The 72,089-nt window shown below is 38.8% G+C and overlaps 1 protein-coding gene across 2 annotated transcripts; it reads right to left on the reverse strand.

The window, feature by feature from the left end:
* Nucleotides 1–10,300: 10,300 nt before the first annotated feature.
* Nucleotides 10,301–24,054, reverse strand: LOC121303704 (ficolin-1-A-like). Of its 2 annotated transcripts, XM_041234471.1 has the most exons (8): nucleotides 23,554–24,039; nucleotides 22,482–22,622; nucleotides 21,217–21,270; nucleotides 20,751–21,028; nucleotides 19,364–19,491; nucleotides 19,007–19,133; nucleotides 18,463–18,597; nucleotides 10,301–12,125 (listed from the first exon to the last, which is right to left on the reverse strand). In XM_041234471.1, the coding sequence occupies exons 4-8, from the start codon at nucleotides 20,797–20,799 to the stop codon at nucleotides 11,878–11,880; spliced, it is 687 nt and encodes a 228-aa protein (XP_041090405.1). In that variant the 5' UTR covers nucleotides 20,800–21,028; nucleotides 21,217–21,270; nucleotides 22,482–22,622; nucleotides 23,554–24,039; the 3' UTR covers nucleotides 10,301–11,877. The 2 variants fall into 2 exon arrangements, with proteins under 2 accessions (XP_041090405.1, XP_041090406.1); XM_041234472.1 differs by lacking the exons at nucleotides 10,301–12,125; nucleotides 18,463–18,597; nucleotides 19,007–19,133; nucleotides 19,364–19,491 and having other exon boundaries at nucleotides 20,821–21,028; nucleotides 23,554–24,054.
* Between the last annotated feature and the right edge of the window lie 48,035 nt (nucleotides 24,055–72,089).

Raw genomic sequence — 72,089 nt, forward strand, 5'->3', positions numbered from 1 at the left:
GCCATAATCTGCGCTAATTCGGTGGCTATTGCAGCTGCACTAGTGGACCTCAATGGAACTGCCTCTGGGTATCGCGTTGCATAATCCACCACTACTAATATATGTGTATACCCAGAGTCAGAAGGCAGCAAAGGGCCCATTATATCCATTGCAATGTGCTCGGAAGGAGTGGAAATAATGGGCAGTGGGGCCAAAGGGGCGGGGCGCACTCGACTTCTTGGCTCCTAGGTGCCCCGCAAAAGGGATATCATGCGCCAGCCTCATGACCACGGTCCGACAAGACGGGGGAACCAACAATTGTGTTACAGGCTGTCCTGTGCCCGTGGCTAGGTTTACTCTATACAGTAATTACACCCACAATTCATGGAAGTCTGCATCACCCCTAACAGACTGAAAGCCACCAGGGAGATAGAAGGTCAGAACAGCTGGGTTCAGGTAGGCAGAAGCAGGGAAAAAAAGAAACTTCATCAAACACAACCACCAGAAATCAAAACAACCAACAAATTTTAGTCACTTCAGAATTTTGATTAGCAGAACCAACAACAAGAGAATGAAAGGAACAACATCCAGGACCCTATTGACAGTGGTGACCAGACAGCAAAAAGAAGGGAGGTCATGATTGTTAGGGACTCCATATTGAGAAACACAGCAAGTTCAATTCATAGTTTGGACCCCCTTACTACAACAGTGTGCTGCCTTCCGGGAGCCTCGGTCAAGCACATCACTGAGAATGTGGACAGGCTCCTAGAACGAACAGGAGACGACCCGGTAATAGTCGTCCACATCGGTACAAACAACATTGGAAGAGACAGACCAAAATCCCTGCAAAACAAATTCAGAGAGCTAGGAAGGAAATTAAAAGAGAAAACCAAAACTGTGGTATTTTCTGGTATACTACCGGCACCTTGCAAAGGACCATATGGACAGCTGGAAATAATTAATCAAAACGCATGGCTGAAGATGTGGTGCACACGGGAAGGCTTCACCTATCTTGATCATTGGACCACATTCTACAATGAGGACTATCTGTATAGACGGGATGGACTGCACTTAAATAACAAGGGAACCAGTCTACTTGGAGAAAAGATCCTCGTTCAGAAGCATAAGAACATAAGAACATAAGAAAGTTTACAAAGAGAGGAGGCCATTCGTCCCATCTTGCTCGATTGGTTGTTAGTAGCTTATTGATCTCAGAATCTCATCAAGCAGCTTCTTGAAAGATCCCAGGGTGTCAGCTTCAACAACATTACTGGGGAGTTGATTCCAGACCCTCACGATTCTGTGTGTAAAAAAGGGTCTCCTATTTTCTGTTCTGAATTACCCTTTGTCTAATCTCCATTTCTGACCCCTGGTCCTTGTTTCTTTTTTCAGGCTGAAAAAGTCACTTGGGTCAACACTGTCAATACCTAGAAACTAGAAAGGAAGGGGGGAGAAATCAACAAAAAAACAGAAGGGAGACCGCATCAAAACAAGAACAACAACTCAGGTAAGACAACCATTAAATGTATTTATCTAAATGCTAGAAGTATCAAAAACACAATTCTAGAACTTGAAGCTACTGCACTAACAAGTAACTATGATGTGATAGGTGTTACAGAAACTTGGTTGTCTGAGAGTGATGGGGACGAATATAATATTTGTGGGTATACACTGTATAAGAAAGACAGGCAGGAGAGAAGAGCAGGAGGGGTAGCGCTATACATAAGAAACAGTCTTGAAGCCCAGGGGTTAAACCTGGACAAAGAAAATAAAGCCGAATCAATATGGGTCAGAATAACGGACAAAAATTCAAAGGGCATAATAATAGGAGCATGCTATAGACCGCCAGATTCAGACGGTGAGCAAAATAATCTGTTATACAATGACAATAGAAATGCATATAGCAAAGGACCATACTAATGGGGAATTTCAACTTCCCCCATATAAAATGGGAAAACCCTGTGGGTAGCACGAAGGATGAAATTGAAATGGTGGAAATGACAAATGACTGCTTCCTAACACAATTTGTCAAGGCACCGACTAAAGGGGAGGCATGCCTTGATTTAGTCTTTTCAAATAACGAAGACAGAATAACTAAAACAGAGGTCAGAGAACCACTGGCAAACTCAGACCACAACATGGTCACATTTGAAGTGTTTTTTAAAACCCCAAAAGTAATGACTAAAGCTAAGGCTTACAATTTTAGAGAAGCAAACTATAAAGGTATGAAACAGAGATTAACAGAAGTAGATTGGAGTAAAATAGAGAAAACACCCACAGAAAAAGGATGGTTATTCTTCAAAAATGTAGTACTAGAGGCGTACAATTACATCCCTAAAGTAGACAAATCTAAACGTAAAACTAAATTGCCAAAATGGTTTAATAGATCAATTAAAAAAAATATTCTGCGAAAAAGGCACTTACAGAGCATTAAAAAAGGACCAAAAAGAAAGTACGCAGAAAGAGTACACGGAACTGCAAACGCAAGTCAAAAAGGAAGTTAGAAAGGCCAAGAGAGAAATAGAAATGAACATTGCTAAGGGAGCTAAAACTAATTCCAAAATGTTTTTCCAATATTACAACAGCAAGAGAACATTCAAAGAGGAGATTAAATGTTTAAGAGATACAAATGGCAAAATCGTAGATGAAGAAAAAACTTTTCACAAGTTTTTACAAAGGAAGATACTGACAACATGCCCCACATGTCATCCAGTTTCTATCCAGTTTTAAATAACTTTAGCATAACTGAGGCAGAAGTGTTAAAGGGACTAGGAGCTCTTAAAATAAACAGATCCCCTGGGCCGGATGAGATCCTCCCAGTAGTACTCAAAGAAATGAAAGAAGTAATTTACAAACTGCTAACCAAGATCATGCAGCAGTCTCTTAACACAGGGGTGGTACCAACAGACTGGAAAATTGCAAACGTAATACCGATCCACAAAAAGGGAAACAAAACTGAACCAGGTAACTACAGACCAGTAAGCCTGACTTCTATTATATGCAAACTATAATAAGATCCAAGATGGAAAATTACCTATATAGTAACAGGGGCCTGTGAGACAGTCAACATGGTTTTAGGAAAGGGAGATCGTGCCTAACTAACTTGCTTGATTTTTTTGAGGATGCAACATCGATAATGGATAATTGCAAAGCATATGACATGGTTTATTTAGATTTCCAGAAAGCTTTTGACAAAGTCCTGCACAAAAGATTAATTCTCAAACTGAACGCAGTTGGGATTCAAGGAAACACATGTACATGGATTAGGGAGTGGTTAACATGTAGAAAACAGAAAGTACTGATTAGAGGAAAAACCTCAGAATGGAGTGTGGTAACCAGCGGTGTACCACAGTGATCAGTATTAGGTCCTCTGCTATTCCTAATCTACATTAATGATTTAGATTCTGGTATAGTAAGCAAACTTGTTAAATTTGCAGACGACACAAAAGTAGGAGGAGTGGCAAACACCTTTGTAGCAGCAAAGGTCATTCAAAATGATCTAGACAAGATTCAGAACTGGGCAGACACATGGCAAATGACATTTAATAGAGAAAAGTGTAAGGTACTGCACGCAGGAAATAAAAATGTACATTATAAATATCATATGGGAGATACTGAAATTGGAGAAGGAATCTATGAAAAAGACCTAGGAGTTTTTGTTGACTCAGAAATGTCTTCATCTAGACAATGTGGGGAAGCTATAAAAAAGGCTAACAAGATGCTCGGATACATTGTGAAAAGTGTCGAATTTAAATCAAGGGAAGTAATGTTAAAACTGTACAATGCTGTCACCTCGCTATAAAAAAGATATTGATGCCTAGAAAAAGTGCAAAGAAGAGCAACCAGAATTATTCCGGGCTTAAAAGGCATGTCATATGCAGACAGGCTAAAAGAATTGAATCTGTTCAGTCTTGAACAAAGAAGACTACGTGGCGACCTAATTCAAGCATTCAAAATTCTAAAAGGTATTGACAGTGTCGACCCAAGGGACTTTTTCAGCCTGAAAAAAGAAACAAGGACCAGGGGTCACAAATGGAGATTTGACAAAGGGGCATTCAGAACAGAAAATAGGAGGCACTTTTTTACACACAGAATCGTGAGGGTCTGGAATCAACTCCCCAGTAATGTTGTTGAAGCTGACACCCTGGGATCCTTCAAGAAGCTGCTTGATGAGATCTTGGGATCAATAAGCTACTAACAACCAAACGAGCAAGATGGGCCGAATGGCCTCCTCTCGTTTGTAAACTTTCTTATGTTCTTAATTGCCCCTTTATACTGAAATGTGGATATACTAGCGCCCCAGCGCCATCAACATCCTTACATTCAATGGACCGGACCTGACCCCAAGTGTGCACCAGTGACAGGTCATTCTGTTGGCCCCACACTAGGTCCGTGCTTGAGTACCACGGGTCCGGTACATTGAGAGGGGCTGGAATAACCTCTGCCCTACTCGGTCCAGTAACCTCGCCCTTTCGGTCACACTGCGTTCCCACTCCCTTCGACTGGCGTTTGTTACCATTACAGCACTCTCCCACCAGACCCCAGCCTTGTCTCAAAGACACTCCCTCCCATTTCGCTGTCCGTCTCTCTTTATTTGTTTTTCTAGGATGGAAAAGAGGGGAAAACATTTCGGGGTGAAAAGGAAACATATCACTAATCCGTTCCCTTTTTTTTCTGCCACGTTTACGTGTGTGGCTGAGACTGCCATTATTTGCACTAATTCTTTGAATTTTTGCCAGTCTCTGCCCAGAATAACTGGGTGTGACAACCTTTTCGCCACCCCGACTACAAGGTGACGTTTTATTGGTCCTACCGATAAATATACTTTTAGTGTGGGGTATGCCGCCGTGTCTCCATGGATACAGGAGATGGCCACTTGACCTTGTGGCCGCCACGACACACCGCCCAGGAGAGCTGTCCTAATCAAGGTTTGCTCACACCCTGTGTCCACTAACACGTGGGTTTTCACATTTCCCAAAACAACGTCAATCAGACAAGGCCCCTCCCAACCATTTTCCCCATGCTTACCCGCTTCAGGTGCCCAATTGCACGCGACCACATCACACTCCATGGCAGCGGGGCATGACCTGGCCAGATGTCCCGGCTGGTTGCACCTGAAACAGATAGGAGGGACAGAGGGGGCATAGGTCAGAAATCTGTCCCGCTGCTGGTATGGCAACGGGGCAGGGGCAGCACCTCTACCCCAGCTGGGGGCCAACCTTGGTCTCCATGGGGGGAAGGCAAGGGGGCCCAATGGGGTCGGTGCTCTAAGAGTTCTGGGTCCCGGGAACGAGGGGGGTGGTGGTGTTGGAGGAGAGGGAGGGAGAGGTCGGCTGCTCCGAAGTGTAGGGGCGGACAGGATTCCGACCCGGGCAGAAGTCAGGGAGTCCTCAAAGTCTTCTGCCAGTTTGACAGCCTCCTCCAGGGTGTCGGGGTTGTGGCACCGTATCCACGCATGGGTTTCGGCGCCGACCACATGGCAGAACTGCTCTATCACAATGGCTTCCCCCATCTGCTGGGCGGTCTTCCTCCCGGGGGTCAGCCAATGCACCATGTGGTCGCACAAACGCTCTGCAACCACCCTGTGGCATGTTTCTGGGGCCCTCCGGTACTCCCTAAACCGCGCCCGGTGGGTCTCGGTTGTGATGTTTAGGTGGCGGGGATAACCTGCTTGACCAGGTCGTAATCGGTGGCGTGATGGTCACTCAGGGCTTGGTAGGCTGCATGAGCCTCCCCGATCAGGCAGGGTCCCAACTGGCCCAGAACTCCCGCTGCCAAGCCGCTGCGGTAGCCAGCCGCTTGAACACCACCAAATACGCCTCTGGGTCATCCTCCGCCGACATCTTCATCGCCCATGCCTTCGGGGGCGACATCACCAGTGTTGTGGTCGGGGTCGTCGCTGCAGCAGCTCCGCTAGCGCGTTGCGGTCCATAGTCCCGTGTTCTGAATCCACGTGTGGCAGAGTGGCTAGTGGAGGGGAACAGGTGTAGTGGTGATGCGATGCAGGAGTGACAGGCAGACAACAGTTTCCAGTGAAAAGGTGCTTTTATTTATAATACAGGTCTGGTGACCGTAAAATAATAAATCCCTGGCGATACACAACAATGTGTAAAGCGCGGAGATAACAAAAACAGGACACAGTCCAGAACAAAAATGAACCCATGGTCACCAGTCCTGGGTGAGTGCAGACGTGAGGGTGCGTGGTGAATACACAGATACGGTGGTGTGCAGGGGTGCTCCGGACAGTGCTGACCCTTTGCGACAGCTCCAGGGTAGTGCTCTAACTGTCTACAGTGAAACAAACACAGACAGTTAATAAACAAACACGACACGTAATCACAAAAACACAGGGAGTTCCACTCTCGCTCCTTCTTCCTCCAAATGTTCTACCCAAACGAAGGAAAAGATCAGCGTTACCCTGGCCCCTATATGTAATCCTGCATGATATCGAGGTAAACGGTTGCAGCTGCCTTATTACTTGCAGCTGCCTCTCGTTTACCTTTCAAATCAATACGGTCTTACAACAGAGTCGCGCTTCTTTCCAGGCTGACCCACTTCCCTGACTCGGAAACAAACTGTCAGGCCAGCCCTTCCAGATACTTCTCCTCTCGTTCTTTAGCGCCCTCACAGGTCGGGAAGAAGATTCATCACCAGAACTCATGTTTCCGTCACACTCACTTATATTGTTTGCAGTGACAAAATGTTAAAATCTCTCAATATAAGTAGTCCATTGTTCCACATTTTCATCAAAGGCATCAATATGCCCTATGGTAGCCGCCATCTTACACCGTCTCAATCCTGCTTCCCACGTGGGTATTCAAATTCCTTTTAGAAGAGCCATAATTAGCTAAATATATAACTAAATCTTAAATCTTTGTGAAAGCACAAAGCGGGTGGAACTCATTTGCATACAAACTCCAGATTTAGCTGGCCAGTTAAATAATTAGCTAAATGTTAAATCTTGATAAGAGATTTAAGATTTAGTAAAATTTTTAGCTAAATGTTAAATCTTGTAACTAGATTTATGAATGATATCTGAATGTAAACATTTAAAAAATATATTTATTTTCACAACATTTATAAATTTGGGGAAAAAATGCAAGATTTAAGCTAAATCTGGAAAAAAGACATGTTAAAATATTAACGCTTGTTTTTTTGTTTTTTTTTACACATGGCACCCATACAGAACAGCTTCAGTTTTTCCTCATGCAGACTGCAGAGTATTCCAGTAGACACTACAGGTTTCTGACTCTGTTCTTTTAAGGAGGACTCCACAATATTCCTGAGCTTGAAATCCACAGGAGGATTCCTTACTGAAGATCTTCTCCTGCACACACACTGGACACTCCTGAGCTCCCTCTCCTCTCCAGTACTGATCCATACATACTTTACCGAAGCTGTGGTTACAATGAAGAGTTATAGGATCCTTGAAAATCTCACAGCACACAGCACAGGAGAGCTTTTCTTCCAGATGCGGAGTTCTTGCTGCCATTTTTTATAATGACCTCTTAAATGGCTCTGGATAAAATTCACTGTGCAGTAAATAGGCACTTTAGCTTTGAATTTCTTATCTATTTCACGCCAGAGAATGAATCAAATTTCGTGTCAAGTTAAATATCAACGTACTAGATGTTGTTTTTTTATTCTGATTACAAAATAATTCAGAATGTTTACATTGCCCTAAGAGAACCACTTGTCACTTCCAGTGTACACCTGTAATGTCCTGATTCAGGCTTCTCAAAGAGGAAGTATTACTGTGGCTTGCACGCAGTCAAACCACAACTTTGCTTAAGGAGCTGTGTAACAAAAATACAATGAGTTCTGGTTGTAAATTCCTCTCGACCTGTGAGGGTGCTAAATAGCAAAAGGAGAAGTCTCTGGACGGACTGGCCAGACAGTTCATTTCCAGGGTTGGGAAGTTGGTCAGCCTGGAAGGAAGCAAGACTCTGTTGCAGGAATGAATTGACATGGAAGGTAAACGAGGTAGCAGCTGCAAGCAATAGACGCAGCTGCAGTCGTTTACCAAGGGGTCATGCAGGGTGGCATAAACGGGGCCAGAGAAAGGCTAATATTTTCCTTCGCTTGGTTTAAAATACAGGAAGGACCGGGAGATTGTCCCTTGAAACAAGAAAAGAGTTTGTGAGTGTTTTGTTTGTTTGTGAGTTTAGTAACTTCCTATGTCTTTTTGAAATCACGAGACAGCTAAGCACGAATCCGGAGCTGTCGCCTTGAGCCAGCACTAAACCGGATCATCACTGCACTTCACTCACTGTCTTTAATAAATGATCAGCCCCCACGAGCACTACAGCACACACCCGGACTGGTGACAGTGTCTTGTATTATTGTGGGGGGGATAAATACTATGTTATTATTTTGGTTGTGCAGAACCGTTTGTGTAAATACCCTCTGTGCTTTACGCATAGGTGTGTATTGCAGGAGGTTTATTATTTTGGTCACCAGATCGGGAATTGCAAAATAAAGTCTTTCTAACTGGTTTACAATTGCCTGCCTGTGATTATTCCTGCACTGCATCACCTATACAAAATCAGCAGCCACTTTGCCACAAGCTGTTACACAAATGTATTCCTGTTTCAAGTTCCTGGGAAGCATTACATGGTGATAAAATCTAAAGTGCCAGTGTCCTGCCAAATTTCTGTGTAAAGTTCCCATTCAAAACCTAATTTTCATGTCTTTTTTTTGGAATAGCTAATTATTTAACCTTTGTTTTTCTCCCAAATTTGATTTTTTTTTAAGACCCTGTCTCACCACTACAGCCCCTGCAGAGACTCGGGAGAGGTGAAGAGAAGAGCACACAAGCGTCCTCTGAAACGTGCTTCAGGCTGTCAAGCTGCCTGCTTGCTTTCTGTCACACTGCAAGCCCACAATGAGGACTAATGCACATCCAGTGACAATGCAGCTGGCTCACAAGCAAGTGCCCAGCCACCCACAGGAGTCTCTGGTGCGCGATGAGACAGGGATTACCCAATTGACTTAAGCCCTCCTCACACTGTTTAACAGTGAATTCCAATTCAAATGTCATGACTTATTTAAGGTGGTATGGCTAGATTACAATTTTAGATAGCTTTGGTTGATGTTTAATTTATCAATTCCTGCATCAAAACTTAATGTTATTTTTTGTATAATTGATTACATTTGTATTCAAACATAAAGTACAAACATAATCCAATAAAATCTAAAATTGTAATCCACTTTAAATAAATCGTGACATTTTCATCAGCATGTAAACCAAGCCATTGATACTTTTCCTTGTGTGTCTATGTGAAGCACTTTGTGGCAGCCCCCGTTAAAAGCGCTGTAAAAAAACCGACCTTTACTGCTAGAAATGAGGGTAGTTCAGGTTTGAGGCTTGTTACATTTATGTGTAGCCCAGTGGTAAAATGCTACTAACGTATATACAGAAATTCCGTATAGACTATATTTAGATGGCTTTAGGACCTGTTTTGCAGCAGCGAAGACACAGAAGGAGAAGAGGTGTTCTCATGGCCAATGAGGCGTCGTGTGTTAAACTGATCTCCCGAGAGCCAATAGAAATCGCTTTTATTTCTTTTGAGTTCACGTACCAAGCTCGTGTTTTATTTTAAGCAGCGTAGGTTTGTCATTACGAGTTACTTTCTTTAGGCATTGGTATATACAGTATTGTTAAAACAACATATTGTATTGCAAAATTTAAGTTCAAGCACCGTTAATACGTGCTTGAAATGAAAGTAAAGAGACAGTGACTAGATCGTAAAATAAACGAAGCAATTGAGAAGCGGCTGGAGAGAGAGAGAGAGAGAGAGAGAGAGAGAGAGAGAGAGAGAGAGAGAGAGAGAGAGAGAGAGAGAGAGAGAGAGGTTTGCCGTGATCCAGACACCGCAAACAATCGAGAGCTGCAACTGGGAGAAGCCTTTAGGAATTGTGAGTTTTCCCACAAAGCGTTTCCTTTAAAATAGCAAGCGTAACTGTGTTCTCAATAAGCTTGTGAAGGGGCCATTTTGTTTTATTTTTAGGCCACAGCGTATCCGAGCCACGATTCAGGCCTGCAACAGTGTTTGTTTGTTCATCTGTCTACATGTGTGTTACACTAGCGTTTATTTTGAATTGAATATATCAGAAGAGTACCTTCGAGTTAAATACAACTGAAGCATAGAGCTATTAGTTACTGTTTAGTGACTTACAATAAGTTACATTTTGGGGATAGTATTTTGTTGTTGGCACTGTTTATATTGTATGTACAATTTACTTACCTGCAGTTCATTATATTAGTTCAACTTGAATCCCCTTTATAAACATTAGTTTTATGTAAAAATCAGTTCTGTGTGTGAGTGTGATTTTATTAGTTGTATATTGGTCTTGCTTAATTTGCATTTGTTATATGTTGAATATAAATTACTGGGGACGTGTGCCAATAATAGGGGAACCACGTGACCATCAGGTGGAGGCATCGCTAAAGAAGAAAAGTAAGTGTGCTAATTTGTCTGGTAACAGTGTGCAAAAACAAAAGGACCATTGGTTCTGGGATAATAGATAAGAATCCAGGGCCCTTACTGTTAGGTGTGTGCAAGGCCTATTTGTGTAGGGGTAAGTGAGACAAGTGTTACAAATGCAAGGATTCGAATAAAGTTAAAGCAATGAAAGTCTCCCAATAAACCTGTCTAATCCAAGAAGGAATGTCATTTTACTCATTTCTGATAGCACAGGAATGCTGAGCTTTGACACAGAATTGATTCTGAAGAAACTGTTTGCATGTTTGGAATTTGTGTGTTGCTCTCCAGAGTGCATTTCTGTTCAGAAACAAAATCCTAAGAAAGCATCTAAAAACCTCACAACTCTACTCTACTGGACTGGACTGTATGGCACCCTATTGTATCTATACTGTACTTGTGAGGTGCACCCTTCCCTCCTGTAAGGAGAGGGGGTCATTAAACCAGATTTAGACAGGATCCCAGACAATCAGACACAATGGAAGACAATGATGGGATAAATAAGATCCAATATTTATTTGAGGATTCTTTGAACGAGGGAACACAGAAGAAAAATGTAAAGCAATGTAATTTAAATGTTCCAATATCCCACATGACTCTGTCCAGCATGACATAGGGTTTTTCTGTTTCTCCTTATCTTTTAGTACAGTATTATGTGTTGGATTATTTTGCGAAGGATGGAGGGCTTGCTGTAATGTGGTTGAGGAGACTGCAATGTGCTGAATATTGTTTGTCCAATTCTTGTACCTCTTCATCCGACCTCAATGATCCCATTTAGATTTTGCAAATAATTTTTCCCCTGACCCTACCTAGTGTGAAAAGCCCTTAACATTAATTGGATCTTAATTGGACCTGAGAATGATTTTCCTCTTTCTTTTTTTAGTAATATCTGTGGATAAGACCTATGCTGTGCAGTGTGTATTATGTGGATATTGGAATATTGCACACTTTAGGTCATCCTTGTCTTTGCCTGATGTGGAGAAATGGATTCATGCCTTTAATACATCAAGGCTGGACTATTGTAATGCCTTGCTTGCTGGTGTTTCTTTAAAATCAATGCATCGGTTGCAGAGTGTAAAATTGTCATGGATGCCTTTGAACAAGACCCAGAAAGCATGAGCATATATCACCAATCTTGGCATCATTACACTATAACTACAGTATAAATGACAAAATATTGCTGGTGACTTTTAAGGCTTTGCATGGCCTTGGCCCACCTGTGTCAAGGACGTGCTTAGCCTTTATTTTCCGCAGTGGAACTTGCGGTCTGCTAACTCTGACTCTATTCTACTTGTGCCCAGACAAAGCTGTGCAATATGGGTGACTACATAAAGACTTATTATTATTATTATTGTAGGTGTTATATACTTTTTTTGACAAATAAGAAAACTTGCTGTGAAATAAAGAATTGTATCTATTTCAGCCTAATTTTCATATCAGCATACTTGTAGGAATAATGGTATCCTTTCCCCAAATACCAGTTTATTCCATCTGCAAAGGATTCATGGGATCCATTTTTATAAAGACCGTTTAGATTGGACTGATGGCACGATTTATTATTATACCACCAGGCTGCTTTATAAACTTCAGGACACTGCCTTCCAGTTAGGTCGTGATCCTTAGTAGAAAACGGCATGTTGTTATGATGTGTCAGCGAGTCACCTGGGAACAAAATCAAGTCGAAACAAAATGTGTTCCAGTGAATTAAAATAGCTCTTGAATTCAAATGGCTTTTGTATGTCATCTGTACCATTTTGGATACTATTCTAGTTTTCAAGTAGAAATTGATCAATGAGTAAAAGTCACATTAATATTTTATTTCTAAGCAGATGCCCTTATCCAGAGTAGCTTACAATAGGATCAATAACACAAATGACAAGTATCACATTATTTTTACATACAAATTCTGGTACCCTTTTCTATAGCTGGATTTTTAGTGTAGCAATCTAGGTAAAGTACTTGCATGCTCAAGGGTAAAGCAACAGTGCCCCACCTGGGATTTCAACCCACGAATCTCCAGTCAGGAGACACTAGACCCGTGGCATCATGTAACACATGTATGCTTGTGGCGGAGTGTCCCGCCCCCTTTATGTTTATAAGTGTTTTCTGTTATGTAGTGTGTTTAATGTTGGTGTTTATGTATAAAATACATGGGATATAAATATGGGCTGCGAGCACAAGTGTTTAAAATGTATATTTTGTATTTAGGCACGAGGATTGCACAGCACTTCATATGCAAGTAAAATAATATGTGAGCACAGGGAATTGCACTTTTTTATCAATTCATGTGCAGTTGTATCGAGACTCCAATTGAATGACTGATTAGCAATTGAGTCTCGGTACAGCTGCATAAAAGCTGCATGTTTTCACTCACTCAGGGTTGTGTGTTCGTGAGTGGAGAACAGGAGAGAGGAGTTTTTTGGGGTTTTGAGAAATATTGCCACAATTTGCTGGAAGTGCCAGCCCGGTACTTGTTTGTCTGTTCGTCCACAAGTGCAGTGTCCTATTTTGTGTGTTTTGTTTAAATCTTTTTGTTTATTATTAATTACAATAAAACCCTGGATGCCGTAGCGTCACTGATTCACCGCCCTACCATTGTTGTTCTTCGTCCTTGTAATAAAAAAAAAAAAGTGTGTTTTAGAAAGTTCTAGAAATGCGTTCGAGTTGTTTGAACGCAAGAATAAGGAGCTTGAGCCTGAGGTGCTGCCTGAATGGGATGAAACCATTTATAGTGATGGGGCACAAGAATTAAGAAAGGGCGGAGGGCTGCCAGAATCTTCGTTTAAACTATTGAAACAAGCAAAACCTGAACAATTAACGACATGTCTAAAGAAAGTACCAGTTGGTAATAAAGATCCAATACGAGCATTGCAACGTAGATTATGGATTGTGTATACGGCTTACCGTATTAAGGATGAGGAGTTGGAACAAGTAAAAAAAAAAAAAAAGGCAAGAACGGCAAATAGTAGAATTGTCTGATGCAATGGGACGTGCATCCCTTGCACAGGCACAGTGTGATGTTTTGCGAGGAAAATTACAGCAAACGACAGGAATGGCAGAGAGGGCTGCGGTGTATATTGCTAAAGTTAATGCTAAAAAAAAGAAAACGCCGAGTAAGAAAAAGATCCGTGCGTTCGTGGCTAGTGCAAATGTAGCAGGGTGGGATCCGGAACGATGGGATGGTGACATTTGGAGCTCGGACACGGATGACCGGGACTATATTTGGGACCCGGATAATCCTGACCCAGATCCAAATGATGAACCAGACCTTGAATCCAAACCACCCCCTTTGCAAGCTAAACCTATTGTTAGACGCAGACAAGTTGCTGGTCCACAAGGCAACATAATAACTGCTCAATTGTCTACTGAGGATTACACACAACAAGAGCGACTTGATATCAGAGAACGATATCGTCAAAAGCAAGGTGAACCAATTGATAAATGGTTGTTACGGTTATACGATACAGGAGCAGGAAATGTACGTGTAGATGTCGGTGATTACTCTGAGTTTTTGGACTTGAGCACAGATCTCATTATTAGACAGTGGTGCAGAGGTTTTCATAACCGAATGGATGGAAATAATGGTGATACTAATCTCCTTACTTTAATGGCAGAAGGAGCAAATGAAAAATATCCTACATTGCAAAGTTGGCCTGAAATGAGGGGTTCATGGGGAACTTTGAGTGAATGCATACAGCGCTTACGGGAGTTAACTATGAGAGAAGCTGTGTATACCGGACACGCGCATGAAGTAGATGAGTTCCCTTTGACTGCTGGTGCACGCGCTGCTGTAATACGAGACGCGCCGCCACCATATAAGGGAGCCATACTGGCTTTATTAATATCAGAAGTGGGCACAGAGGTAGGGAGAGTGGTAGTTAAAATTAGAGAACTGGGTGACTTAGGAGACTGGAGCACACAGGAAGAAAAGAAAGAGAATACACAGTGGACATTCCGTGGTAACTACTAAGGGAACCAGGGGAACGGGGGGGTGGTAAAAAAAAAAAAAAAAAAAAAAAAAAAAAACCCTCAAAGACTTGTGGTCTAAATTAACATGTCAGAGGTACCAATTGTCCTAAACAAAGGAGATAGCACAATTACTGATAAAACCATGTAATATGAATGATGTCACAGAAGTAAATAAACCCTTAACTAACACAGCTAGAGGAATAGGAGGGTTTGGGTCCACGGACATTAATGGAGCTAAAGTGTGGGTACAACAGGCGGAAGGACCGCCACAATCGGCAGATGTGATTGCAGTAGGAAAAGATAATACGGTAGCAATAATGAAACCTGGTGAAGAGGGCTGGGAACATGTCCCAGCTACTAAATGTTATATAAGAGAAAACTAATGAGTTGTGAGTGTGTATGTTTGTTTGCAGATTCACCATGAAGCACTGGGTATGGTGAACGAAGGCGATATTGGCAGTGGTGGGGATGCTGCAGGCCTGGTCTCCAGGACATCAATTAACAAAGCTGGATCGGGTCACGCTGAGCTGGAATAACTACACCAAAACCCGAACCCAAGATAACTTCACCTGCAATGGTAATACAAAGTGTTCATTCGCCAACGTCACTGGGACACTGTGGTGCTGTAAAAATTGCAATGTCGACAATTGACCGGCGTGTGTGGTGACGGCAGGTACCTGTGTGAATGTATCAAGTCATGTTTCCCTCTGTGTGGCAAATCGTACCTCACTTACATGCTTACAAAACATTACTGATCAAATATGTCCTAATAAGACGATATGGATAATGAACGCTACCAAGATAACTAATCGCACCACATATTTGTATGACATCTGGGTTATGCCTGATCGACCAAAGAATATGAATGCTCATGTAATACCCCTCATACATACATGTACTCGTATGGCACATCCTCTAGTCTCAACTCATGTGCACTTTATGATTAAGTTTCCTCCACTTCCTGAATGTACCTGGCGTACTAAACGTGCCTGGTATGATACCCTACTGGGGGGAACAGGGACTGGACTAGGACTCATGAACACAATTGACGGACAAGTAACGGCACATAAATTGCAAAATGTGGGCTATAATACTCGGATGGCCCTGGATAAAATTGTACAGTGGATGCCCGACGGTGCGCTCATGCATGTGTATCAAGCGTACTGGGACCGAGTAGCATCCGAGCTGGTCATAGACATAACTAACGTAACTCTACAACAGTGGCAGAACATTACCAAGTGGATGAACTGGACAGAATGTACATTACAAATGTTATATGCATCTCATCAACGTACCAAAGTACAATCATTGATTCTACGACAAAGTAATCATGAATATAAAAAAATTTGGAATATTTCAGAGTTATGGGTGAATGTGGTAAAAGAGTCTACTATGTGTAACAAAACTATGTGTATAGGGAGATATGTTACGCATAATGTAACGAGAGTGACGCCTGTATGTAAGTACTATGTGCATCCTATAATTGCTGGGGGAGCTCACTGGTATCTTCAGGTTACAGGCATGTGGTTGGATACACATACTAATCAGACATATGATTTACTAGATTGTGACAAGACAGACCAAGGCATGGTTTGCTTATTAAGGACAGGATATACTAACCCGTGTTTTACAGACGGACAGGGGTTGTGTGAATGGAGACGTGAGCCGTTGAGGGAAATTTTGCACGAAGTTGGCCCTCATAAATTATGTGTAAGTACGGTGCATGCCCATCCACAACTTACTTATGTGCCTTATTCTGGGTGTTTATCAGACATATATCTTTGGCATTGGGGAAATGATACTTATTTGTTAACCAATCATTCTCAGCAAGAGCTTCTCACCAGGATCCAGTGGGAAGTTCTGCATTCAGGAATTCACATTTCCCTGCAAAAACATCAAGTATTGCTGAATCGATCGTCTGAATTAGTTGACTTAGCAAAACAACATCAACACAATGCTACTGTATTAAAAATTAGAACGATAATGGCACAAAATACCATCTTAGGGTTAGGGAAAGTTATTGAACGTAATGCACAAGATGCATGGTGGTCCATATTTGAGGGATGGTCACCAAAGGCTAAAGGAACATTAAATATATTAATCCATCCCATCTTAATATTATTGGGAATTGTATTTCTTCTGTGTGTATGGCAAATATGTTTATGTATCTATCTTCGTAGAATTACACAGCGAACAATGTATTTGGCAGTGCATAGATGAATCTCGACCGAAGGACCGAATGTAATAAAAAAAAAGTGTGTTTTAGAAAGTTCTAGAAATGCGTTCGAGTTCATCTTTGCCCTTGCCCTATAATAACCCCATATCTTATATAACTTGTTTTTGTCACGTTTATATAACTTGTTTTGGTTAGAATGTTCTAGGGAAAGGAATAGTTTATTCAGAGGGCCGAGCCTCGAGGGAGTGATCTGGCCAATTACTCTCTCATGCAAAAGCCTAACTTGGTAAGTTATAAAGGACGGGGTTCTCCTCTGCTCTGATGAGAGTCAGCCGTGAGGATTAGCGCGCAGTCCTGCTCGGTAATTTCTTGGAGACAGCTGCTTTCTCTTACCAGGGTCGAAGGGCTCTCCCGATCCGCTTGGAAGGGTAAGAATTAGTTCAGTTGCGTCTCATGGATTGTCTTGATCTGTGATTAATATAATCTTTGTATGTAACCTTGTTGGGTTGTGTCCCGTTACGGATATCGTTATTCGCAGTATAGCATCTGTGTATGTAACTGCGTGTGTGTGTGTGTGTGAAATAATAAAGGACCTTTTAAAATTACTCTGTGAAGTAATTGCCTTATTTACTTCCACATTAACTTCCTTTTAAATTTAAAGTAATTACATTTCACACAACAGTCCTTCTTCTGGTCTGACGTCACCCCTACAAAGCCATCCTGTTTGCAATGTTCTTTCTAAAAATGACATTGACCTTTGACCTCTCCTAAAGGTCAAATATAAAACTGGCTTATTACTCCATAGAGAATGCAGATATGGCCATGGTTGTTATGTAACACTTTTAGGAACACTTGCATGCTCTAACAATATTGCCCACTAGAAGGTGCTTATCAAGTTATTGATTTTAAAGTTGACAAATATCAAGCACTAAACCCGCTTCTTCCAGTGATTGTTGAAGTGTTTGGTACTGGTACTAGCATTGCATGGCAGTTCTATTTATTTATTGTTTATAACTTAGGCCTATATAGACAACCAAACAATGAACGTATGATTTGGCCGTACCGTAACATATATTATAACAAATATTGAAACTCTTACAAAATATATATATATATATATAATATATATATATCATATATATAGTCTATATAGATATATATTATATATATATATATTAGTATACTAACAAGTGGTAACTGTTTCAACTTAAAGTTTCAAGACATCACTTGGTTTCTTTTTTAATTATTGATAAGAGCTAACCACACAGAGAAGACCTCTTTGACTTTGAATCAGTTTGCAGCTGTTTTAGAAATGGACTGGGATTCTCCATCTTCAGCAAAATCAGGCCAAATTTGACACTCTGTCCTTTGCTGCTAACAAACTGCTTGTTTTTAGACTTGAGTCCTGTGTTTTAACAGACTGTGTGGTTTCTGAATTTTGTTTTAGTCTTGTCATATTGCTGTGTGTTTTTAACAAACTGTTTGTTGTTTGTCTTGGTGTATTGCGTGTGCTTTTATTTTGTTTGATTGTTCTTCATTTTAATGGCTTCCTTAAAGCATTTTTCCTTTCTGTTTTAGTAAAATAAATTGCTGGTTATTATTCCAATCCCCTTGTTGTGGTGTCCATTCCTGGGTGTTGGTTGGTCAGTGGTGTGGCTCCCCTCCAGAAAACACTTGAACCTGCTGTTTAATAGGGCTGCATTTAGTTCACAGTTTAGATCAATTCCACAGGCATAACCCTTTGCTGGCAGGGTCAGAATCTACATATTAGCGTGCCCTGTGACCTGTATTTTCAAGGAGTATCAGGGCTATACAGTCTCTTTATTGCACCAGGAAAATAAAAACAAAACTTACCAGCAGTACCACTTGTAAATTTACCCAGGAGGAGTTTATAGTTCTCGGATTCATCCAAGATGTGAAAAGACTCGTACTTTGCAAAGGTTTTTACACGTTCAAAGTCTTCAAGATCAATGCGTAATTCATGAAAACCTTTAAGAATAACAATGCTCAATGTTAGGAGCAAGGTACTTCCAACTGCACTTAACAGAGCGGCTTTGAGGCTTCTAAAAACATGAACAAAAGTGTAAAACTGAGAAGTGAGAGATCAGAGAATCAGTTGATATTCTGTATGTTCTGTTTAATTATCTGGTATAGTTTGCTGTCACCAGGGCTGCTGATAAGACAAACAAAATCTGGATTTCTGAATCTGCAAAAGTTTACAAACTTTCCCTTCGCTGAACTTCTCTGCAAGCCAATCTACTCCCGGTGTCTTTACTAAATGTACAGATTGACAGAGATCAGCTGCATGGCGTTTAGATTAGGACTGGCACATAGTCAGCAGAGATCCATCAAACAAACTTGCCAAAATGAAGACACACAGTGAGTGCAATGAATTTACCTGTTGTTAATAAATGAATGTTCTCATTTCCCAGCCAAAACTCTGTCTGCTTGTAGCCAAACCCCCTCTTGTATGAATTCCAGTCCTGAAAGAAATCCACTGATCCATCCATGCGTCTCTGAAATACCTGCAGTGGCATCAATAACAAGTTTGAGAAAGAAGTGCAGTGTAATACATGAATGGACAAATTAATACAAATTGATTAAATATTTTGAATGAATAAAAGTCACTCATCAGCCAGTGGTTTCTGAACCTATTCAAAATGGACACACTTGAAAAATAGGGGGTTGTTTTAAATTGGACCCCTGACCACAGTTTGGAAGGAAAGAGGGAAGAGTTTGTGAGATCATCACTTACAAGCCAGCCTCCTCCGTCTGTGTGCATGTCACAGAACACACTGATGGGATTGTTGCTGGCTGTGTACACCGTGTACCAGCCACTCACTGTGTTTCCTTGCTCCAGCAGCTCCTTACAGTTCATAGCACCTGCATTGATAGGAAACAGTGTGTCAAAAATAAACAGGGTATGTCTAAATGTAAAGGACAAAGCCCTTACTATGTTACTACGCTATGTAGTGTAAGAATGAAGTTGAGTGGTCATTTAGATTTAAAACTACTTCTCAAAAATAATTTGTTTTTATATAGTAATGCAACAGAGCCAGTACACAGCCACTGGCATAGGGGCAGCAGTGTAGATACCCTGTTACAGCTTCATTTCTTTAATATGCAAAAAATATAGATTAATGTTATTTAACTGGCAATTTAACTTAACAGTTTTATTTATTAGAGCATGGCAATGTAATAAGAATAAAAACACTGGATAAAAAAACAACTGCTTAAAATAATTATAATTCGTAACGGGATGCCAAAGGGATTTTTAAAACTGTGCATATACAAGAAGGTAAACCTAAACACAAATAAAACAATAAAATGACTATCATAAGTAACAGGCTTTTCAATTAAATTGGTCTGCTGTAGTTCGTGTTCTATACACAATTGAAAATAAATCCTTATATAAGACAGGAAAGCGAGTAAAAATAAAAAAGGTCATTGCCGAGATATGAATGGATGCACTGTTTATAAATCCTGTGCTTTTACTAAATAGATAACTGCGGTGAGAAACAGAAAGTTATTGATATGATTGTGATATAACTGTATTATTGGTGACAGTGGAATGAAATTGGGAATATTTGCATGAGACTGAGCTCTGATGTCTCACCCTTAGCCAATTTTAATATAAATTTGGGATATAAGGAAACTATGCAAATGATCCAAGTTTATTAGTCAGTTTGCCTTGGTGTTTATGTAATGTTCATAAAATTCCACTTACATAAAGTCCTTGTGCAACTTTAATATCTTTAGATGTATACGATATAAGGAAACTGTAAACGGCATATGAAAGCAGAATTCATAAGGTTTTATGTTAATGCAATTCATGAAATCACTCAACAGTAACTGGAGAATGTCATTGAGTTGTTAAGTTGAAGTCTAGAAATTTGAACTGTATTGTGTTTAAACTTCATGAATTCTGCTTTCATTCTACTTTAAAGTTTGCTTTTGTCACCTTGAAACAAACAGGAAGCCAATGCAAGTCTTACAAAACTGTTCATGCCCGTATGTTCATATCTCTTGGTTCTTCTTAGAACTCTGGCCACAGCAGTTTTACTAGAGGACCCTAAATAAAAGATTACTCTGGTGAAAGTGTTTAGTTAATCAGTTCCATTATCTTTTTAATCTCCACTCACTTGTTTGAATTGGACATAGACAATCTCCCTTTTCCCCTGTGGAAAACATAAATCAAGTTACTTACAGTTTGGTGAAATGTTAATGTTATTTACACACGCTTACAGTATCCTTTTTGTACAGTTATATTTGATTGGTATTGAATTGATAGATCACCTTTTCTTTCATGATAATGATACACCTAACACTGATTAAGGTCTTAGTCACTTAACTACCAGCCACTTGCCTTTGGCTCCTGCTGGGCCTGGATTTCCATTGTGTCCATGGTCACCTTTCACTCCTAAAACACGCAGAATAAAAGAGTTCAGCAAACAGACTTCCTGCTACTCTCTCTGGACCTCCAAACACGCCTCTGTTCAGGGCGATCGTGAAACAGAAGAAATGTCGACATGAAGGGAGTCCTGAGAGGACTTGAACAGCACACAATTGACAATGTGCAATTTTATACAATTCAATGATTCTGTTCACCTTTGTCACCAACTGGACCCATCTTCCCCGGTACTCCAGGGTCACCTTTCACTCCTATAAAAGAATACAAGGCATTTTAGAAGTACAGTCGACAACTATTTAATGTATACTGGGATTACTCAAGCTACTGCCTATAGAACAGAGTTCTGACTGCTTCTCAGTCACATGTATTTTGTTTCTTAAGTGTGCAGTGCAATGCAAAGTTGAAAGGAAGGGGGGAGAAATCAACAAAAAAACAGAAGGGAGACCGCATCAAAACAAGGACAACAACTCAGGTAAGACAACCATTAAATGTATTTATCTAAATGCTAGAAGTATCAGAAACAAAATTCTAGAACTTGAAGCTACTGCACGAACAAGTAACTATGATGTGATAGGTGTTACTGAAACTTGGTTTTCTGAGAGTGATGGGGACAAATATAATATTTGTGGGTATACACTGTATAGGAAAGACAGGCAGGACAGAACAGGTGGAGGGGTAGCGCTATACATAAGAAACAGTCTTGAAGCCCAGGGGTTAAACCTGGACAAAGAAAATAAAGCAGAATCAATATGGGTCAGAATATTGGACAAAAATTCAAAGGGCATAATAATAGGAGCATGCTATAGACCGCCAGATTCAGACAGTGAGCAAAATAATCTGTTATACAATGACATTAGAAATGCGTGTAGCAAAAGAGAAGCCATACTAATGGGGGATTTCAACTTCCCCCAAATAAAATGGGAAAACCTGGTGGGTAGCACGAAGGATGAAATAGAAATGGTGGAAATGACAAATGACTGCTTCCTAACACAGTTTGTCAAGGCACCGACTAGAGGGGAGGCATGCCTTGATCTAGTCTTTTCAAATAGCGAAGATAGAATAACTAAAACAGAGGTCAGAGAACCACTGGCAAACTCAGACCACAACATGGACTCATTTGAAGTGTTTTTTAAAACCCCAAAAGTAATGACTAAAGCTAAGGTTTACAATTTTAGAAATGCAAACTATGAAGGTATGAAACAGAGACTAACAGAAGTAGATTGGAATAAAATAGAGAAAACACCCACAGAAGAAGGATGGTTGTTCTTCAAAAATGTAGTACTAGAGATGCAAAACAATTACATCCCTAAAGTAGCCGAATGGCCTTCTCTCGTTTGTAAACTTTCTTTCGTTCTTATGTTCTGAAGTGAATCTACAGTAGACTGGTGCAATTGAAAGGCACTGATCTGTCTACAAGCTCTACTTTAGGTCACTTGCTGTATAATTTAAACAGTTACTGTACCTTTACTCCCCGCAGGACCCTGATCCCCTTTACTGCCTGGGGCCCCCGGAATGCCATTGGTCCCCGGCACCCCATGAAGTCCTGGACACCCCTGGAGGAAAGTCAGCCTCTCATTGTCATTCAGACCTACCAGCTTTACCTCTGGAACACAAGAGAGGAGTGCAGATTCAGAGAGGAGAGCTGCACTGACAAAGGAATGAAGTGGAACTCAAAGTGGAAGTTCTAAAACTAATAGAGTGGACAAGTCAGCCAGTTCATTCAGAGATACAAACATCTCAAGCGACGAAAGAACCTGCATCTGAAACAGCACCAGGTGCAGAGCATTAGAAGTAGTAATGAAGAACTGCAAGATGAGCTGAAATATTGAAAAAGTGAAGCTGCATTTGAGCTCTTTCTTTATTTTAGTTATTGGCACTTAAGGAACTGTATACTGTACATCAAATAGATGTATAACTGTACAAGGGTTCAGACCTGGAACAAATAAAATTATATTTGCTAATCATTGGAAAATATCAAGTATTTCAAGAAGTTTTTTTCAGAAAGTATATATATATATATATATATATATATATATATATATATATATATATATATATATATATATATATATATATATATATATATATATATAAAAAAAAAAAAAAAAATATTGAAACTGCTTCCTAATTTTACATTTATATTTATAAAATTTAATATTTCTGCTTGAGAGACATGTTGGAATTAGTCACTGATGATGGTGAACAAGAACAGGAGTTAATTACGGAATTTAGGATCATCATTAGACTTCAATTACTGTCACAGTTACATATTTGAAAATGTTAAAACATATTTAAATATAATTCACGTTTAAGTTTCTTCAAATATTTACTTCCTGCAAAAGATATGTAATATTATACTTTATATGTATAATATTTACTTTGTGAAAAATATTTCAATTAATTGCAATAATTAATTTCCCCAGGTCTGATCAAATACAAGTATAACTTCTGTTGCTAATAATCACCACATTTAAATGATATTGCAGTGAAATGTGTACATGAAGTGACATTTTAAATGCAGTAACAGTTCTTACCAGGGCAGGTTTGTTCAGCATCGTAGTGTGAAGTACAGCACAGTATGAGTAACAGAGTCATCATTGCATTCGGGAGCAGCATTCTTCAAGCCTCTTTCTATTGTAGGTTTGTAACACTGTGAAGTTCACTCTGGTGAAACACTGTTTTTATACTCAAGATTTGTTAACATTGTAAGACCTGTCCTCATTCCTCAAATATGTCTACAATTGGGTTTAAGCAGTTTCCACTCAGATATCCTTGGGAATAAGCCTAAAATGTTCTTTTTGTTTCCAAAATATCTTATCTCTCAAGCATTGGAATGTATAACAAAGGCATACTGCTTACAAACAGCTCAAAATTAAATAAAGAGCCATTGTTTTTACTTTGGGAGTTCTCATGATTCATGGTAAAGTAAGGTTGAGGTTATGGCCTGCAGCTGTTACAGAATTGGGAAATAAATAATTAAATATTTGCGCTGTAGTCCGACTATGCCACAATTGAATTGCACCCCAAAAATATATTAAGAAAATGAGAGGTGGCGAGAGAGGGTAATTACCGTAACAGCACGAACACAAGAAAAAGTATAAACATTTATTTAAAACAGGGATTTGTTTCAGTTCTCAAATATATTGCACATGTTCAGTCATTGTTGACGTTTATAATAAACAAAGATAATTATACAATCACATCATTTAACATGACCATATTTCTACTAGATAAACAAATTCTTCAAATACTTCAGTTTGTTATGTTTCCATTTGTTCATTCGCAGTTAGACATCAAACTGATATAACATAAACTCAATAGCAGCAACTCATTTCAAGCAATGTTGTATTATTTTGTATCTACTTGTATTCAAATACATACACACAAATGCACTAGCACAAAACTATGGGACACAGTTTGTGTCATTTTATCCATGAAAAGCAAAGTAAGTTTTTAGTTTCGTCCACAAAATTATTTAACATAAAATTAACATTTTGTGGGACAAAATTGCAATTACTTTTTGTTGGTGTGGCAATGTCGCCTCTGTGTGTGTTTCAGTGTTGCATGTTATGTGTAGTGTGTTAATGTTGGTGTATAGTCATTGGTACAGGGTATATAAATGGGTTTGTGTAAAATGAGTGGTTTAAAATGTATATTTGTATTTAGGCACGAGGATTGCACAGCACTTCACGTGCAGGTAAAATGTAATAATATGCGAGCACGGGGAATTGCACTTTATTAATTCACGTGCAGTTGTACCGAGACTCCAATTGAATGATTGATTAGCAATCGAGTCTCGGTACAGCTGCATAAAAGCAGCATGTTTTCACTCACTCAGGGTTGTGTGTTCGGTGAGTGGAGAACGGGTATGGAGAGGAGAAAGTAAAACGAAAAGTAAATCATAATATCAGCTCATCGTGTTTGTCTGTGCTGTCTGTTTTGTTTGTACATTTTTTGGCTAAAGTGTTGTGTCCTGTGTTTTGTTTGTCTTTCAACCTTTCAACCGTCTGTTCATTCATTAAATGCTAAGCGCAACCACGCGCTCAGCTTCACTAAGGTCCACCTCTCTGTTTATTTTGTGTTGGTTCCTGGTTCTGGTAAGACATCACCCACTAAAGACGTCTTTATGACAGTTGGTCGCAAGACTCGTGACATCATCATTTGCATACTGTGTCACCCCTGTCAAAGCGGTGCATCATGGGAAGCCAACGAGTTCCAGTGGTGTTCTCTATAATGTAAAGTCTGCTTCATTTCCTATTCCAAGCTTTCTCTTTTGAAAATGATTGCATTTCTTTTTATTTATTTTTTTAGCAAGATTTGCCTGGATTTATTTAGAGACACCAATGTTACTATTTCTATGATCGATGTTTTCATTGGCCTGAAGTGCTGTCAGAAATTGCCAGCTGTCATGAATATTCATGAGCAGACAAGATGGGGGAGTGGTTCATTCTTTGTCAGTAATCGAGATTGGATTGCAGTTCCTTGATTGCGGGTTATTAGGTCTGTTTTTATTATTATCATTATTTATATGATTTCCAGCAGTACTACAATTAATAGGCTTACTAATGCCGCCGAGGTGTTCCACATTGTTGTGGCAACACAGTTAAAAAAAAAAAAAAAATAATCTCATTTTTCAATTTATTTCAATGTAAATTTCTAAAAGTTTATATTGTTACATTATATAAATTGAATTTTGCCTTTTGTGGATGAAATGAAATACATTTGTTTTTCTTTTTGTGGGATGAAATGCATGTTGTAATGTATTTTGTGCACAAAAGCCCTTTCATGGACAAAATGGTGCATGACACAAAGGCGCCCCATACAAAACAGAAAGTTCCCAAATCGACAAAAAGGCAGGCTTTCCAATGCACGACAAATGTGATTTACTAATTGTGCAAAGATATTGCAAAGTGTTGCAAACCTATTGTAAACTTTATTTTTACAAATGGTTTACTAGACCAAGAAGCTTGGAGGTCTTATAGTCCATTTGGACCTCAGGTTTGAAAACAATAATAATAATAATGTTTTCAAACCAGTAATTGCTATAAAATGTTAACTTATGAAGAATAATCAACAATTCATGACCTAAACTGTGTTTTTCATGAACTCATTACATCACCTTGGGTTCCACATCCTGCCATTTCAAACCAAACACTGTCCAGTTTGCAGCTGTACATTCCTTCCTTTAATGTATCATGTTATTCACAAATGTAATTATTGGTTGATTTTTTATTTATTTTTTTGTTATGCATCAATACAATTCTTAGTTTGTGTTTTCTTTGTTTTATAACTTTCTGAGTTATTCTAAATTTTTTAAATAGCCCAAATTCTGGGCCAACTTTTTGTAATAGCCTATATTCTGAACTTGTTCTTCATATATAGGCCTACACTGTTACATTGGTATGTGTCTAATATCTTCTTTCAGCTGTTACACTATTACTATTTCACAGTTATTCAAATAATTTTCAGATTCCTCCAAAAAGGAGCAGAAACAATCCAGGCCACGAAGCCAAAGAGGTAAAACAAAAAAGTTTTCATTTAATTTATGTCAGTGGCGAGCTATAAGTGAAAAGCTATGTGACAACAATTTAGTATTATTGCAAGTCAATTATTCTATTTGATGAATTCAGTTATAAATAAGATTTAATATGTTAATTATTGAATGATGGGGATCCACGCAGGAATGTAAAGCCAAATGTTTATCTAAAGCTGTCACTCAGCACTACCAAGCATATGTAACGGGTATACGGACAATTTAGCTGTCACTAATTCGCTCCTTATTATATTGTTACCAGTGTCAGCAATCAATAATACAAATGCTTCACTTCAAATATAACAAATATTTTGCTGTAATAATAATAATAATAATCTCTCTTTGTTCAACTCAGAGTTGTTTGTTGTCTGGGTAGCTATAGGTAAGTGCTGCAGATATTACCAGGTAGTTATGTGTGTAAATGAATTCTACTTAGTCCACATTGGTTTATTTTTTGTTCTATAATTTAACGTTATGTCATATGTCTCCATATTTTGGTCTATGTGGGGTAATTGGCTTGATTACCAACCTTATGAAGAAACCCATGGGTCTTTGCCCCTATGTTTTTCACTGTGGTTAGATTTCACAAAAAAAAAAAAAAAAAAAAACAGCCAGCCTGTCTGGCACTGCAGGTATTCTACGTAAATATTTACTGTAGGCCTCGTTCAGTTCCTAATGGCCTTGTTTAGATAGAACAATAACATTAAGTAGAAATCGAGATTCATTCACATTTTAGAAGATTATCTTCTAAGTGTGGTATCTTCAATATATATATTCCAATAAGGAAGTAAACTGAGACAGCCACATAGAATTGATGTGTGAAAGTAGCCCCTGGTTTCTATTGATGTTTGTTCATTAACTTTGCTATGTTGTTAGTAACATGTTATATTTTTGTTTTGTTTTTACCTTTTTTAAATTAAGTTTATTTCAAAGTATTTAATTGTATGTTAAATTATTACAACATATTAGTGCATCTAAAAAAAGTGAGCAGTCATATAAAAAGTTCTATTCTTTGTGTTTTCCAAATAAATATAGGTCCAGATTACCTGGAATCATTTTGGGATTGATCCGAAATGAAAAACCTGCTGGAGTTTTTCAGAAATCACAAGAAAATCAGCCATCTAAGTGAGTTGCTTGATGCTTTTCTCTGGGCTTTTAAAAAAAAAAAAAAAAAATTCATAATATTGAAACGTAAAATACGCTCTGGGTATGCTCTATTAAGCTTTTCTTTTTACTATATGGAGTACTTTTATGTAGATGAATGACAGTTGAAGTAAATTTCATTTTAGCACCATAATTCCTACATTTTATTATGTACACTGTTAAGGAGTAAACAGCAATCATGTTTAGGTTTATATAATAACAAAAATAAAATGTATTCTTTTACAATCTTTTATTTTTTCTACAGGTATTTAAAATTGTAGCTGAAGTTAATCGATTAACTTTTTGGTTTTGTAGGAGGAGGAAGAGGAGGAGTGCCGTCTAGTATATCGATCCAGATGTTGAGATTGAATACCTCTGTATACCTCACAGTATTTAAAAAAAAAAAAAAAATTGCCATGATATTTTTAGATTTCATGCATTTGCTCTGTTTTTATTTTATAGTACGCTAGTGTCTATTCAATATGTTTCAACACATTTCTATGTTTACCATAACTTATTTTTACTTTTTGTTATAAGTCAGTTTTCCTTTACTTCGTCAGTATTGTGGATTTTTTGGATAACAATAAAGATGTGATCATTTTTTTCATACTGATTCATGTAAGTATGTCAATTCTTTTTTTTTGTAACACTAGAGCCTTTGTGAACTTAGTCCGAATCAGTGAAAACGTGTGTGTAATTCCCCGCCCATTAAGTGGGCGGGTAATTTAGGTTCCCAACAGTCTGAGTGTGACTGTGAGGCGAGAGTGTATTAAATGGAATGTCCAGACAGTAATTTATGTGTACAGAAATAAAATAATTTATTTTTATTTTCTATACACAACAAAAGGATTAAATAACAAACAAAAAAACAAAATGGTGTGAGGGAAGGAGTGCAGGGGTGAAATCCAAAACAAACTGATGACTCGTCTTTAATTTGTCTTCGTGGTGACCATAAACAAAAAAAAGACAAAAGAAATGTTAGTATTTCAAAAAAAACCCGCTGCACAAAACCAGTCTCTCCCTTCACCCGTGACTCCTCCTACTTTTACTTTCGGACCAACCCCGAACACAGTAGTACGTTCCCTTTAGTATGTAATGTCCCGCCTCTGTAGTCAGTGGAACACCAATCCCCAACCGACACGTGTCCTTTTCCTTCACTTGACTCCAGTGGCTGGAAGTTACATACTCGTACTTCCGCCCCTCACCAAGGTGCCGCCCCTCAAAAGATGACTTTTGCCATGGTCACGAGATCTTGGTAAGGGAAGTCCCGAGTTGGTTTGATGCCATCTACTGTCGGGAGGCTGAATCACAGACCGAAACCCCTTTGACTCATCACATATCCCACCCCTCAGAGTGGAGCCGAAGGAACACTCGGAAACCTCTAACCCTTCCCTTTTACCTCCCTCCCGGGAAAAAAAATCAGCATTTTGATGTAACTTACCCGCACGATACCTTATTTGAAAGGCGAAGGGTTGGAGCGCCAGGTACCACCGCGTAATCCTAGCGTTTGAATCCTTCATCGTGTCTAACCACTTTAAAGAAGCGTGATCTGTGATGAGTACAAAGGGTCGTCCCAGAAGATAGTATTTTAAAGATTCCACTGCCCATTTCACTGCCAGGCATTCTTTCTCCACTACCGAATACCTCTGTTCTCTGGGCAGTAACTTCCGACTGATGTATAGTATCGGGTGTTCTATACCATCTCTCTCCTGGGACAGAACCGCCCCCAGACCAGTCTGCGATGCATCTGTCTGCAGGACGAACTCTCGGCTGAAATCCGGGCTTATTAATGCTGGGGCCTGACTCAAATTAGTTTTAATAGATTCAAAGGCTGTCTGACACTCTGCACTCCACTTAACTTTATTTGGAGCGTTCTTTTTAGTGAGATCAGTGAGAGGGGCGGCTATAGTGGAAAAGTGTGGAATAAAGCGGCGGTAATAACCAGCCAACCCTAACAGTGATCTCACCTGGGTTTTCGTGGTAGGTACCGGTGAATCCAACAAAGCCTGGACTTTTGAAACCAACGGTTTCACTCTACCCTTACCCATTATGAAACCTAAATATTTAGTTTCTTCTTTTCCAATAGCGCACTTTGCCATGTTCGCTGTGAGCCCCGCCCTCCTCAGAGACTGTAAGACGGCTTCTAATCTAGTCAAATGTTCTCTCCAGGAAGAACTATAAATGACTACATCATCGATATACGCAGCTGCATACTCTCGATGAGGTTGTAAAACCCTGTCCATTAGTCTCTGAAAAGTAGCAGGCGCTCCATGAAGTCCGAACGGCATAGTACAAAATTGAAAAAGACCCTCTGGGGTTGAAAATGCCGTTTTCTCACGAGAGGCTTTCGTTAATGGAATTTGCCAATATCCTTTCGTCAGATCCAGAGTTGAAATAAACCGAGCTTGCCCCAGTTTGTCTAAGAGTTCATCTACTCGAGGCATGGGATATGCATCAAACTTGGAGATAGCATTCACCCTCCTAAAATCGATACATAATCGTAGTGACCCATCTGGCTTGTCTATTGGTACTATTGGGCTACACCACTCACTTCGGGAAGGTTCAATTACCCCAAGTTTCAACATACACTCCACCTCCCTTCGAACAGAATCTCTCCGACTCTCTGGAATGCGATACGGTCTCTGTCTAACTCTTAGACCTGGCGGAGTGATAATAGCATGTTCGATCAAATGCGTTCTTCCAGGCACGTTAGAAAACACATCACTGAACATTTTAATTAGATTGCTTACCTCTTCACGCTGATCAGGAGTTAATTGTTCCCCCATCGGGACCTCAATTGCTGACTCTGACTCAATTGAGGGTCCAAAATCCTCTCCCTCCTGTACAGGAGATATAAAATGGACTTCCCGTTCTTTCCACGGTTTCAGGAGATTAACATGATAAATTTGACTTTCTTTCCGACGCCCAGGCTGTCGGATCTCATAATTGACTTTACCAATTGCTCGAATAACCTGAAAGGGACCCTGCCATTTAGCAAACAACTTAGATTCCGATGAGGGCAACAATAACAACACTTTATCTCCAGGTCGAAAGTTCCGAATTCTTGCATTTTTATTGTAGCTTTGTTGCTGCTTCTGCTGTGCCGCTTTGAGATTGTCATGTGCCAATCGACCGACTAATTCTAAGCGATCGCGTAACTGCAACACGTATTTTACTACATTTTTAGACTCCTTTGACTGTTCTTCCCAGCCTTCTCTTATGAGATCCAAGATACCCCGCGGCTGCCGACCGTACAAGAGCTCAAACGGGGAAAACCCCGTTGAGGATTGTGGTACCTCGCGAACTGCAAAGAGCAAGTAGGGAAGCAGTTTAGCCCAATTGCGTTTTTCTTGATCTACAAAGCGGCGCAACATATTTTTCAAAGTCTGATTAAATCGTTCAACAAGCCCATCCGTTTGTGGATGAAAAACTGAGGTTCTAATTGAACGAATTTTCAATAATTTATATAGTTGCTGAATACAGTCTGACATAAAATTAGTGCCCTGATCAGTGAGAATTTCTTTCGGGATTCCCACCCTAGAGAATATTTTTACCAATTCATTCGCTACAGCTATTGCATTCATAGAGCGTAAGGGAACAGCTTCTGGATATCTCGTTGCGTAGTCCACTACTACTAAAATATACCGATATCCTGACTCTGTTCCCTCCAGAGGGCCTACTAAATCTACACCAATCCTTTCAAACGGTACCCCAATAATTGGAAGTGGAACCAGAGGTGCGGGGCGAACTGACTTAGGGGCAGCTAATTGACATTCAGGACACTCCGATACATACTTCCGCACCAGACCATAAACCCCAGGCCAAAAAAACCGGGCCAGAATTCGTTCCTGAGTCTTTTCAGTTCCCAAATGACCTGAAAATGGAATGTCATGCGCCAATCTCATGACTTCTGACTGAAAAGGCCTAGGAACCAATAACTGTTTTACGAGCTGTCCCGTCCCGGGAGCCCGGGTTATTCTATATAATAAGTGCCCAGATACAGAAAAATGCGGAAATACCACCGGTTGTCCTTCCTGCATATCCTTCCCCTCGATATATCTAACCCGTTTCCAAGCATACTGTAACGTGGGATCATTTTGTTGTTCATATCCCAAGTCAATATCTCGGTCCCAATGGTTAGGTACACAGAGAGGAGTGTCTTTTATTACATGACCTTCCACCTCAGTAACCTCGCAGCCCCGGTTACACTGAATACCTACTCCCTTTCCTTGCCGTTTCAGCGATTGGTTTACTTTTGTGTCAGACCCCTCCCCTTGTCGTCTCAGAGTTCCCTCATATTTTTCCACCCGACGCTCTCTTTTTGTTTTTCTTGGGCGGATTTTAGGGTTAAACAGGTCGGATTGCAACGGAAAAATCTCGCCAATTGTTTTCTCCTGTTGCTTTAATTGTCCCCTGGTAGAAACTAAGACCATTTCCCGACCTAAAATACGATCAAAAAACGGCCAGTCTCTTCCCAGGAGAACAGGGTATGGTAAACATTGCGCTACAGCCACTTTAACGCAAGCTGAATAATCACCTACAATAAGTCTAACTTTAGTGGTGGGATAAACCCGAGTTTCTCCATGAATACAGGAGATAGCCACTTTACCCTGTGGCTCCCAGGCTACCCCATCCAAGAGAGCTTGCCGAATCAATGTTTGTGCACACCCAGAGTCCGCAAATGCGTAAGTACTCTTTCCCCCGACCTGTACTCTTAACTGATAAGGGCCCTCCCGACATTCCCCAGTGTTCCTACCTGTTACTGCTGACCAGGATCTTGTCGCCAGGTCCACCTTTATTACTGGACAATTCCTGGCAATGTGTCCAGGCTCATTACATTGGTAGCACACTTGGTTAGGAGGCATCAACGGAGTTAATCTGTCCTGCGAGTCCGCGACCGGCAGGTTAGGGGGATTCTCTCTCGCCCAGGATGGGGCTAACCTTGACCTCCATGGTCTGAAGGTCCGGTTACCCCCTCTGGGCTTCATTGGTTGGTTGGTCCGAGTTAGTTTAGGGGCAGGAGTGGGGTCTGACCCGGCACCTTCGTTTGCGTCTTCGTAGGCCTCCGCCAGGAGGAGGGCATCCTCGAGAGTGGTAGGTCTATTCCTCTTAATCCACTCTCGATTCCCTGGCGGTAGTATAGACGCAAACTGTTCTATAACTATTTTCTGCACCAGTTCTTGGGGTGTATGTTCTTCTGGCCGCAGCCACCGGGTGCACTGATCTAAAAGATATTGTCCCGCAACCCGGGGCCGCATCCCCTTGGACAGCTGGTATTCCCGAAAACGGCGCCGGTATGTTTCCTCCGTGATCCCGAGGCGTGAGAGAATGGCTTCTTTAACTTTAACATAGTCCCCTGCATTCGTGGCCGTCAGGGCTCGATACGCTGCCTGAGCTTCCCCTGTCAGGCAGGGTGCCAATTTCATGGCCCAGTGTTCCCTAGGCCACTCTGCAGCCTCTGCCACTCTCTCAAAAGTAATCAAGAAAGCCTCGGGATCATCTTCCGAGGTCATCTTCTGAAGATTAGGCTGAGCTGCAAACATCCGGGCAACCGCTCTCTCTGATGTTGATATTGATAGTTTTTCTACCAGCTGTCCCAAGAACTGGGCGAGCTGTTCCAGGTGCCGTGTCTCTCTCTCCTCTCGCTTCTCCTCCTGCTCCCTAAACATTGTCAAAACTGTAGCTGGATCCAATCCCACTTCTGACACCACGTGTGAGGCGAGAGTGTATTAAATGGAATGTCCAGACAGTAATTTATGTGTACAGAAATAAAATAATTTATTTTTATTTTCTATACACAACAAAAGGATTAAATAACAAAAAAAAAACAAAATGGTGTGAGGGAAGGAGTGCAGGGGTGAAATCCAAAACAAACCGTGATGACTCGTCTTTAATTTGTCTTCGTGGTGACCATACATAAACAAAAAAAAGACAAAAGAAATGTTAGTATTTCAAAAAAAACCCGCTGCACAAAACCAGTCTCTCCCTTCACCCGTGACTCCTCCTACTTTTACTTTCGGACCAACCCCGAACACAGTAGTACGTTCCCTTTAGTATGTAATGTCCCGCCTCTGTAGTCAGTGGAACACCAATCCCCAACTGACACGTGTCCTTATCCTTCACTTGACTCCAGTGGCTGGAAGTTACATACTCGTACTTCCGCCCCTCACCAAGGTGCCGCCCCTCAAAAAGATGACTTTTGCCATGGTCACGAGATCTTGGTAAGGGAAGTCCCGAGTTGGTTTGATGCCACCTACTGTCGGGAGGCTGAATCACAGACCGAAACCCCTTTGACTCATCACAGTGACGTACATGTTTTTCGGTAAAAATTACCTCAGAATATCAGCTTGATTTCTGTAAAAACCCAATATATCCTGCTCGATTATTTTTTTCTCACTGTAACTTGCTTGTTTGTCATTTTTCTGCAAGAGAAACTGAAATTAAATCTTCTCATAGGTGGTAAGCGCATTGTTTTTGTTTGTACGGGATTGAGTATGGAAATTGCAACTGAACTAAAAACAAAACAACAAAGCCACCTATAAGAACTTCATAAGGACTGCCTTTCTGTATGTAGTGTATCTTGCATTTTCTTTCAGAACTGTGCTACCATAAAATAAAATGTGCTTACTGTGTGTGTGTGTGTGTGTGTGTGTACATTAGTTTATAATTTACGTGCTAGATTGAGGCTCCTGTCTCTTCGGGGGCGTACATGTACATAGTCAGTGTTGTGCGTTTGTTTGTTTACTGTGTGTGTTTTTGTTTAGTAGAGGCAGACAAAAATCCCTTAATGTTTCTTTATTGATAGTGGCATTTATTCGAGGCGGCCTCTGTTATAAAGCGAATATATGACTGCAGCGTCTTTAATACGAGGGCGGGGCCAAATTGAAGTAATAGGGTGTATGTGCACTATGTATATATATATATATATATATATTATATATATATATATTATATATATATATATATATATATAGTTTAATATTGCAATTATTCTGTAAGTAGTAGTCTTCAGGGACTATTTCTTCCCCCAGTGGAAGCGTACATAATACATTTCTGAATTTTCTTTAGAAAAGCTAGCTTGTGTAATTGATTAAAAAAACTAAATGTATTTGAGAAGTAACCCGTGATGGGTAAGACCATTCTTACTGTATGTGTTAGGGTCATTGTGAGGCAGGAGGCTAGAGGACATTACACTGTACCTTAAAATACAGCAGACACACAGCAGAACAACGCAGTTAAACGAGGCAGTCTTCCCAGCGACAGCGAGTGGAAGCGACAGCGAGTGGGAGAAGTACAGGCGTGGAAAAGTACAGAGCAGTTTCGAAGCAGAAAGGAGAAATTGCATCTTGAATTGCTTTAATCAGAAAACAGAGGACATTGGGGAAACACAGCCGCGTGTGTTTTTCTGATAACAAACAAGCTGAAACTCGGAGCAGCTGATTCAAATTCAGCGCCGTTTTGAGACACGGGCGAGGGGAGGAGCCGACAGCACAGCAGAACAACGCAGTTAAACGAGGCAGTCTTCCCAGCGACAGCGAGTGGAAGCGACAGCGAGTGGGAGAAGTACAGGCGTGGAAAAGTACAGAGCAGTTTCGAAGCAGTTTGAAAGCAGGTTGACGGCTGCAGAAGAAACTAAACTTCAAAAAAAAAAAACCCTCAACATGGTCTTCAAGCCTGTAATCTGTGACACCTGCTTGATGTGGGAAATCCGAGAAAACCCAGCGGAGCTAAACCAAGTGTGCGTAAAGTGCCGCGCGATCCAGGATTTGCATAAACTAGTAAGCATGCTAGAAATGGAGCTGGAAGAAGTGAGACAGCAACAGGATCTTGAGGAACTGGCACACCCACAATTCATGGAAGTCTGCATCACCCCTAACAGACTGAAAGCCACCAGGGAGATAGAAGGTCAGAACAGCTGGGTTCAGGTAGGCAGAAGCAGGGAAAAAAAGAAACTTCGTCAAACACCACCAGAAATCAAAACAACCAACAGATTTGAGTCACTTCAGAATTGTGATGAGCAGAACCAACAACAAGAGAATGAAAGGAACAACATCCAGGACCCTATTGACAGTGGTGACAAGACAGTAAAAAGAAGGGAGGTCATGATTGTTGGGGACTCCATATTGAGAAACACAGCAAGTTCAATTCGCAGTTTGGACCCCCTTACTACAACAGTGTGCTGCCTTCCGGGAGCCTCGGTCAAGCACATCACTGAGAATGTGGACAGGCTCCTAGAACGAACAGGAGATGACCCGGTAGTAGTCGTCCACATCGGTACAAACAACATTGGAAGAGACAGACCAAAATCCCTGCAAAACAAATTCAGAGAGCTAGGAAGGAAATTAAAAGAGAAAACCAAAACTGTGGTATTTTCTGGTATACTACCGGCACCTTGCAAAGGACCATATGGACAGCTGGAAATAATTAATCAAAACCAATGGTTGAAGACGTGGTGCACACGGGAAGGCTTCACCTATCTTGATCATTGGACCACTTTCTACAACGAGGACTATCTGTATAGACGGGATGGACTGCATTTAAATAACAAGGGAACTAGTCTACTTGGAGAAAAGATCCTCGAGCAGGTTCAGAAGCATTTAAACTAGAAAGGAAGGGGGGAGAAATCAACAAAAAAACAGAAGGGAGACCGCATCAAAACAAGAACAACAACTCAGGTAAGACAACCATTAAATGTATTTATCTAAATGCTAGAAGTATCAGAAACAAAATTCTAGAACTTGAAGCTACTGCACTAACAGGTAACTATGATGTGATAGGTGTTACAGAAACGTGGTTATCTGAGAGTGATGGGGACGAATATAATATTTGTGGGTATACACTGTATAGGAAAGACAGGCAGGACAGAAGAGGAGGAGGGGTAGCGCTATACATAAGAAACAGTCTTGAAGCCCAGGTGTTAAACCTGGACAAAGAAAATAAAACCGAATCAATATGGGTCAGAATAACAGACAAAAATTCAAAAGGCATAATAATAGGAGCATGCTATAGACCGCCAGATTCAGACGGTGAGCAAAATAATCTGTTATACAATGACATTAGAAATGTGTGTAGCAAAGGAGAAGCCATACTAATGGGGGATTTCAACTTCCCCCAAATAAAATGGGAAAACCCGGTGGGTAGCGCGAAGGATGAAATAGAAATGGTGGAAATGACAAATGACTGCTTCCTAACACAATTTGTGAAGGCACCCACTAGAGGGGAGGCATGCCTTGATTTAGTCTTTTCAAATAACGAAGATAGAATAACTAAAACAGAGGTCAGAGAACCACTGGCAAACTCAGACCACAACATGGTCTCATTTGAAGTGTTTTTTAAATCCTCAAAAGTAAAGACTAAAGCTAAGGTTTACAATTTTAGAAAAGCAAACTATGAAGGCATGAAACAGAGACTAACAGAAGTAGATTGGAGTAAAATAGAGAAAACACCCACAGAAGAAGGATGGTTGTTCTTCAAAAATGTAGTACTAGAGGCGCAAAACAATTATATCCCTAAAGTAGACAAATCTAAATGTAAAACTAAATTGCCAAAATGGTTTTAATAGATCAATTAAAAAAAATATTCAGCGAAAAAAGGCACTTTACAGAGCATTAAAAAAGGACCAAAAAAAAAGTACACAGAAAGAGTACACAGAACTGCAAATGCAAGTCAAAAAGGAAGTTAGAAAGGCCAAGAGAGAAATAGAAATGAACATTGCTAAGGGAGCTAAAACCAATTCCAAAATGTTTTTCCAATATTACAACAGCAAGAGAACATTCAAAGAGGAGATTAAATGTTTAAGAGATACAAATGGCAAAATCGTAGAGGAAGAAAAAAAAATAGCAAATATGTTAAATGATTACTTTTCACAAGTTTTTACAAAGGAAGATACAGACAACATGCCCCACATGTCATCCAGTTCCTATCCAGTTTTAAATAACTTTAGCATAACTGAGGCAGAAGTGTTAAAGGGACTAGGAGCTCTTAAAATAAACAAATCCCCTGGGCCGGATGAGATCCTCCCAGTAGTACTCAAAGAAATGAAAGAAGTAATTTACAAACCGCTAACCAAGATCATGCAGCAGTCTCTTGACACAGGGGTGGTACCGACAGACTGGAAAATTGCAAACGTAATACCGATCCACAAAAAGGGAAACAAAACTGAACCAGGTAACTACAGACCAGTAAGCCTGACTTCTATTATATGCAAACTTATGGAAACTATAATAAGATCCAAAATGGAAAATTACCTATATGGTAACAGGGTACTGGGAGACAGTCAACATGGTTTTAGGAAAGGGAGATCGTGCCTAACTAACTTGCTTGATTTTTTTTGAGGTTGCAACATCGATAATGGATAATTGCAAAGCATATGGCATGGTTTATTTAGATTTCCAGAAAGCTTTTGACAAAGTCCTGCACAAAAGATTAATTCTCAAACTGAACGCAGTTGGGATTCAAGGAAACACATGTACATGGATTAGGGAGTGGTTAACATGTAGAAAACAGAAAGTACTGATTAGAGGAGAAACCTCAGAATGGAGTGTGGTAACCAGCGGTGTACCACAGGGATCAGTATTAGGTCCTCTGCTATTCCTAATCTACATTAATGATTTAGATTCTGGTATAGTAAGCAAACTTGTTAAATTTGCAGACGACACAAAAATAGGAGGAGTGGCAAACACTGTTGCAGCAGCAAAGGTCATTCAAAATGATCTAGACAAGATTCAGAACTGGGCAGACACATGGCAAATGACATTTAATAGAGAAAAGTGTAAGGTACTGCATGCAGGAAATAAAAATGTGCATTATAAATATCATATGGGAGATACTGAAATTGGAGAAGGAATCTATGAAAAAGACCTAGGAGTTTTTGTTGACTCAGAAATGTCTTCATCTAGACAATGTGGGGAAGCTATAAAAAAGGCTAACAAGATGCTCGAATACATTGTGAAAAGTGTTGAATTTAAATCAAGGGAAGTAATGTTAAAACTGTACAATGCACTAGTAAGACCTCATTTTGAATATTGTGTGCAGTTCTGGTCACCTCGCTATAAAAAAGATATTGCTGCTCTAGAAAGAGTGCAAAGAAGAGCGACCAGAATTATTCCGGGCTTAAAAGGCATGTCATATGCAGACAGGCTAAAAGAATTGAATCTGTTCAGTCTTGAACAAAGAAGACTATGTGGCGACCTAATTCAAGCATTCAAAATTCTAAAAGGTATTGACAGTGTCGACCCAAGGGACTTTTTCAGCCTGAAAAAAGAAACAAGGACCAGGGGTCACAAATGGAGTTTAGACAAAGGGGCATTCAGAACAGAAAATAGGAGGCACTTTTTGACACAGAGAATTGTGAGGGTCTGGAATCAACTCCCCAGTAATGTTGTTGAAGCTGACACCCTGGGATCCTTCAAGAAGCTGCTTGATGAGATTTTGGGATCAATAAGCTACTAACAACCAAACGAGCAAAATGGGCCGAATGGCCTTATCTCGTTTGTAAACTTTCTTATGTTCTTATGTTCTTATGAAAAGATCATTCGTAGTATACTATCACTCAGACAGTCTATTTGTAGTACAGGTTGTGGATAGTTTTTTTCATTTGGCATTTGACTGGAACAATTAGAATTGGAAAATTAGTTTTTAGTAAATTCCTCCCACACCCAGGCTAAGGAACTGTTTTTTTTTTTTTTTTTTTTTTTTTCTCTATCGCTGCAGGATTATTAAACATCATTTTGTGGGAGAACCGCTAGACTGGCAGATTGGGACAGAATGGAAATACTTTACTGGCTAGAGGCTGCAAATTTGTATTATTTTTAAGTTTTCTGTAGTGCATATTTGATATATATGTATATTGTGGATTGGCAATGGGATCTGTGTATTTGCTATACTTGTGATTTTTTTTTGTGATTTTAATGGATGGATAGTGAGTACGATTCATTTTACAGGTCTGTCAGCAGTGTGTTATTGATTGCACTACTCTCTGTTTTAACACAGCATAATCTGCTCTCTCTTTTTTTTAATTGCTTTGCTGCTGGTGCAGGGGTTGGTGGCCCTGGCCTTGGGGAGCCGCTGGCTGTCCAGGATCTTGGTTGCCTGCCCCTACTGTGGTGGTAGCTGAAATAAAATATGTCTTGCTCGGATTTTTGTTTTTATGTATATACAGTGGCTTGCAAAAGTATTCAGACCCCTGACTAATTCTCTCATATTACTGAATTACAAATGGTACATTGACATTTCGTTCTGTTCGATATTTTTTTTTAAAACACTTAAACTCAAAATCAATTATTGTAAGGTGACATTGGTTTTATGTTGGGAAATATTTTTAAGAAAAGTAAAAAACTGGAATATCTTGCTTGCATAAGAATTCAACCCCCACACATTAACATTTGGTAGAGCCACCTTTTGATGCAATAACAGCTTTAAGTCTTTCGGGGTAAGTATATACCAGCTTTGCACACATTATCGGAGTGATTTTGGCTCATTCTTCTTGGCAGATTTGCTCCAGGTTGTTCAGGTTGGTTTGACGACGCTTGCGGACCGCAATTTTCAAATAGTGCCACAGATTCTCAATGGGATTGAGATCAGGACTTTGACTGGGCCACTGTAGGACAGTTAACTTTTTGTTCTTGAGCCACTCCAATGTTGCTTTGGCCTTGTGCTTGGGATCATTGTCCTGCTGAAAGTGAATTTCCTCCCAAGCTTCAGTTTTTTAGCAGACTGAAGCAGATTTCTTGCAGTATTTTCCTGTATTTTGCTCCATCCATTCTTCCTTCTATTGTAACAAGATGCCCAGTCCCTGCTGATGAGAAGCATCCCCACAGCATGATGCTGCCACCATCATACTTCACTGTAGGGATGGTGTGTCTTGAGGCATGGACAGTGTTAGGTTTGCGCCACACATAGCGCTTTGAGTTTTGGCCAAAAAGCTCAATCTTGCTCTCATCTTACCACAAAACCTTTTCCCACATCGCAGCTGGGTCACTCTCATGCTTTCTGGCAAACTCCAGACATGCTTTCAGATGGTACTTTTTGAGTAATGGCTTCTTTCTTGCCACCCTCCCATACAGGCCAGTGTTATGCAGAGCTCTTGATATGGTTGACTGGTGCACCATTACTCCACTCCCAGCCACTGAACTCTGTAGCTCCTTCAAAGTGATTGTTGGCCTCTCTGTGGCTTCTCTCACAAGTCTCCTTCTTGTTTGAGCGCTGAGTTTTGAGGGATGGCCTTTTCTTGGCAGTGTCTGGGTGGTGTGATGCAGCTTCCACTTCCTGTTTATTGATCCAACTGAGCTCACTGGGATATCCAAACACTTGGATATTATTTTGTACCCTTTCCCTAATCTATGCATTTGTATTACTTTATCTCTAACTTCTGTAGAATGCTCTTTGGTCTTCGTTTTCCTTCAGATTCACAGCCTTACCAATGATCCTTCAACAGTGGGGTTTTTATCCAGAAAATGTGACAGCAACTTTAATGGTTCACAGGTGGAGGCCAATGGTAAGGTAATTGTGTCCTCGTTAGGGCAATTTCTTTCATCGGTGCAAACTGGGAGCTTCCACAGCACAGGGGTTGAATACTTATGCAAGCAAGATATTTCAGTTTTTTGTTTTTCTTAAAAATATTTCCCAACATAAAACCAATGTCACCTTACAGTAATTGATTCTGAGTTTCAGTGTTTTAAAATAAAATATCAAACAGAATGAAATTTCAATGTACCATTTGTAATTCAGTAATATGAGAGAATTGGTCAGGGGTCTGAATACTTTTGCAAGCCACTGTGTGTGTGTGTATGTGTATATGTATATATATATATTATATAATATATATATATTATATATACTATATATATATTATATATATATATAATATGGTATTTGTGACACCACATCACGAAACTGCTTAGGTTTCTCATTGAACCTTCAAGTGTTGTTTATGAGAGGTTCTCACTGTAATTTAATAGACAGGCTTTGACTCCTGTTTTTTTTTTTTTTTTTAAATCAGTGGCTCAGAGGTACAGATTAATGCATTACTAGAGAGAAATGAAGGTGTTGTGGTTTGTTGAATCACATCATCATAAAGACATTGACTGCCAGTGTGTACCAGTTGTGAACCTGTCATGTATTCTTCTTGGCAGATTTGCTCCAGGTTGTTCAGGTTGGTTTGACGACGCTTGCGGACCGCAATTTTCAAACCACTGGTTTAGGTTGCTGCTGGTGATCTAAACCCTTCTGTGATGTTGTAACTCCAGTCCAGCTAGTGTTCCAGTTTGCAGTTTCCAAGTAGCATTGTTAGAAAAAATGTGCAGTACTGTTATTACAATACACGTGAGTCTTTTTATTGTATTTTTATTTATTTAGTTTTTATTTCACACCCTCTAACCCCCTTTTCACACTGGGAACACCAAGGATGGTATGCTTACCTAGTGTCTTAGTGCCTTTCAGGGGAAACCTCCTCGGATCGTTTCTCTTTCACACTGGATATGTGCTGAGTACACTTGGAAATGTACTGAGTTCACTTCCATCTTTTCAAGTGTTCCGAGAACACTTCGCTTTCACATTACACATCTGCAATTGTACTGAGAATACAAAAAACCAGCTATAGCAAATAAAACAAAACTTGGTACAGTTTGATACGATATGTAATGTAAACGACTGGATTGTGGTCGCCACTAGGGAATATCTTTTTTTGCTCCTGCAATGGACTTGTATTATTTTTATAGCCTACTTCGTGTTCAGTCTATCTTCTTGTGGGATCTGTTGTTTGCACAAAATCTCACCCGGAGTTTGTAGTCTCTCAGGTACTGGCACTGCTACGAAAACAAATCTCAAGTTATCATTTGTTTATTATATAGGCCCGACTAATATAACATATATGACATAGTTAAATATTCTTAATTCTCGATTGTTTTAAATGTGGTGTGGTATAAATTAAAGATTAACTTTTAAGGTTTACCATCCGACATCACAGTTAGCTAAAGCATAAGTACACAGCTGTAGAAGAGGCAAAGGAATGCTTTTCTTCATCTCCATCTTCAATTTCAAGGTATGCTACAATGATGGTAATAATACTACTGTATACAATTGATGGTAATAATACTACTGTATACAATTGGTCCTCAAATTCTTCTGGTTTTAGTTCCAACTGAGTTATATCAGATATAACTGAATATGACTGACGCTTTGTTACACTTGATGTTCGCAACTGAACTGACAACATTTTTCTTTCACACTGAAACAAAAATAAGCGAACTGCCCCCAGAACGGATGCAGCGTGCCGAGACCAGCTCCTTCATGTGCGCTCGGGACGGTTCGTTTTAATCGTTCCCGGGAACGTTTGGAGCTTTCACACTTCAGGGCAAACTTTCCGAACTCAAACGGACCGTACCGGGAAACGGAATATCAGCCACGTGTGAATGCCCCCTAACATCTAACAACCTCTCAATAGGACTACAGGAACATGTATACAGAAACAAATCAAGACGCAATGCAGCCAAATGAACTTTAATGTGATTGGAAAAACAAAGAAACATTCACTACAAGCAAATGATATTTGATTATGTTTCTCTTCATGATGCAAATTAAAGAAATTCATTTCAATGTCATAGTGGTTGCAGAGAAGGAAGATGGACCAAAGTTATCTGCAATTTCATTGTTAAGGCTATGTTGAGTTTCTTTCACCTTGGCAACCACACGATCTGCCTGCACAAAAGAGAAAAGACCAATAAAGGGTCATTAGAAGCTGATGTTGCATATGCAGGACACACACACACACACACACACACACACACACACACACACACATATATATATATAACAAAAACCATAGTTCATATTTAGAGGGTGCCATATAATTTGTTTTACAGCATTTATGCATTTATTATGATAGTTTTAAATTATTTGTTTTCATTCATCCATTATCTGTAAGTGCTTTATCTTGGTCCTGGAGGGTCGGTGTCCCTCCTGGCTTCTGTTCTAACTTTGCCCTAAACTTACTTAATTGGACCAGGATAGCCCATCCCTGTCCTAGAGGGTCCAGAGGAGCCAGAGCCTAACCCAGTAGACACACACAAGGCACAAGGCAGGACTACACCCTGTTCGGGACATCAGTCCATCACAGGGAAACTAACAACCAAACAGGACAGTTTAGAGACACCAATCAACCAAGTGTATTTGGACTGTAGGAGGAAACTGGAGCACCCAGAGGAAACCCATGTGAACACAGGGAGAGCACAGGGAGAGCACAGGAAGAACACAGGGAGAACACAGGGAGAACACAGGTAGAGCACAGAAAGAACATAGGGAGAACTGAGTCTCATTACACAACAAATGAGTTACAAAAATGCTTTTGGAGAATAAATAATAACAAAAACTCCAAAAAGGGCGCAGAGTCAAGGTTGCGTGGCTACCTTACCTTGCAATTTCCTAACCTTGTGGACTTTTAAGGGGAAATCTTAAAGGGGACATTAAGTTGCTGTTTGTGTGTTACATGTTCCAATACGATGCTACAACTGTTTAGGTAAGGTTTGTGTCTTTTTTTATTATTATTATTATTATTATTATTATTATTATTATTATTATTATTATTATTATATTTTTCATCCTGACCATCTTGGAAATAGGGCACAGTGCATTGCAATTTAATAGTGTAAAAAAGTGGTCAGGATGTCAAAAAACAATACACATACCTTACTTAAACAGTTAAACATTAACATATGGGAATATGTAAAACATACACACAGACACAAAAACAACTTTATCTTTACTTTACAGTTTTTGCCATTGAACATGCATACATGTCACCAGGTGACAAATCACTGTTTGACTTTTTTTCTTTTTCTGATCACTTAAACTATAAACTTTATTTTCTATATATAAATATATTCCTTTTTTTTCTTCACAAAGCACAATGGTTGATTTTGCAATTTACTGTCCACATGTTTTTCTTTATTGATTTATTTTGATTTGAGCACTAATCGTTTGTCACGTCCCCAACAGGAATCCCAGTGCAGAAGAATGTGCTCATTGCTAACATGTTCTCAATTAAGTACCGGGACTGAATGGGGAAAATGAACAGATTCTATTATATAGAGTAATATATGTATATATGTAATATGGAGTAAATATTGTACAGACAGAATACAGAAACACCAATGAACCAAGGCAGTGCGTAGAACAACGAAATAAAGCATCAGAAACAAAGAGAAGAACGGGGTAAGAAGTAAACAGGGAAGCGTGTGTGCTGTTGAAATGTTTTTAAAAGAATTTGAACTGGATAATCTAACGAGAAAGGAGCACTCTGATTGGAAAGATCTTCTTGTTGCTGGATTGTGTATTTTTTTTTTTTCTACGTGTCACTTTTCGATTTAAAAAAAAAAAAAAAAAAACATTTTGCAGTGTTTAAATACTTTTTAATTTTTTTTTACTGTGGTGCATTGACAATTTTTTTTTTGAACTTTTCCTGTGGATTTTAGTGATTTTCAGAGTATTGGATTTTTCTGTGGATGTTCTTGTTTTGTTTTTCCTTTGTCTTTTCCACTGGAAAATTGTAATATTGTTGGGTTTTTTTTTTTTTTTTTTTGTTTTGTTTTTTTTAATTTTAAAAGATGGTAATGCAGAAGGACAGGCTGCATACCAGCCACAATTGCAATACTTATATTTAAAATAAAAATACAGCATTTATATGTGACTTACCTGTGTTGTCTCTCTTGGTTAATGCCTGTGGTGTGGATCTAGATTTACGAACCTGAAGAGAAAATGAAAACAGGTGTTTGGAAGTATCTTTCATTTACATACTTGCACATACTCACAATGCAGGGGTCTCCAACCCTGATCCTGGAGAGCTACTGTGGCTGCTGGTTTTTGTTTCAACCAATCTCTGCTACTTAAGTGAACCAATTATTGGCTTAATTAGTCAAGATTAACAGGTGTTCCAGATCTTTAGCCACTGATGAAGTAAAGCCACCTATAAAACCTGCTGGATAGGGGCTCTCCAGGATCGGGGTTAGAAACCCCTGCTTTAACGAAACAGTGTGCCCATAGTTTCTCTACCAGGTGGTGTAGTTTGGCTCTAAGTGACGACATACAATGTTCTAAAGCTCAAATGGGAGGAAGTGATTATGTTTCAGCATGTACTACGTGGGTAAAATGCACACAAGGGGCATGTCTTTATTGCCCAATTTACCCCCCTGGCACAGCTTGCTCATTCAATATCTGGGAATATTCTGCCCGATTCTTCTGTCCGTGAGAAATATAAGTAATTTCATGAGGAAAATAAATAAATAAAAGTATTGTTGTTTAGTAGCCTGTGACTGAATTCAGGTCTGTATCCGCTCGTAAAAAGAAGGCTCTGTTTGTATACTGAATAATATATAATAAGATTTTAAATTACCTGAGGTGAGATGGGTTTCCCGTAGCGAATAATTGAGGCTAGGCACTCGTAGTTGTTTTTGGAAAGGTTATAATGTCCAGTGCCACTCTTCAGAAGGCCATCAACAGTTGCTCTCATCTCTTTTTCAGATTGTACTTTGCTATTTTTATCCACTCTATTCTCTACTTTGTAATCTTTGGTTGCAATACACATGAGGAGACCTTCCTTCACAGTGGCACCTGCTCTACGTGTTGGTTGACCTAAAGGAAATATTTAACTGTCAAAGACAAACTTTTTTTTTTCATGTGATTGTATGTTCACAGCTCTGGTGAAGACATGTGGTACATACAAGTACAGTGGACGTTAATGTAGGCTACTGAAACTTATGTATTTTGCATTAACCTCTTCTCTGCCCAGCCTTTGGTTATTCCCTGTGCTACAGGTATTTTATGAATTTGTGACTCACCTGTTTTTACATTTTCCTTTTCAGATACAACCTGGCAGATCGTATACAGGTGTTGTTTCTTTGGTTTACTTTGCAAACAAAAAGCAGTTTTTTCATAAAACGTGATACCTGCATCACATTTAGGCTGTAATGCTAATATTTGCTGGAAAATGTAAAAACCTTTACGCTGTGTCCTGTATTCAAAAATACCAACAGTACGTGCACATTTTCTATATTCTACAGGGTTTCACATACACACAGTTAGTTGTAGGCTACATAAAAAAAAGTGGTTCCTGATCAAAATGTTTATTTTAGCCTCCGGTTGCTGTCATCATCTTTTTTTTTTCCCTGGACAAAAATAAATAAATAAAAGTTTTCAACTCTTTCTCAACATACGTGATAAATTACATTGGTCATATGACCACATCAGAAGCAATGCCCTGTACTGTTACATTAACAAAACATGACATAGAAAAATTAGGATGTATTATTTCAAAGCTAATATCAAGGTAAACATTTTATTATCAATCTACATTGAAAAGAAAAGTTATGCATGGATGTTTAGGTCGAGATGTTTCGCACTATAAGCCAGTGTCACATCAAAGCTGTTTTATATAATATATAATAAATTAAATTAAAGCCATTCTACTTAATATGCTATGTAATTACTCCTCGATGAGCGACCCCAAGTGGGGGAAAAAAAAACGAGATTTTTTTTTTTTAAACCATGTTTTTAATCAGGACCTACCAGGTAGGCTCCTTACAAATGCATCTCACAGAAGCTTTTGTAAGAAGCTCTCTGCTACCATCCCGGCTTTATACCTTCTTTTTGTGTCCAACACCAAATTATAAACAGTACGGGGACCTTTTGCTTGATGCTTGCAGCATGTCGGCGGGAAAACAGAAACAATAAAAAATCTACGCCAACAAAGCAAGTAGGACTCAAACTCTGGGGAATATTCTTCTCACACCTCCAGCACTCCAGAAAATATGACAGCTGAGGAGCCGAAAGAAGAAAGCACATCACCTGTCCTAAAAGAAATCAAGGCAGAGCAAGGGCAAGAGCAATTAAACTCGAAAACAACACAGCTTTTATCGGCTATAGAGGGCTTAAAAAACTACTTTGTTTTGGATTATGATTTACAGTTTTTCCCAAACGCTAACTCACTGTGGATGAAACTGTGGTTAAAGTCTTAAGACACAGTAACCTCACCATCAAAACCTTTCACTCCTTTTACACAACCACTGGTATTTTCTTGTTCATTTCACACAAAATGCAAAGCAAACTATTTGTTTTGAAAACATTTAACACTTATGATTCAATGAGTGTGTTTTGTTCTCACATTACAGCATGTTACTCGTAATTGAAAGCAATTAATTTCAATTGAATCCATTGACACTTCATGTGCAGATGCTACTGCAATTAACTCTTTATTAATACATCAGTTGTAAGCTACAAATAATAGGAGCTAGAGGCAGACTCTCAGTTGAGGTTGAGAAATGGAGCGATATAAGGGACAATCTGGGGCAAAAGGAAGGGGAGCCCAAATGAAAGGGAGAGCAAGAGTACAACCAAGAGAGCAAAAGAGCAAGACGCAGAGAGAGTAATACATCAGATGAGATTACAGCAGCGAAGAGCAGGACGCAGAGAGAGTAATATATCATATAAGATAAGAGCAGCGAAGAGCAGGACGCATAGAGAGTAATATATCATATAAGATTAGAGCAGCGAAGAGCAGGACGCAGAGAGAGTAATATATAAGAACATAAGAACATAAGAAAGTTTACAAACGAGAGGAGGCCATTCGGTCCATCTTGCTCATTTGGTTGTTAGTAGCTTATTGATCCCAAAATCTCATCAAGCAGCTTCTTGAAGGATCCCAGGGTGTCAGCTTCAACAACATTACTGAGATTAGAGCAGCGAAGTGATACATTGAATGACATTACAGCAGCAAAGAGCAGGACGCAGACCGAGTAATATATCAAATGAGATTAGAGCAGCGAAGAGAAGGACGCAGACTGAGTAATACACTGAATGACATTACAGCAGCAAAGAGCAGGACGCAGAGCGAGTAATATATCAAATTAGAGCAACGATAGCTGATCATGTCAACAAACATGGCCTGAGCATGTGAGGGGCTGGGCAGCGTGTGCAGCCAAATCTCAGTACCTCAACAGTGTCGTCAATCATCTGTATTTACAGGAGGTTGAACAGGTAAGGTTTTACAAAGTGTGTACATTTGTTATGTACTTCAGGATAGGCATAGTTTTATAGTTCTGCTGTAAGATGCAATATGTAAATACCATAATTCAATCACACATTGTATCTGTTGTACAAAGTTGATAGAAGACCTCATTCTGGTGGCCGTGGACGTATTTTAACTGAACAACAGGAAACGGCTATTGTAAGCAGGTCATTGATAACAATGTCATCCGCCTAAAAGACATTCAGGCAAACATAATGCAGGGCAACAAAGTATTTCACAATATTCAGAGTGCTAGCTTGGCAACTACTGATCGTGTGCTGATAAGAAATGACATCAGAACAAAACAAGGGTACAGGGTGCCATACGAGAGGAACAGTGACAGGGTGAAGGAGCTGCGGTATCAGTATGTACTGTACAAGTCATTTTCTGTGGTGTGTTCTTATATGTACAACTGTGCAATATGATACAATACAATTTTATCACCCTAGAGACTTCTGGAGCTTGATGCCAGTATTGCACCCCAGGAATATATCTTTTTGGATGAGGCTGGATTAAATCTGTCCAAAAGAAGGAGACATGGATGAAATGTGATTGGTCATCATGCCACCATTCAAGTCCCTGGTCAATGAAATGGTAACATCACAATGTGTGCAGCTATGTCTCCACATCCAATAATGTGCCAAAGAGCAACGATAGGCCCATGCAATACTGCACGAGTACTGATTTTCCAGGATCAACTGCTTGAGCATTTGATTCCTGATGGAGGTGGTGGATAACTCAATAACACATTCATAATAATGCGGGATAATGTTCCATTCCATCACAGTGCTCTTGTCTAAGAGTAGTGTAAAGCGCATGCTAGATTTGCAATCCTATTGCTTCCACCATATTCACCATTCTTGAATCCCACTGAAGAGTTTTTCTCGACATGGAGACAGAAGGTTTATGACCACCATCCCCAAGAGCAGGTTACTCTTACATCACAGATGAGACGTCACAGTTGAGGCCTGTCAAGGGTGGATCCACCATGCAAGGTGTATGGCAAGAGACAATGTATTGTGTGACGTCGATGAGAACTTGTGGCCTGACAGAAACAAAAGGCAAGACAGTGGGGAATAGAATTACAACTGGATTTTTCAAATTATGCGATGTGTACATTGTGATTGTTGTTCTAAGAATTTTATATACTTTGGTTTACTGATTGACAACGTAAGCTTTTCATTTGTGCTTAACTTATAGAAAGGACTGTAACCAGTTTGTTTCTACGTGGTAGCAGAGTTTCTTGTGTTTGAATGAACTGTTTTGCTTTGATATTGTAATTTTTGTTGACTGACAATCAAGTTTTGCAACTTCATTAAATCTTGCAAATATATTTGAAGCTTTGCAAAATGCAACACAATGTTGTATTGCTTTATCTACTGTTTATACAGTATAAGAAACACCGTAGTTTAAAGAAATGCTTTCAAGCGATTGGGAAAAACTGCAACAGAGGCCGAGAATCGTATCGATACAACTGAGGACAGTGAGGCGCAGTTGAAAAAAACATACAAACTTTAAAAAAGAAAATTAAATGTTAAGAAATAAAACAGACGATTTAGAAAACCGAAGCACATGCTGTAATATTCATATTGTGAGATTGCCAGATGGATCCGATCACATTCTTTACTGAAATGAATAAGCAATGAACATTTTGGGGAGCCACTGATAACTGACTGCGCTCACCACGTTCTGATACCCAAACCAGCTCTAGATCAAAACCCCAGGATTGTCATTATGAAACTCCTGAAATACCAAAACAGACAAAAGATCCTACGCCTAGAGAGAGAAGGGGAAAGTGCTATATAAAAACAAGGCTCGGATGTTTTTTCTGACATGAGTTTCTGACTTGGCGAGATGTTGGAAGGAGTTTGATGAGCTGAAGAAAGCTCTGAATTCGAGAAATATTCGATATTCTTTACTTCACCCTGTGAAACTGAGGATGGACTTTGAGGGAAAAGGAGACTAGTTGGAACACCATGTCCAATTTACAGCTTTGTTAAGGATCTACCCCCTGCTTAGGGAACTGATCTCCTTATTGATCCATCACTTACATGGATTTTAAAATAAAATCCCCAGTATAGTAACTGTTGCTAACTACTTGGGTTCAAAGGTAAACCACTAGAACCGTGGCACCACTGCATCACTGCGCTTATTAAAATACAGGTAATAAAAAAATAGCAAACCAGTCCAGCAGAGAGTGCCAATCACTCTTTATTGCAAACATGAATTCAAAAGTACAGAAAATGCAATTCTCCGTGCTCACATATTATTACTTTTTACTTGCATGGGAAGTGCTGTGCAATCCTCGTGCCTAAATACAAATATACATTTTAAACACTCGTGTTACACAGACCCGTTTATATCCCATGTACCAATGACTATACACCAACATTTAACAAACCACATATATATAACAGAAAATACACACAGGGGCAGGCACTTTGTCACACTAATCCAAGACCAGACTGGCTTTATAACTTATCAATCCTCTGTAAATAACCTTAGAAGGGTGTTTGACATAGTGCACCAAGAAAACACCCAGTATGTCTGTCTCCCTAGGCCAGTGGTTCTCAGCCCTAGTCCTGGGGACCCACTGTCCTGTTGGTGTCTGTTCCAACCAAGCTGCTTTCAATTACTTAATTGAACTAATATGACTAATCAGAGCTTTTGTATTACTTTAAACAGCATAAAGAACTTGAATTCTCTAGCTTTTTGTAAGCTACACAATTTAAAAAGTCAAGTTAAGCAAATGATTAGTTCAATTAAGGGTTCAATTTAGTAAATGAGAGCGCCTTGGAACAAAACCTGCAGGACAGGGGGTCCCCAGACCCAGGGTTGAGAACCACTGCTCTAGGTGCTGAAAAGACATTCGATAGAGTTAAAGTACTTCAGCAATATTGGCCTTAGTTTTGTTAACTGGATTCATTCTTTATAAAGACTTCCACAAACCAAAATAGAATGCCCTTCCCCTTATATAGAGGAACGACGCCTCTTACTCCCTTACTTTTTGCCTTAGTAATAGAACCACTAGCGGAAGCTATTACATCAAATGGATGGACTTACTCCTTACATTGTTGGGTCGAATTATTGTCATAAAAATGAATGTGCCGCTTCAGTTCCTATACCAGTTCCAGTCATTATCTGTTTCTCTTCCCCTTAACTTTTTTTTACAATACTTAAAAAAAATCAATAAGGCAATTTTATTTGGCACCATAAATCTCCTAGAGTGAGTATGGAGAAGTTAACCCTCGCATACAGTTTTGATGGCTTACGCCTTTTCAACTTTAAAATATATTATTGGGCAGCAGGGCTGGCTTTAGCTGATAGGAGAAGTAGGCAAATGCCTAGGGCAGCAAAATTCAGAGGACAGCATCATTTAAAAGATCTATATTCTCCCACCTTGCATTATACTGTGATGCCTGATCAAAATGTCTTACAATACAGTTAAAACTAACAATCGATAGCGCCGCTTCATATTTAACACATCGGCTGGTATGTGTGGGCTAATGCCTTCCATGCATAACACTACACATTCAGAAACTTGTTTTTATGCAGTCACAGGGTCAATGGTTAACATCAGGGGTTTCCAAGTGTGGCAAACACCGGAACTGTGTGAAGCAATTCCACATATATTTTGTGCTTAAAGTCAGTACTGTAGTTTGACTTCTAAAAAGAAAATACACATTTTTATATTGCGCTGGCAGTACTTGGTTGTGAGTTTGCGATGAACTATGGTATGAATTTGATTTAAAAAAAATGTAAAAAAACACGGCTGTTTTAAACCTAATTAGTTGCAAATGAAAAGAAAAGTGAAAAAAGAACAGTTCTTCATATTTTCATAATCAGTAAGACATTGTTCTTACTAAAATATTTTATCATCAATCATTTTGGTAATTTTTTTTTATATTATTGTGATTTTATGGTCATGTATTACCTGGGGCGGCAAAATATGTAAAGCTGGCGCTGTTGGGCAGCTCAAAGTAGATTTCTATCAATGTTGTACCAGGCTGACTCATTACCTTCTTGGCTTCAGATTGAGAATTTATTATTATTATTATTATTATTATTATTATTATTATTATTATTATTATTATTATTATTATTATTATTATTTATTTGATTGGGACCATGTGCAATAAAACACATTCATGATTAAACATGCGATGCATCGCACCCAAGTTTGCATGGGTAGTCCCACAGACTAACAACTAAATATGCAAACAGTGCTAATAGCAATAAAACAACAATACAATACAATTAAAAATACTAAAATGACAATAAAATACAATAAAAGAAAATCAACCAATGTAGGGTGTCTAGACGAGGTCACAAAGCTGGTCCCGTTTGAACCATCTTTTCAGTTTTGATAAAAAATCTCATTAATGAAGTCTGTTGTATATTTCATGAAGTCCGGTAGCGTATTCCACAACATGGCACCCTTAATTGAGAAAGCTGTTTCACAAATTTAATGCAACGTCGAGACACTATACTGTCTCCTCTTCTAGTTGAGTGACTTTAACAGCTTTTACTGAGGCTAGACGAGGATGTATTGGCTGATATAATATATAAATGGGACCCAAGAACTAGTAAGAGAAAAATAAACAACCCTAATAATTAATTAAATACAGTTCTGGTACATTTTAGGTACTTTTTTTATTTATTTTTTTGTCACCTAAGCCTATATAGGACAACTTTTTTCCAGCGATTTGTAAAAACTACATTTTTAAATAATGACATGAGAAGGGGATTACCTGCTTAGAACATTACTGACAGGATGGTATACGCATGTCCTTTGAACAATTAAGCGAAACATTTCAACTCTATAACAAACTTTTCTTTTTTTATTTTGCTTTTTACAGCTGCATAATTTCATTAAAACAACACTAAGAGGTCAGCTGATGTTGCCTGATATGTCAGAGATTGAATCCCTTTTTCACCAGGACCAGTCATCTTGTAAATTTATATCCAAAGTATACTATAATACACTAATGCTAAAACCAAACCTGCATTCCTCATGAACTAGAAGGCAGATGAATACGACACAATACAACTTCTTGCACCCCCTATCTAACGCCGTCAAAGTTGCATAAATGTAACTCTGATGTATTGTCCATGTGTTCTAGACGTGAGGTAGAGGAGGGCACATTTTTATAAGAACATAAGAACATAAGAAAGTTTACAAACGAGAGGAGGCCATTCGGCCCATCTTGCTCGTTTGGTTGTTAGTAGCTTATTGATCCCAAAATCTCATCAAGCAGCTTCTTGAAGGATCCCAGGGTGTCAGCTTCAACAACATAACTGGGGAGTTGATTCCAGACCCTCACAATTCTCTGTGTAAAAAAGTACCTCCTATTTTCTGTTCTGAATGCCCCTTTGTCTAAACTCCATTTGTGACCCCTGGTCCTTGTTTCTTTTTTCAGGCTGAAAAAGTCCCTTGGGTCAACACTGTCAATACCTTTTTGTTCAAGACTGCCACTAGGCAATGCTCTCATCTTGTACAGTTCTGGCAGGAGGTTTGTGACACTTTTGCCACTGATTCCTGATATTCCTTTCTAAGTAGACCCTCAAATCGGTTTACTAGGTTTTTTTTTTCTGGAGTTCGTCACACAATTAAACATGCAATAAAATGTATTGACCTGGCACTGGCTATAGCTGAAGAAATAATGTGTAGTTCTGAAGTGGAAGCTAGACTCCCCTCTAACAGTGTCACTGTGGTTTTCTGAAATGAATAGTAGCTTTGGAAAAATAACTTACAGTAAGTAACAAGTAATAAGATAAACATTTTATAAAATATGGCAACCTTAGACTGCATGGAAGGACAGAAGGACATCCTTCGAGAAATGTTGCAATGTTGAATATAGCTTAGTATATTTTAATTAAGAGGAAGGAATCTTGAAGAGGTTACAACCATTATCATATTATAATAGGACATGTAGGATGTTATACTTAGGGTTCTGCATTTTGGGTTTGTATTTTTGATCACCCTGTGATGTGCCTTGAAACATATTTTAAGCCGATTCACTTTCTTTCTGAAAATGCAGAACCCTAGTTGTACTCAGTCTCTCAATTTTTGCATAGATGTAGCATTTTTGTACAACATATTTTTTATTTTATTGTTGTATTATTTATGAATGAATGAATTGATTTTGTAATGTGCTATATACTGGATATCTGCCAACTAACATAATTTGCTATGGTTTTTTTCTTGTGTTTGTACAGTTTTCCTTTGTATCTTTCTGTCATTATGTTCTGTAAAATGGAAAATAAAAAATAATATCCCAAACGAATTAGTGCATCAGAATACTTGTAAAGTTAAAAAAAAAAAGTATTTAAGAAGCAGATTAAATGAGACAGAGGCTTGTCTCAGATAACAAGTCCAATAACAACATTTCCTAATCATTTGAAGTTGCCATAGAGGATCACTATACCTGAAAAATGAACAACCATATCTTGTCCCTTGTCATTTTTCCCAGTGTAAACCACCTGGTGTGGATACCCAATACGAGAGAATGAAATGATGTCTCCAAACTTCATGGCCTAGGAAAAAAAAAAAAAAAAAACTTTAGGCAATATACTGTACTGAATGAAATCCTCCCAACATTACACACTCTTTCATATAGTATGAACACATAATACCAGGTTAATTCCAAACTGAAAAGAAAGTCTGACATTATCATCATTTTCACTGTTCTTGTATAGTATAGGAAAATAAAGACATAACATACTCCTGTAGGTTTTAAACTAAAGACTGTGAATTAGCAGTGATCAATTTCCCGGAGACCACAGGAGAATTCCTCTGCTGCACCTTTTACATTGTCTTAGGAGTTCAGCTTGTTCCACTGTTCTTATACATGTTAAACATACATATTCAAGAGGGGATGTTCTCCAGAATCATAGCATTTTAACCACATTCAAATTCTTGGACTTGTTTACATCAAATATGATTGTGGTATAATGAGCTGCTCCTTTACTTCCATTGGTCAGTTTTTGTTGCTGCATGTACAATCAACTGTGGCTCAGGAGTTCAGAAGAAAGCTGCGGGTTGCTTATTACTACTTTATCTTTGTTCACATGTTTATTTTGGCCAACTCAGCTAAGCGTGACTGCAACCACTTCATCTATCAGTCTGTCACAACACCAATCAAGCCCTGTGCACACAGACGACTCATATGTAAAAACCCTGAAATAGTGGGGGGCGCATCCAGCTACAGTGTCAAGAGGTACGAATTTCAACTGTAACTGGTGATTAACAAATACCTCATAAAAATTCAGAAATGTATATAGAACCAATGAGTTATTGAAATAATTCCAACACCAAACACATGCCTTTGTGGAAACAACTAACTGGAATACAGAAAGGAAATCTATCTACCATTGAAGGGCATGGGATACATTTGGAGTATTGGTACAAGGATTTATGAATTAGGTTTATGTGTATATGTGTCATTCTAACAAACTGAGATTAAACTGTTTGAACCTCCCTGTCACTACAAAGGAACCTGTTTTAGCAGAACAGGTTTGAAGGAGAAAGTAACCTTAAGATAAGAATGCATGACCATTCAAAACAGTAAACTATTTATAGTTTCTATCCTGAGCTGTGAGTCCTAGAAATATCTGGAAATATCAGAAACACCAGAACTCTGTGTTTGTTACTATGTGTAACAAACAACAAAGACATTAGTAACCTTGCCCAGGGAGGTAGGCTGTACACTTGGCTATAAAAGTAGAAATCTTTGTCAGAACTGTAGATATTCTGTCGGAATGTCTCCATCATTATCATTGTATGGACAAAGTATCTGAATGTATTGAGCTGAACTGAATATATCTTATAGTGAAACTGTTTGTGATTGGCTGCTTCAGATGGTTTGTTCTAGTGTATACATTGTGTTTCTGGTGCACGTATTTGCATTTGAGCTTTAACTGAGACTTGAGTCAAAGTTTGCATGTAAATCAATTCTTATATGATTGTATCAGAGTATACCTTACTTTCTTTATATTGTGATAGAGTGGACCTGGCTGTTAAGGCTGGTCAACAGTGTTTGTAAGGACGGGTGGCAGAAATGTGGTTTTAAAGAACCGTTTGGTGCATGTTTATTATCACACAGATACAAATAAAAGATTTAAACAAAAAATTAACTACTCAGTGTAAAGAACTTGACACACTTGTCGTTACACTCATTCTTGCAGTATGTAGCACACAGCCTTGGAGTAAAAAGCACACATCACCTCCTCAATCCTCTCCAGTCTCTCAGGCCTTGAACAAAGGATGCAGGCTTCCTTTTATACCATGTGGTTGCCCATCAATCAGTCAATCAACCCAACAGCATGCTCACCTGGACTCAACAGCTGCAGCAGTTCAATTAAAGTCACACTCACCAACAGGCAGGCACACAAGCTGCAACACAAACTATTTACACATATTTACACTTATTTACAGAAGCAGAGACACAGCTCTGTTACAATATATAAGCATTTTGATCTAAACATTTGCCAGTCTATTTTTTCTACAGTCTTTGGTGCTGAAACCCAGGATTCCTGAAGAACGCAAAATACCTGGGATAGATTTTTCCAAGCATGGAAATCCCATAGTAGGCAAAAAGACTCAAATATTGAGTCTTTAAGGGAAGGGCTTCCCAGGAAATAACAAATATAAAAAAATGTAGTGATAACACTGGAGTGGGGAAATAGATGACAAGAGTGTAAGGATGTGGATGATCGGGTATAAAAGTCCAGACAGACAATTGCATTTTTTAATTTTTGCATTCAACAAACTAATACACATTATTGGGACAGGGACATTGCCTATGTACTAGATGTCAGAATGCCGCTTATATAAAATGTAACAAGTCTAAACACTCTTTTCTGAATCCTGGTTAAAGGAATAAAAGAAAGATATTCAGTATGGGAAGTGGTGCCAAAATGTTAAAATGGCTGAATTCCATTTCCTAAGAGAATATGTGCCAGGGCTCACAACTGTAGTGGGTATTTAGGTGGGGTTATGTTTTAACTTCTTTTAAGATGAGTAATCACAGTGTTGCAATAGGCAACCTGATTTAGATTTGTGTCAGTAAGTCCAGTTTTTACTTATAACAGCAGTCTGTAGATGAAATCACAAAGGTCTCCAACAAAGTAAAAGAAACACTCAAACTGCAATGCTACCAGCCAAACCACAGCTGCTGCAGTACAACAATGCTCTAGCACTGCATCACATTGTGTCATCTACAATGTCCAGCAGCTTTCTGCTTCCATCAAGCAGAGTTTCATGGTTTTGTGGAATCTTGCTAGAAGAGCGTCGGAAGGCAACTAAGGGCACCTTACACTTTGAACCAGATGTACTTTCCATGTTAAACTGTGAACGCACATGTATTTTCTATACCTCACACAACTACTTAAATTGGCTAAATCAAATGCATATGAGATGAAGTATATAAAATGGGGGACAAACTAAAACTTGTCCTGAAAATTAAATAAATACACAATCGATTGTCTGACAGTATTTTGAAATTAATGCAGAGGAATAAAAAAAAAAAAAGGGGAACCCTTGAAAATTCCAAAGGAGGCCTGTAGGTGTCATAGAGCAGGAGTTCCCAAACTGGGGTCTGCAGGGAAGTTTAACAGGATCTGTAGCAAATGTGATTTAACAAAAAAAGATTATTGTGACATGTTAAAAAGCAAAGCTTACAAGTTAAATAAACAAATCTTAAAACACTCACCCCTCACACTTAAATGTCCCTGAATTCTTGTTTCGTGCCTAAATTATGTACACATTATACAGCAAAAGCAGGTTGTAATTACAGTTAAAATAAACAACTTAAGTGGGCTCCCTAGAGGCACATCCAGCTAAGGCACCTCGCCAGAAGAACAGGGTGCTATAGCCTGGAGGTCGTTGGCTTTCACTGCAGTCGCTGTTGGTCTGTCATCACCAACCACAGCCGGGAGTTCCCTGGGGTGGTATACAATTGGCTGAGCCAATTACTTTCAGGGAATATTTTCTTCCCCTGTTGTTAAACACAACACTTCACTCCACACTGTATAGTGAGTGCTGGGCAGAGTTAACAGTAAAAATGACAACAGCAAAGGGATCCTGTGGAATTTAATGAAAGCAGACGATAAAATATGATGCGGAGTACAATCAGTAAAACCTTAAAGTGTTTCTCATTTACAAACCGCTAACCAAGATCATGCAGCAGTCTCTTGACACAGGGGTGGTACCGACAGACTAGAAAATTGCAAATGTAATACCGATCCATAAAAAGGGAAACAAAACTGAACCAGGTAACTACAGACCAGTAAGCCTGACTTCTATTATATGCAAACTTATGGAAACTATAATAAGATCCAAAATGGAAAATTACCTATATGGTAACAGGGTACTGGGAGACAGTCAACATGGTTTTAGGAAAGGGAGATCGTGCCTAACTAACTTGCTTGATTTTTTTGAGGATGCAACATTGATAATGGATAATTGCAAAGCATATGACATGGTTTATTTAGATTTCCAGAAAGCTTTTGACAAAGTCCCGCACAAAAGATTAATTCTCAAACTGAACGCAGTTGGGATTCAAGGAAACACATGTACATGGATTAGGGAGTGGTTAACATGTAGAAAACAGAAAGTACTTATTAGAGGAAAAACCTCAGAATGGAGTGTGGTAAGCAGTGGTGTACCACAGGGATCAGTATTAGGTCCTCTGCTATTCCTAATCTACATTAATGATTTAGATTCTGGTATAGTAAGCAAAGTTGTTAAATTTGCAGACGACACAAAAGTAGGAGGAGTGGCAAACACTGTTGTAGCAGCAAAGGTCATTCAAAATGATCTAGACAAGATTCAGAACTGGGCAGACACATGGCAAATGACAATAGAGAAAATTGTATATAATATAATTTAATAGAGACAAGTGTAAGGTACTGCACGCAGGAAATAAAAATGTACATTATAAATATCATATGGGAGATACTGAAATTGGAGAAGGAATCTATGAAAAAGACCTAGGAGTTTTTGTTGACTCAGAAATGTCATATGTCATAAAAGATATTGCTGCTCTAGAAAGAGTGCAAAGAAGAGCGAACAGAATTATTCCGGGCTTAAAAGACATGTCATATGCAGACAGGCTAAAAGAATTGAATCTGTTCAGTCTTGAACAAAGACGACTACGTGGCGACCTAATTCAAGCATTCAAAATTCTAAAAGGTATTGACAGTGTCGACCCAAGGGACTTTTTCAGCCTGAAAAAAGAAACAAGGACCAGGCGTCGGGGACATACTCAAGACACAAAACAGAAATTCAACTCCCCAGTAATGTTTTCTGAAGCTGACAACCTGGGATCCTTCAAGAAGCTAAAATGTACGTATTAGCTGGGGTCAAATTGGTAGTCTTAAAACAACGACTTGTTCTGTAGGAAGTGCTCAAGTCAGCCAAACTAAATTGACTATCCACTTTTGAGTAACGTGATTGACGTGAAAACTACGCGTTCTACAAATGTACTAGTTAATTACTTAACGTGAGCAGTACCGTCATTTATGAAGTATCAATGCTAAAGATTGTACGTCAATATGAACGATGTACTAATAAAACATAATTTTCATAAGGTCAGAAGTGAGTAGTCATTGTATGGAAAATTGTGCCAACAATTTTAAAGTTTCTCCAACTTGCAATAATGATAGTTTAGCTGTCCCTGAAGAAAGTTAGAGGACTGATTCTTACATCGGTACTGCATGTTGTGACCAGAACAGAAAATAGGAGGCACTATTTTACACAGAGAATTGTGAGGGTCTGGAATCAACTCCCCAGTAATGTTGTTGAAGCTGACACCCTGGGATCCTTCAAGAAGCTAATCAGTCATTTATGAGTAAATTATTAGTCTGAAAAATCTTGTCTGCAACTAAATGACTTAATGATGCAACTAAATGACTTAATGAAGGAATCTGCTAAGTGACACATGCCTCAAAACAAACATGGACTAGGAAAAAAATATTTATGAGGTACAGCAGTATCCTTTATTATACAATGTTAAAATGAATGAGTATAGTGAACAATGCATGGATAAACATAACCGCAGTTCTGGGTGTCTCTGGGTGAGTAGTTATGGCTGGAAAGTTGTGTCAAGATGTTTTCTTTCTGATAATGAAAGTTGCATTAAATTAGGTTTACTGATAAGAAAAAGGAAACCAGACATTACATGCAGTATACATCGCTAGCATTTAAATTAATAATGTACCCTTTGGCTGGCTTTTAAACATGGTACCATCAATTTTAAACTCTGGCTTTTGTGCTTGTTTGTTTTTATGGTAGTGGCACGTTAACTTCAAAATCACCTGTTGTCTAATGATTTTAGAGTCAAGCACAGTACAGACGCCCTCCTGAAGGTCAAGCACGGTACAGAGACGCCCTGGTGAAGGTCAAGCACAGTACAGAGACACCTTGGTGAAGGTCAAGCACAGTACAGAGACATAAGAACATAAGAACATAAGAAAGTTTACAAACGAGAGGAGGCCATTCGGCCCATCTTGCTCGTTTGGTTGTTAGTAGCTTATTGATCTCAGAATCTCATCAAGCAGCTTCTTGAAGGATCCCAGGGTGTCAGCTTCAACAACATTACTGGGGAGTTGATTCCAGACCCTCACAATTCTCTGCATATGACATGCCTTTTAAGCCCGGAATAATTCTGTTTGCTCTTCTTTGCACTCTTTCTAGAGCAGCAATATCTTTTTTATAGCGAGGTGACCAGAACTGCACACAATATTCAAGATGAGGTCTTACTAGTGCATTGTACAGTTTTAACATTACTTCCCTTGATTTAAATTCAACACTTTTCACAATGTATCCGAGCATCTTGTTAGCCTTTTTTATAGCTTCCCCACATTGTCTAGATGAAGACATTTCTAAGTCTTCTGAGTTTTCATAGATTCCTTCTCCAATTTCAATATCTCCCATATGATATTTATAATGTACATTTTTATTTCCTGCGTGCAGTACCTTATACTTTTCTCTATTAAATGTCATTTGCCATGTGTCTGCCCAGTTCTGAATCTTGTCTAGATCATCTTGGTGGAGGTCAAGCGCAGTACAGAGACCACCCTGGTGAAGGTCAAGCATAGTACAGAGACCTCCCTGGTGAAGGTCAAGCACAATACAGAGACCTCCCTGCTGAAGCTCAAGCACAGTATAGAGATCACCCTGATTAAGCTCAAGCACAGTACAGAGAAGCCCTGGTGAAGGTCAAGCACAGTAGAGAGATGCCCTGATGAAGGTGCTAAATTAACTTTTGATAGTCGCTGATTCTGGCCTTATTAACATGCTTGTCCTCTTGGATCTGAGCGCAGCATTTGATACTATTGATCACAAGGTTATGTAGGATTATGTAGGCATCTCCGGCACTGCATTCAATGGTTTCAATCCTGTCCAGTAGAAGGCAGTTTGTGGCAATGGATGGAGCCAGGTCTAAAACAATGCTGGTCTCAGTTGGTGTTCTGCAGGGCTCTGTACTGGGACCTCTTCTTTTTAATATTTATCTTTTACTCCTAGGTACTTTGCAGCCATGGAATTCATTTTCATTGCTATGCCGACGATACTCAAATTTATTATAGGCCTGTGACAGGCTGGCATTGCGGTGATGTCAGGCCAGAATGCAAGAAGAAAACAAAGACAGCGAACTGCAGTTGATAACGAGACGCGTGGTGCGCCGTTTATTTAAGAACAAAAATAAATTAAATATTTTAACAAAAAGACACTTGCTCACAGAGCACAAAAATAAAATAATAAACAAAAGAAGTCATGAACACAAAATACAAAACAGATCTAAGGTCAGGCTGGCCAGTTACCTTCATTGATCCTTTCTGGTATTTTTTTAAGTTTGGTTTTTGGTTCTCTCCTCTCGCTGTACTGTCCTCCGTACACCCACCCAGAGCAGGGAGAGCTGCCGGTTTATATACCGTGGTTGAGGGGTTTATCTAGCTAGTAATTATTCCATTACCCCTCGGCCACAATCTGCACGTGTTTATTAATTATACGTGACTGCCGGCTAATTTAACAACGCAACAGCCACACATTACCACGAGGTTTTAAAAAGCCAAACACAGGGCTCTCGCCATCTTATTTACATACATAAATAAATCATAACACGGTTACACCATCAAAACAATAACAAATACAATAAATAACTCATAAAACAAATACAACACAACACAGGGGCGGAGGGGAGACCCTATTCTAAAAATAAACACTGTACAGGACTGCTTGGCCTGTTACAAGTCAAATCTTGACCATTCTATTCTTCCTGATTGCCTGTCTGATATTAAAATGTGGACTCAAAATAACTTTTTAAAATTAAACTGATAAAACTGAAGTGATATTAATTGGTTCTCCTCAACAGCTTTGTAAAATTGGTAGTGTCAACATAAAAATTGACAGGGTTGAAGTATGCAGCGCTTCTGAAACACAAAATCTTGTGATTTTTGACTCTGTGCTATCCCATATTAAAAATATCACCAAGATTTCCTTTTTCCATCTTTAGAATATGTTACCACTCGCACTAAGGGAAGTTCTTTTAAAAACTCATCTTTTTACAATGCCTTTTTAAACTGGTTTTCTTTGTATGGAAGTGTATTAGTCTTATCTTTTGATTTTAGCAATCGTGGTCATAAAATAAATAACAAAATATCAAAATAACGAGATTGATTATATATATATATATATATATATATATATATATATATATATATATATATATATATATATATACTATATTTATTCTCATTTTTTATGGCTCAGAGCTTTAGCTGCAACTGCAAAAAGCCTAAGTAGAAAGATAGACATTGTCTGACTGTGTGTCTCCAGATAGATTTGTCTTTATTGTTGGTATACTGTTCAAGTTTGTTAATACATAAATATATGTAAGTTTTGATCAAAAAGATTTGCAAGTTTATTTTCTCCTACATATTATGTGTTATATGTGTAAACATTTTGCTGTCTGTGTATGTCCACGTAAGCAATCTGTAGCAGGAGTTACAGAGTCGGTTCTGCCTGTCTAGTACAGCGCAGTAGTAATAGGGGTGTAGCCTGAAGGATAAAAAAAGAGGTCTCAGAAGGCTAAGGCGGTCAAGGATGAAACAGAACCAGCGCTAGGCTAGCGAAGATGGGCTCTGGATTACTACTAGCTGTCATGTCGTTTCTGTGGATGGATTTTTTTTTTTCTAAATAAATACAGCGATTGTTTTTTTCACCAAGTAACTGTTTAAGGCTGAATTTGTGCGTGTTGTTCCCAGCTTGATCATTCGGTAACGAAGACATTTATTGTGTCCAGAAAGCATTAGGGTTAAGGTTGCATAGTTAAAAGAAAGTTAATTCAAAAACATATTCTCAAAATTAAACCATGCGTCTTTATTATTATTATTGTTGGTATTATTGCAGATATTTAGCAGACACTTTTATCCAAGGCAACTGTAAGCTGGCCCAGTGTAACCTCAACATCACTACAACAAATTCAGCCCAAAACCACAATGAACATTAAAGAAATAAATGTTAGATCAAAAAATATAATACAACGTTGGAAAATATGCAAACAGATTAAATGGGAAAGTTGAGAAATATGACAGAAAAAAGGCAGAAGAGCAGTTTTGCAGGATCTAAAAGTTCAAATGGGTGGGTTTTGTAGTCCTTATGCTCACAGGCAGCTGGTTCCACCACTGGGAGGCAAGAGAGGAAAAGGAACGAGCACAGGCAGTAGAACACTTAAGGGAAGGCATGAGGAATAACAGAGAAGATGAGAGGGGGTATGAGGAGAGACAAGAGATTGGAGGGAAAAAGCAGCACATTGCTAAAGAGCAGTAGATGAAGACAAGTAATGAATGGAAAATTTGCATATATCACAGTATTTTTGTATGATAGAATGTTGAAGACTCATAAATATTTATAGAGATATAGGACTACGGGATTGATTGGAACATCATTGTCTGTGACCTTTGAACTCTCCTTAAGATTGAATGCAAAACTGTGCGGAGAGTTCAGATAAATGGTTACTATGGACAACATATAGGAAGTTATATATGCTCTATCAAAAATTGTCTGCTCTGCGGACTCTAGAATGCAAATATGATTTGAAGAAAGACACACCTCTAATGGCCAAGTAAAAGTGCCCGGAGTTGCGTTACAAGCATTATAATTTGAGCTATAACATTTGTTTCATTTGTTATAAATGTTTTCAATAACAAACATATGTCTGGACAAAAATAATAATACTTTCTTGAAAGTTTGCTGAATAAGTGAAAGTAGATTAAATGCACAACAAAATACAATTTAAATGATTTTACAAAAGTATATCAGCAATGCTTAAAAAAACCCCACAAAAACAAACACTCAGCACTAAAATTGAATGTGCTCTACCTGATTTTGTAGTTAAGAAAGAGCACACCAACAATTGTAACTGCAGGTACGCAAAAAGAGAACTGTCACTCAGGTACTCAGTAACACACTCCCAAAATATTCTGTTGATTTTTCACAATGGCAACGTTTGAATACAGAATAAGTAGCTCCTTCCAGCTATGAAATCTTGTAGTGTTGTATCATAGAACAGTTGTGCTATTATGTGAAGATAAATGCAACCATCCAGTGAAAAAATTCATACAGTCTAAACACCTTTGATCTAGAGAGAAATAATCTCTGATACTTGATATACCCTTAGAATGCTTGTAACCACATCACAAAATCAAAGATTTTACTCCACCAGTTATTTTAAATAAACTGCTGTTTAAAGTAAAATGTAGGATTTTTAGTATGTCAATGAAGGAATGGTTAAATGAAAACATCATGGAAAATAATACAAGTAGCCTACTTTACCTGACATGTCCGGAGACGCTGTGATAGTCTCTCCAGATTTGGAAATCACATGGAAAAAAACCCGGAATTAGTCTTTGCCTGCGGAATCTTCAATTTTATCCAATTGCTTAGAATCAATCAATGTGGTGAAATCTTTTTTTTTATTCTTTTTTTATCACAACTTGAGCATTTCTTTGGTAGTATAAGAAGGTAGTGCTTAGTTTCATATTGTAATAGACTTGTGACACTTCAAAAAAATGTGTTTTGGCTTTGGTAAACAAAAATGCTTGTAAATACAGTATACTGATTAATTTAAAACAAGGTGAGAGAGCAATTGAGGGCGTCTGAAAAAACAATAGAACGTACTGTAAGAACAGCTCTAAATGAAACAAGCAGTAGTTCTGTTGCAAAACATGTGTCATGGTAAAAATGTGCTTTTCTAATTTTGTATTTTCATCTGGATCTGTTTACTAGTTAAAAATCTGAAAGGCTGCCTTGGTGTAGACTGAACCAAAATATCAGATTTACTCTGTTTTTCCATTACCATGGAAAATGCACTTTTTCGTTCCAGATTTTTGCAAATTTGGCACCGGATTTCTGTGGGGACTACTGAGAGAGGGTACCACCATTTACAGTGTTTTGTTACCATGGTATCGCTACCGTCATTTACAGTGTTCTGTTACCATGGTATCGATACTGCCATTTACAGTGTTCTGTTACCATGGTATCGATACTGCAATTTACAGTGTTCGGTTACCATGGTATTAATACCATTGGTTTACCATATGCTGCTAAAGCCCTGGTGTAAGTATCAGTGTTTATCAGTTATGGCAGTATACCAGTGTTTACCAAAACTGATTAACATGGGACATACTTAGCAGCTTATATGTTACACATTTTGGGAGTTTTTATTAATCTGAGGGGACAAACATAGACACCATTTTCAATATAGGTTTTGTGTTATCAACTTTTGGCACAAACAAATGTTTTTACTAGTCATAGTATTTTAATAAACAATACTCATCATTTAATTATATAATCCATGCAGAACATTTATTATTTCATTTTGTTTTTTTACCTTCCGTACCGTTTATAAAACTAAAACGTTTTCCCTTATTATTAATAATAATACTAATAATAATAATAACAATAATAATTTGAACTTTTACATTTTGTATTTTTCTGAAAAAAAATGGTTTGATCTGTATAAGTTTATGCACTTTTATTATGTTTTCAAGTCATTTTGTTTGCAATAAATAAAGCTTCAGGACACCCAGAATTAAATTTATGGCTTGCATAATATTATTTAGTTGCTAACCTATTTAATATTGCAACAGAATATCCTAGTTTGGACTGTTAGTTAATGTATAATTACTTTACAGAAATTCCTTGTTATAATTGTTAGGTTTACTCTGAATTACTGTGATTTACAGTGATTTGTAAATGATGGCAAACTTGAATAAGGGTGGTGTCCCAGAACCACCCCCTTCCCTCCCCCACTCATTTCTGCCCTAGTTACCTGTGCATCAGCTTTACTTTCTTTCTATTGTACTTGAGGACCCCAACGAGAATCAACCACAGCCAGTTGCTGGTCCTCTCTGCTGCTTCAGATAAGTTCTTCACTGTGCGGCGCAATGCTTGACCACTGAATCAAACATCTCTGAGAAACCAGGTTGTAGAGTGTGCCACAAATCCTCGACAGCCCACTTCCACTGGGTAAACCTGGACCCTCCATCCTTGTTGTTCCACTTCAGTAGCTAGTCGAGTGTACCAAAGTCTCTTCCTCTCGTATGTCTCGTCAACAGCATCTTCCCATGGCACTGTTAATTCTATCAGATGAATGAGAAGTGCTGATCCAGACCACAAGACAATATCTGGTCGAAGGTTAGTGGTAGCAATTTCAGGTAGAAAAATAAGCCGCTGACCAACATCTGCTAGCATTTTCCACTCTCTAGCAGCTTCCAGATGATCTAGACGAAGTTTGGTTTTAATATCTTTTTGGTGGTTGCTCCTCTGGATGGAGGAATGTTTTCATTTGTGTGTAATGTTTTGATGGGACTGGTGGCAACTTATTGATCATGTTCCATCTGTCTTCCAATGGTGAGGCCAAACATCGCAGTACTTGGTCATGACGCCAAGAAAACCATCTTTGGCTAAGACCCACCTTACATCATGTCAAAATGTGCCTTAATGTTGCTGGTGATGAACACAGAGGACACAATGGATCTTCTCCTACCCAGAGGTCGAGGTTCTGTGGTGATGGGAGCACATCATATTTTGACCTGATGGGGAAACTGAGGAGAAGAAACTGTATTTAAATTGGAGAAAATACTCAGTGCTCTTTGTATTCTTTAACTGCATGCAGTGAGAGTGTATTCTTTAATTGCTAGCAGAAGAATGCCTGCTAACTATCTACTGTGTGAGGCCTTGTTGCAACTTTGGAGCACAAGGATTCAGTACTCAATAAATTATACTCATTAGAAGTTTTCTTTTTTAATTCTACATTTACTTAATCAGGAAGTCAATTGAGATTAAAAATATATTTCAAGAAACTTGGCCCAGACAACAGCAATAGAAAATCACAATCAGAAAATAGCATGATCAGTGATATTACATGGATCTTAGAATATTTAAAACAGCAGCATTTGTCGTAAATATAAATCCATAATATATTTAAATTAGAATCAAGTGGAACTTACATTATATAAAATACATATATGAACTTTATTAAAGAAAACCATACTTACATCTCTTACAGTTTCTAAGGTTACAGTGTAATAAAATAAACAAGTAACTGTAAAAAAACATTGCATCGTATTGTACTGTATTGTATGTTCACACAGACCTTCAAATCCAGGGAGTCAAACCATTTCTGTCAATGACTCCTTATAACTATACCACTTAAATAGATAACATTTCCTTGTGCCAGAGGGCAAAGTAACTTCTTTCAGCAAGGGCTGGCCACATACGTTTTGCTATAGTTAATTTCTCTGCCACGGATATTTCAAAAAAGAGCATTTCTTTGTTTTAGTCTGGCCTTCAATCCTTTACAAGCAATCATTAACATTAATGTTCACTGCATGGAATTAATGGTTTACAAACTTAAAGCATTTTTAAACCATTTGTAAACTCTAGGTTTGCAATGTACTATTTGGTAAACCATTATGTGTACACATATAAATGTTACAAATGTTTACAACATGCATGTGAACTACAAAAAAAAAAAAACACTGATTTTTTTTTTTTTGTGAAATGTTTTGCACGTCCAGATACCCATTGATTATCTAAAATAAATTTTCTTTGAACACATCTCCTTTGGATAAAAAAATGTAGCATATAAGGTTACCAAGAGTTGGGACCAAGACCCCTCCTGGGGTTTTTGGACAACCAAAACTCTCAAATTACTTAATTGTTAATGAATTAACATTATTAATCGAATTAAACTGAAAAATTTACAAATATAAAAATTTGGACACCTCTCAAGCTCTTAGGAATATTTTACAATATGAACTTTTCAGGTTTAACAAATTTTCGGCACTAATCCGTTGAATCACTAAGTTATCATCGGTTGGACCCTCATCGAGCCAACCTTGTTTTCGGGTAGTCCCGTCCCCGGGAGGTCCTATAGTGAAAACCCTCCAACTCCTAGTAAAAATGACCATATGGTGATATATTTTAATTTACACATATCCATGACTTTCATTTTTTACATGTAAATACCAAAACACGTGCAAAGTTTAAATGACACGGTAAAGGGTGTGTGTACATTCTGGGAAGTGACTTACATTTAGCCTACTGAACGTTATCAAATTTTACTGTGCCATTTGACACAACTTTTGTAAATAAAATGTCATCCCAATGTGTATACGGAGGAGTCTGGTCTCTGAGTGAAATCAACTTTCTTATTTTGTAAAACATAAACTTTTTACAGATAACGAAGTACAATTTAAAATTTTTATGTATTTATGTAGTAATCATTAATAAAATCTGATTGGGGGGGGGGGGACTCAAGCCCATAAAGCCTGATGTGTTGATATAAACTGTAAAAACATGACACAGTAAAACTGTCATTACTGCTCATCACAAAAACATATCTGTCCAAAATAATGACTTTTTTTTTTCCTAAGTTTTATGTTCCAATTTATTTACACCCTGGAAATTTAAATGTAATTGTTTTGGTCAAATATATATTTGTACAATCAACAATACATGGAGTCTATATAATTTTTCATGTGTTCATTTATTTATGCAGTAAATACTGAATGTACACTTGCATTTTTTTGCTTAAGCCAATTTTCAGTTACATTGCATCAAGGGTTGAACAAGTCCAGAGGCTACTGTATATTTTTGTTTTTCTGTGATGAGTATCAAATTTAATGTGCACATAATTATTATTATATATCTCACTAATAATTAAACATACAAATCTAAAATTAAATATAAATATGTTCTGCAATAAAAATATAATCAGATCCCATTTCCCTCAAAAATTTTCCTCAAAAATAAAATCGATAAGCAATTTATCAAATAAATTCCATACTTTATGCTATTTTACATGTAAAATTTAAAGTCATTAAGTCACAATGTACAGTATACTGTACATTATTTGTTTTGTCGAAAACAGTATTACTGTTATTAAACAGCACACCAATGGAAAGCTTAGGTGTCCAGCTGTACTGTTGATCTGTGCAATGCAAGTTGCAAATTAAAACTGTCCAGTATATTGTACGCTGGGACTGGTACACTGGAATATTTGTTTGTTTAAATGTTTTAATGGTAATACTGTATATGGAGAAAAAAGGGAAGCCGTTGTAACAGCTACCCCAAATTAAAGCAAGCATTTGAAATAGCAATACAGAAAAAAAGGAATGTCCAGAGTTCAAATCAGATACGAACAAAAACTTAATTCCATTGTCTAGCACTCAAGGAATTATAGATAATTATAATCACCTAACCTACACATTACTAAAGAGGACAAAATTGAAAATAGAAAAAAAAACGTGTGAAACAGTTGCTGACTCGCGTAGTTTTCCTAACAGGAATTGATGAGAACTTTCGATGGTGAGTACTTTTTATTTACAACATAAACAAACACAATGGTTGATGAACAATTTGAACTGGCCTATATGGGCAGCAAACTATCTTACTTTTTTAACCCTCTCTAGGCTAACAGTACAGAAGTTGGTGGTCATGCTGCGATGGTACAGGTAAGCGGACAGATGGCTCCCTCCTCTGGAGAGCTGAGACGGCACAGGTAAGAGGAGGGATAGCTCCCTCTGCTGGAGAGGCGAGACAGCACAGGTAAGTGGATGGGTGGCACCCTCTGCTGGAGAGCTGAGATGGCACAGATAAGTGGATGGATAACTCCTTCTGCTGGAGAGCCGAGACAGCACAGGTAAGTGGATGGAAGGCTCCCTCTGCTGGAGACCTGGGTTGGCACAGTAAGGCGTTGGTTGGTTCCTCTCAGAGAACTCAATGTGCCCACAGGTAAACAACAGAAGGGAACAGGGAGACTTGGACCGGAAGACCAAAGGACAAACTCCTGGCAAGTTCCCAAACAGTGTTCTACTGGAATAAACAGCTCTTTGAATAATCCCCACCCGGTGGTCCTGTGTCCCATTTATTATTTTGAGTTACACAGTCCGTGTTTATATCCACGATATGCACAAAGGTAGCCTGATGCTGTACGTCGTGATTGTACCTAGTCTCACTTGTGGATGACAAAGACTAGGTTTTACGTTGGTCTGTTCACCGTAAATAATTCTCATTCAGCGAACCAAACAAACAAATCAAATAGTTTGAACAAAACACACAGTTCAAACAAAAACAAACAGTTCAAACAAAAACGATGCCTAAACTGGTGCAACTTATCAAAGTAGACTTCAAAACTACACATCCAAGTGTTGCAGTTCGTACTTACTAGAATAGTAAAGCTGGAACAGTAGACTGGCACACCGAACAAGCCTGGGATTGTCTCCCCACTGCAACACACCAGCTTGTTCTGTCTGCTTCCTTACACAGCGCTTATAGAAAGTGTACACCCCCTTGAACTTTTTTCTCATTTTATTCTGTCAGTGAGTTCGATGCATTTAAATGAGGATTTTTTTACACTTATCTATACACCATGCTCCACACTGTTAAGGGGAAAAAAGTTTGTATTGAGAAAAAGATTATATTTTAAAAATACAAAACTGAAATATCATAATTGGATAAGTCTCCATCCCCCTGAGTTATCACTTGGTGGAAGCACCTTTGGCAGCAATTACAGCTGTGAGTCTGTTGGGATAGGTCTCTACCAAATTTGCACACCTAGATTTGCCAATATTTGACCATTCCTCTTTACAAAACTATTCAAGCTCTGTCAAGTTCCTTGGGGAGCGTTGATGGACAGCAATCTTCAAGTCATGCCACAAATTTTCGATTGGCTTTAGGTCTGGGTTCTGACTGGGTCACTCAAGGACATTTACCTTTTTGTTCCTTAGCCACTTCAGTGTAGCTTTGGCTGTGTGCTTTGGGTCATTGT

Source organism: Polyodon spathula, chromosome 35 (genome assembly GCF_017654505.1).
Source record: "Polyodon spathula isolate WHYD16114869_AA chromosome 35, ASM1765450v1, whole genome shotgun sequence".
Lineage (NCBI taxonomy): Eukaryota > Metazoa > Chordata > Actinopteri > Acipenseriformes > Polyodontidae > Polyodon > Polyodon spathula.

Bases quoted from the DNA above. Each gene is read 5' to 3' on its own strand.
- LOC121303704 (XM_041234471.1), bottom strand. From the start codon at position 20,799: ATGTTTTCCACAGGGGAAAAGGGAGATTGTCTATGTCCAATTCAAACA. The intron at 19,492-20,750 runs GTGAGTGGAGAT...CTATCAATGCAG, and splicing joins TCTATGTCCAATTCAAACAA to GTGCTATGAACTGTAAGGAG. The intron at 18,598-19,006 runs GTAAATTCATTG...TTATTCTTAAAG, and splicing joins CATTCATTTATTAACAACAG to GTTTTCATGAATTACGCATT.